Here is a 69096-nt window from a genome sequence, read left to right as displayed (position 1 = left end):
GGGGAGACATCTTACCTGATGACAAAGTCTCGAAGCAGGGCAAACTCACAGTGGTTGAGGTTTTCCACTATGAACAAAACAAAACAAAGCAAAACAGGTAGTCAGTTCATTAATGCAGCAACACCCAGGAGGCGAACTTCTGTTCGGGTCACGGAGGCATTTAGGAGAAAGCTATGGGATGGGTTCTTCTGTAACCCTTCCAGAGGTTTGCTCACTTGGGTGCACTGGATTTGATTCATTGATCAAATGTTTATTAAGCAGCTACAATGGGTACAACACTCTTCTAGATGCTGTGGAACAACACCTAAGAGGGACTATTATTTTTACCATTTTACAGAAGAGAAAACTAACACGGAGTCTAAGAAACTGGCCAAGGCCTAAGATACATTTCACATTCTTAAGAAGCTTATAATCCAATTGGAAGTAACACAGAGAAAATGACAATTGAGCCATTTTATTTTATTATTTTTATTTTATTTTGAGATGGAGTCTCACTCTTGTTGCGCAGGCTGGAGTGCAATGGCATGATCTTGGTTCATTGCAACCTCTGCCTCCCAGGTTCAAGCAATTCTCCTGCCTCAGCCTCCTGAGTAGCTGAGAGTACAGGCAATGTGCCACCATAGCCGGCTAATTTTGTATTTTTATTTTAATAGAGACAGGGTTTCTCCATGTTGGTCAGGCTGGTCTCAAACTCCCAACCTCAGGTGATCCACCCTCCTCAGCTTCCCAAAGTGCTGGGATTACCGGCATGAGCCACTGTGCCTGGCCCAATTGAGCCATTTTAAAAAGGTCATGCACTACATAATAAATCCAATTCAACATATATTGAATACCTAGTATCTGCAAATCACTGGCCAAGCAGGTTGGAACAGAATGACGATAAAGACATGGGGCTGGGCACGAGAGCTCATGCCTATAATCCCAGCACTTTGGGAGGCCAAGGTGGGAGGATTACTTGAACCCAGGAGTTCAAGATCAGTCTGGGTAATATAGTGAGACCCTACCTATATTAAAAATAAAAATAAAAATAAAATTGCCAGGTGCAGTGGCTCATGCCTGTAATCCCAGCACTTTGGGAGGCTGAGGCAGGCAGATCACCTGAGGTCAGGAGTTCAGACCAGCCTGACCAACATGTCAAAACTCCGTCTCTACAAAAATATTTATTAGCTGAGCATAGTGTGCGCCTGTGGTCCCAGCTACTCAGGAGGCTGAGGCAGGGAGAATCACTTGAACCCGGGAGGCAGAGGTTGCTGTGAGCCGAGATTGTGCCACTGCACTCCAGCCTGGGCGACAGAGTGAGACTCCGTCTCAAAAAAAAAAAAATCTGAGTCTGAAATCAAGTTTCGCCACTAACAAGTTATGTGACTTTGGGCAAGGCTTTTAACCTGAGCTCTGGTGCTTGGTGCCTTATATTCTGAGAACAGGAGCATGCGCCCTCCTTCCTTCATAGGGTTATCATATTGAACGAAATCATTAAAGTGATTCCTTGACCACTTTTAGAGCCATCAACACCCGCCCAAGGTCACATCCATTCATAATAAAATGGAAATGGCAACACCTGAACAACCCTCCAGCAGTTTGTCAGATCACATCTTCCTTCCTATGAAAACTTTCTCCAGGTTTTCCAGGTCTTACTAAACTCTCCATGTTCTGAACTCCTTTGATGCACCAAGTCAGTGCACCCAGTCAGGTGCTACATTGGTCTCTCGTTATTCCTGCCGGGCAGAATCTGGCTGGCATTCATTTCATATGTTCTGAGACAGTGCCTTGATCTATAGATGCTTAATAAATGGTGACTGGATAACTGATCAGCAACGAGTTCTTCAAGAAGATGCAATGAATTACCTTCGATGATCCCCCATGGAGTTTTTCGGCCAAGGACCCTCTTGCCATTCACTTGGTACTCCTTGTCACTTCCCACCACAGCAAACGGCATGCTCTCCTGCTGTACGGGACAGAAACACAAACCAGACAATGTGCACCATCATTCTCCAACAATCTGGGCATCCAGGAGCAGGACGACATATGGTCCTGTGGCCTTGAACCACACTCTTCTGATGCTCATTCAGAGATACCGCTGATGGCAAGGGCAAGGCTCAGCCGATTGAAAAGAGCACCACACTCAGAATCAGGAGCCCTGGGTTGAATCCCGATTGTACTACTACCCGGCTGGTTAACCTCGGGAATCAGCTCTCCTTTAGCTGCAGAGTGCTGCATCCATTTTTTTTTTTTTTTTTTTTTTTTTGAGATGGAGTTTTGCTCTTGTTGCCTAGGCTGGTGTACAGTGGGACAATTTCAGCTGGCTGCAACCTCTGCCTCACGTGATTCTCCTGCCTCAGCCTCCCAAGTAGCTGGGACTATAGGCATGCACCACCACACCCTACTAATTTTTATATTTTTATAAAACAGAGAGTATATTTTTACAAAGTAGAGACAGGGTTTCGCCATGTTGGTCAGGCTGGTCTGGAACTCCTGACCTCAGTTGATCCACCTGCCTCAGCCTCCCAAAGTGCTGGGATTACAGGTGTGACCCACTGTGCCTGGCTTTTATTTTTAAATGGAGTTTCCACTCTTGTCAACCAGGCTGGAGTTCTTAGCTCACTGCAACCTCCACCTCCCTGCAACCTCCACCTCCTGGGTTCATGCAATTCTCCTGCCTCAGCCTCTCAAGTAGCTGGGATTACAGGCACCCACCACTGTGCTCAGATAATTTTCATATTTTTAGTAGAGATGGGGTTTCACCATGTTGGTCAGGCTGGTCTCAAACTCCTGACCTCAGGTGATCTACCTGCCTCAGCCTCCCAAAGTGCTAGGATTATAGGCATGAGCCAATGCAGCCAGCCACTTCATACTTTTCATAGTGCTTTACCATACGCTTATTGATTTTGAACAACTCTGATCTAGCAAGGACAGACAGAATGCCTCTTAAACAAGTCCACCAAAGCAGACTCACTGACGTTTCACACCGTCTCTGTGAAACCTACTACTACAGATGCCCAGGCCCTCGGAATCTCAGAGCTCTAGGCTACTTCCTGGTGTACAAAGGCCAGCCCTGCTCCACCAGGTGGGTTGTTTGTTCATCAAGAGCCAGCTGTTTGTTCCCAAATCTATTTGCCTGATGTGTACTTGCTATTGTGATTAGATAAACTGAAGCCGTATGCCTAAAGAGAGTTGCTTCTCTGAAATTTAAGCTGAATGTTTCAGAAAGACTTGATAAAGGTGAGTTGCTTTGGCATTAAAGGTGGGCTTATCCTCAAAGAAGAGGCCTTGGCACTTCAGGAAAAGAATGTTTAATGAATGTGATGAATATGTTTTGTTTTGCTTTGGGCAGGTGACTTATTATACATACCTTGGCGGATTCTGAGTTCCATGCCCACCGTCCTGCTTATATATGTTTTAAGTTATTTTAACTTAGTAACTTCTTAAAATATTTTTAAACATTTAAGATTTGTGACCAGGTACAGTGGCTCACGCCTGTAATCCCAACACTTTGGGAGGCCAAGGAAGGCTGATCACCTGAGGTCAGAAGTTGGAGACCAGACTGACCAATATGGAGAAACCCATCTCTACTAAAAAAAAAAAAAAAAAAAAAAAAAAAAAAAAATTAGCTGAGTGTGGTGGTATGTGCTTGTAATCCCAGCTACTTGGGAGGCTGAGGCAGGAGAATCACTTGAACCCAGGAGGCGGAGGCTACAGTGAGCTGAGATCGCATTATTGTACTCCAGCCTGGGCAGCAAGAGCGAAACTCTGTCTCAAAAAAAAAAAAAAAAAAAAGACTTGTCAACATCATTTTAGAAAATGATTTCCTCGCCTCAGAGAACTTTTTCAGTTAATTGACCAACTACTGGTCTCAGCTACTTTGGATAAGGAACTTCTACTAGTTTATCCACTCAATGGAGGAGGAGACTCAAGACCAAAACAGTGAATAATGTATCTCAGGGGAGACAGCAAAGACCAGCCTAGTTCCCAGCTTCTGATGTAGAATCACAGAACTGTAGGAATTTAGAATTGAGAGGGACCTTGGAAATTATGCAGAATGATAGATTCCAAGCCAGGTTCATGGAGCATTAAGGTTTCCAGCAGGTACCCTACAGGCTGCTGAGGAGGCAGGGCTCTGTGCCTGTCACTTAGCCAAAGCAGCTCTGATTTTATGTTTTATATATTGGAATTCTGATCTTTATTCTTTCTTTTTTTTTTAAAGATAGAGTCTTGCAGGCCGGGCGCGATGGCTCAAGCCTGTAATCCCAGCACTTTGGGAGGCCGAGGAGGGTGGATCACGAGGTCAAGAGATCGAGACCATCCTGGTCAACATGGTGAAACCCTGTCTCTACTAAAAATACAAAAAATGAGCTGGGCATTGTGGTGCGTGCCTGTAATCCCAGCTACTCAGGAGGCTGAGGCAGGAGAATTGCCTGAACCCAGGAGGCGGAGGTTGCGGCGAGCCGAGATCGTGCCATTGCACTCCAGCCTGGGTAACAAGAGTGAAACTCCGTCTCAAAAAAAAAAAAAAAAAAGATAGAGTCTTGCTCAGCTGGGTGTGGTGGCTCACACCTGTAATCCCAGCACTTTGGGAGCCAAGGCAGGCAGATCACAAAGTCAGGAGTTCGAGAGTAGCCTGGCCAACATGGTGAAGCCCTGTCTCTACTAAAAAAATACAAAAATTAGCACAGTGGCATGCACCTGTAATCCCAGCTACTAGGGAGGTTGAGGCAGGAGAATGGCTTGAACCTGTGAGGCGGAGGTTGAAGTGAGCTGAGATCACACCACTGCACTTCAGCCTGGGTGACAGAGCCAGACTCAGTCTCAAAAAAAAAAAAGAGATAAGGTCTTGCTCTGTCACCCAGGCTGGAGTGCAGTGGCATGATCATGGCTCACTACACCCTCAACCTCTGGGGCTCCTGCGATCCTCCCACCTCAGCCTCCTGAATAGCTGGGACTACAGGCACCTGCCATCACAACTGGCTAATTTTTGAAGTTTTTGTAGAGTCAAGTTTTTGCCATGTTGCCCAGGCTGGTCTTGAACTCCTGGGCTCAAGCGATTCTCCCACCTAAGCCTCCCAAAGTACTGGGATTACTGGCATGAGCCACCACACCCATCCAATTTTTTTTTTTAAGTTCTTTTTTGGGGGAAAAAAGCCTATAAGCCACTCACTTAGTCTAACCCCTGCATTATATAGAGAAGAAACTGAGGCAGGGTCTAAGCATAGATTCTCCTGAACCCCAGCACGACGCTCTTCCTGCCCACTGCCCCTCCCATCACCCCACAAACTGTTTCTGCCAGACCTTGTGAGGGAAAAGGGGGCTTTTGTGCGGTCTGGGGATGGAAGGCTTTCTGGGTACAGAGAGCCCTTCTGTGGGTTCACAGTCCAGGGCCAGAGTCCTCCCCCACCCCGCATGTCACTTCTGGTCTGTGTCAAGCAAGGTGGGGGAGAGTACAGAAAGGGAAAAGACAGAGGATGCGCATGATACACATCCCAGAGGTCGAAGGGGGCATCGGTGGAGGAGCAGTGCCTCAGGCACCCACCCTGATTTTGTCATTCTCCGTCTTATCCTCCAAATCCTCATCAAATTCCTTCTGTGGGTAGAATTCAATGCCATTTACTTCAAGCTCCTTGCGAACCTGGAGGCAGGGAGAAGAAGCAAGGTAGCCAAGTGTCAGGATAATGGAAAACAGGGGTGTGTGCACCTCTGTGTGTGAGCTGAGGTCAGAGAGCCGAATCCAGCCTTGGATAATCCGGTCATCTCTGAACTCTGAGACCCTGAGCAGCAGTAAGATTGTGAATAAATGCAAGCACCAGTGACACAATTACAGCTTAGCCTGAGAGGAGGAAGAGGCCAAGGAGGTGCAACTTCAGGTCCCAGGTGCCTCGCAACCAGCTTGCTCATCTCGAGTCCACAAGACTGGGATTTGCACAAGCAGCCCAGCTGAGCCCACTGGGGAGTGCTCAGACCCCTGCATGTTATATTCCTGATTGCAAGGAAGAAAGGTGAGGCTCCCCCTACTCCAAGACTCTGTTTGCCCTCTTTCAAGGTTGACTTAAGTCTTGCCTTCTCCAGGAAACCATCCAGGACCTCTTCATTTCGTTGTTCTATTTGATTGTAAGTTTCTTTTTTTTTTGTTTGTTTTTTGAGATGGAGTCTCCCTCTATCCCCCAGGCTGGAGTGCAGTGGTGCGATCTCAGCCCACTGAGATCGCACCACAACTTCCACCTCCTGGGTTCCAGCAATTCTCCTGCCTCGGCATCCCAAGTAGCTGAAATTACAGGCGCCCACCACCACACCCAGCTAATTTTTTGTGTTTTAGTAGAGATGGAGTTTCACCATGTTGGCCAGGCTGGTCTCGAATTCCTGACCTCAGGTGATCCACCCGCCTCAGCCTCCCAAAGTGCTGGGATTACATGTGTGAGCCACCGAGCCCAGCAGGTTGTAAATTTGTTAAAGATAGCAATTGTCTTTTCATTTCTCTCAAATCCCACCTCCTCAACCTCATATATCCAGCACAGGGCTGAGCTTATAGAAGATGCCAGTGAGGACTAGTGGCCAGTTGACTCACTAATTAGTCTAGTCCTTCAAGTAGGGTAACACTTGAGGAGTGATTTCTCATGTTCACAGTGATACATGCATTCAGTGGTCTTCACAGGTACGTTTGGAGGGCAGGAGGAAGGCACTCAGAGCTGCACCATCTATTCTTCAACAAAGTCCCCGGATACCACCAACCTCAGCCTCTTGAATGGTTAAGTGGGGGCTGGGGTAGAGAACGGGGAGGGTTGACAGTAAGGGTGAAGGCAGAATGATGAGGGCTAGGAGGTGGACTGAACCCAGAAGAGAGAAAGGAAGGGATGGGGGCAGGAAAAGAAGACAGGGGGCCTTCTCACCCTTTGCTTGAATTCAGACTTCTCCTCCAGGGTCATGGTGTCAGCCTTAGCAATGACAGGAATGATGTTCACAACCTTGCTGAGGTGTTTCATGAATTCAAGATCCAGAGGTCGCAAGCTTGGGCCCAGAAAAAGCAGGATTGTCAGAACCACCTTGTCCTCCCCAACTCGCCCACCACCACCACTCCAGGGCACCCTCGGGAGAAGAGGACTGGGCTGGGCATCTGGCTGAGGCCAAGAGGCTGCTCTCTGCTCTCCCATACAGCCCCACTGCCTTGCTGTCTGCAGAGCCGCCTCAGCACCTGCCTTTTTCTTCTCCAGTTCCCATGCAGACCCTGCCTCTCTTTAAGCCCCTCAAACCACCCCTTCATGACATCTTTTCTGACGTAGGGATTTCTTTCTCCTGGGAGTATCTGTGGACTGTTGTCTCTACTCATATGTCCTTGCACATGTGTGTCTTTTTTCCTTTTTTGTCTCAAAAAAAACAACAACAAAATGACATTTGTCTGTGCATGTGTGCGTGTGTGTGTGTGTGTGTGTTTTCTTTTGAGACACAGTCTTGCTTTGTCACCCAGGCTGGAGTGCCGTGGTATGATCATTGGCTCACTGCTGTCTCAACCTCCAGGACTCAAGCGATCCTCCCACCTCAGCCTCCAGAGGAGCTCAGACTACAGGCACACACCACCATGTCTGGCTAATTTTTTAATTTTTGTAGAGACAGTCTTGCCACGTTGCCTAGGCTAGGCTTGAACTCCTGGGCTCAAGCGATCTTTCTGCCTTGGCTTCTCAAAGTGCTGGGATTACAGGCAAGAGCCGCCGCACCCAGTGTGTACGTCTTGTTCTGCCTGTCGGACAGTACTTCTTGATGGGTCTCCTCCCAGCCCCCAGAGTTAGTCCTGAATGGTCAAGTTGGGGCCCTTGCCCTCCCTACAGTCTGACAGGCTATGCCCCCATCCTGCCTCAGGCTCTGAGACCCCAACTTGGCTCATTTTGCAATCTGGGGGACTCATTAAGTCAGGCTATGTGATGGTTCATTCTGACCGAGGGTTGAAGCCTCAGGAGGGATAAAGCCAGCCTCCCGTTGAGTTCCTGGGCCTGGTCCAGAAGTCTTGTTTCATCTCTCTCCTACCCCCACCACCACTGCCTGCTTCCTACAAAATTTGGGGCCTACCTTGCTTGTGCCATCCTCTGAAGAACTTAACCCTGGGCTGAGTAATGTTATGAGGCCCCCTCCCCCCATCTCTGTAGGAAGGTTGCTGGCTTACCCCCTGCGATGTTCATTCTCTGCCTGTTTGCAGCACTTCCTTCATGGGGCCTACCTGTCACTTACAATCAGAGTTCTCAGCACACTTGTGTGTGTCTTATTCTGACTATCAGACAGTACTTCATGACAACGGTTGGCCTTTATCTCTGGACACACAATGCCTCACTCCAGGCTGGCACCTTCCAAATGCCTACAGCTGGGTCCCATACCCCTGGAAACACCAGCCCCAATCCAGGAGCCCTGCCGTGCCCTATTTCACCCTTCTTGCTGCTCCCCCCAACTCCAGTCCAAAGCAGGTATTTGGTGAATAAATGATGTGCCTTCTTCTCACATATACCAACTCCTCTCTCTGGTACAGTCGTGCCTTGCTGCTGGGACACCAGTGGGCAGATATTGGTGGCTGATGGCTGATGTTGGACAGCGTGTGTGTGTGTGTGTGTGTGTGTGTGCGCGCGCGCGCGTGTGCGTGCGCTTCTCCTAGCAAGAAAGTCAGACCTCCTCATGGAAAGTCTGAGGAACCCCAAGGTCACAGGCCACAACAATATTCCAGCCCACCTGGCCCTCCCTAGCTGAGTCAAGGTATGGATCATCCAATCCAGAATGGGCACAGATGATGCAAACCAGACCAGGCCTGGCAATAGGGGTGGGGTTGGTACATACGAGTGTCCTGTGGGGGAGATGAAGTAAAGGCAGCAGTGGACACGAGTGTCAGGGATGCGTTTCTTCCTGGCGATATTCACCTCCTCCTTCAGGAACTTCTCATACTGCTCATTGATGTACTTCTCAATGGGCTCCCAGCTGAGGGTGGGAAAAAGTAGACGGATGTGTCAGAAGAACAAGACTAGGGCTCAGCGTAGGCATGGTCCAGTAGCAATCTCCTTCCATCCATCTCATTCCCTGGTGGGCCTAGGATATCTGCTGCTGGATTTCCCCTCAGCCCCCATATGGATGGCTTTCCTAAATGGTTAGTTAGCAGGGGCGGAGCTCCCCAGGAACTGCAGAGCATGGAGGGTGCAGATAGTTCTCAACGTGAATGAATCTGCACCATAGTATCTTCCCAGCAGTCTTTAGGGCAAAGATCTCAGGGGCAGACAGATACCAGTTTTCATTGTTGATTTGGTCTCCAAAGCCTGGGGTATCGATGACGGTCAGCTTCATTTTGACACCACCTTCCTCTATCACTGGGGGTGAAAAGAAAATGTACCAGAGAGGTCATTCCTACAGCTGACCCTTGGTACCTGGCAGCCTACTAGCTAGGGAGACCCAGCCCTGTTCTTCAGGATCAGTTATTGGAAAAATCAAATTTAGGGCCTTTTCTATCTCAATATCATGGCTCATGTTGTTCCCTGTACCTGGAATCTGGAATACCCTCTCTCTGCAGTGGTATAATCGCAGCTCACTGTAGCCTCAAACTCCCAGCCTCAAGCAATCCCCACCTTTCAGCCTCCGCAATAGCTAGGACTACAGGTGTGCACCATCATACCCAGCTATTTCTTTTTTACGAGACAGAGTTTCGGCCTGGCACGGTGGCTCATGCCTGTAATCCCAGCACTTTGGGAGGCTGAGGTGGGCGATCACAAGGTCAGGAGTTCGAGACCAGTCTGGCCTATATGGTGAAACTCCATCTCTAGTAAAAAAACAAAATTAGCTGGGCATGGTGGTGCATGCCTGTAGTCCCAGTTACTCGGGAGGCTGAGGCAGAAGAATCACTTGAACCTGGGAGGCAGAAGTTGCAGTAAGCCAAGAACACACCACTGTACTCCAGCCTGGGCGACAGAGCGAGACTCCACCTCAAAATAAATAAAAAAATAAAAGAGACAGGGTTTCACTGTGTTGACCAAAATGGCCTCAAACTCCCTGCCTCAAGCAATCCTCCTACTTTGGCCTCCTGAAGTGCTGGCTCACAGGCATGAGCCACTGCACCCACCCTCTCACCTCTTTCTACCTGTCTAAATTCTACTGGGCTTTATCATCCAGCTCAAGGCCCACCTCCTTCCATTCTAGCTCCCTGCTCTCTCTTCCCTGAACCAGCAGTCTAAGGAGTTTACTTCAGAGTGAATGCTCAAGTCTATTCTTCTTAAGGTTGCCTTTCATTGGTCCTACTCCTCAATAAACCCCATTCTTTCCCCTTTGCAGCAGAGGCACTCACTGAACAAAGCCCATAGGGGTCCCTGCCTGGTCCTCACCATGCCCGATAGCTTTGATCTCCACCGTCTTGGGGATCTTCTCCTCCCGGTTCCAGCTGGAGGCCTTGCGGCTCACTTGGGATTTGAAGAGCGTGTTGACCAGTGTTGATTTGCCCAGTCCACTCTGGCCTACAGCAAAGCAGAAAGAGAAGAAGATAGGGAGACTCTGCATCCACCTTCTGAGCCTAATACCTCCCCATAAGCTTACAGAATTCTAGAGCCACCATCCAGGCCAACACCTTGTCTGACCACTCACCGGGGGATGGCCAGGGTGAGTGGGGAGGGCAGGCAGGTGGGAATGACTTCCTGCTTACTGCAGAGAGCCTTGGGGAAACATCAACTGGATTCCATATTCTCTCCTTCCCAGAGCCTGAGGACCACTGGGAAAGAAGACAACCTCTGCCTATGTGTAGTGTCATGGTTTTCTGTTTTGGTGTGATTCAATTTTTTGCTTAGGTTTTCACTTTGTTTTTGTTTTGTAGAATGAAGAGTGGATATAGAGCCAAGACATTCTCTGGGTTAAATTTCCTGGTCTTGCATTTATTAGTTATGTTGCTCTGCACATATTTCATTAGAAGACGATTCATCTCTCTGGGACCATTTCGACTGAGGATAAAGATAGTTCTGCTCCAGGATCCACAGGGCTGATATAAAGATGAATTTGGCTAACAAATGTGAATGTGTAATATTCACTGTGAGGCAGTATCAGGATACAAAGTAATTCTATTAATTCTATTTATCCTTTTTGTATCATTAAAATGTGAAAACCTAGGCCTGGCTAGGTTTTCCATACCAACAACCATGATGTTGAAGTCGAACCCGGTCTTCATGGTCTTCTTCCGCATCTGCTCAATGATGGTGTCGATGCCAATGTAGCCCAGCAGGTTGGAGTTGATGCTCATGGGCTTCATAGGCACCGCTGGCTTAGGCCTGGGCTCAGGCACCAGCTCTGACATGGCTGTGTCCGTCCTGGTCTCTGGGAGCCCTGCAGAGACAGGTGAGAGGGGTCGGAAGGGTGACAGGAGGACAGCAGAGGTCACATGGAAGTCATGGTATTTTTCTCTTGCTACAGAATCATACAAAGCTGGGCCTTAATGGAAGGGATCTTCATGTCATCCAGTCCAGGTCCCTCATTTCATAGACAAAGAGACTGAGGCCTGGAGGAGAAAGAACTCACCTAAGAACATAGAGCAGGTCAGAGGCAAAATCTGGGCCAGTGCCAGGTTCTCTGGTTACTGGGCACTTTTTTTTTTGAGATATAGTTTTGCTCTTGTTGCCCAGGCTGGAGTGCAGTGGCACAATCTCAGCTCACTGCAACATCTGCCTCCCGGGTTCAAGTGATTCTCCTGTCTCAGCCTCCCAAGTAGCTGGGATTATAGGTGCCCACCACCATACCTGGCTAATTTTTTGTATTTTTAGTAGAGACACGGTTTCACCATGTTGGCCAGGTTGCTCTCAACTCCTGACCTCAGGTGATCTACCCGCCTCAGCCTCTCAAAGTGCAGGGATTACAGGCGTGAGCCACCGCGCCTGGCCTGATGAGCACTTTCAAATGCACCTCATTGCTCCAAAGCCCACATCCCTGTGTCTAGCCCAAGGGCTTCTCCATCTTGGCACTAATGACGTTTGAGTAATTCTTTATTATGGGAGGCTGACACGTGCATTACAGGATAATTAGTGTCATCCGTGACCTTAGTAGCCCCCAGCTTGTGACAACCCAAAATGTCTCTAGACAGTACCAAATGTCCCCTGGGAGGCACCATTGCCCTGCCTGAGAACCACTGGTCTAAGAAGTATCTGGGGTTATTCGGACCTGAGTCGTGCCTCCCTCCTTGAATAAAGGGCAAAGACTTTTTAGAATCCTGCACTAACATCTACTGACTGTCACTGACCTTGGCTGCTTTATCTTTCAGAAGCAAACAGGGAGGCCAGGTGTGGTGGCTCACGCCTGTAATCCCAGCACTTTGGGAGGCTGAGGCGGGTGGATCATCTGAGGCCAGGAGTTCAAGATCAGCCTGGCCAACATGGTGAAATCCAGTCTCTACTAAAAATAATAAAAATTAGCTGGGTGTGGTGGCAGGTGCCTGTAATCCCAGCGACTCAGGAGGCCGAGGCAGGTGAATCGCTTGAACACAGGAGGCAGAGGTTGCAGTGAGCCGAGATCGAGCCATTGCACTCCAGCCTGGGCAACAAGAGTGAAACTCTGTTTCAAAAAAAAAAAAAAGCAGCAGCAGCAAGCAGGTCTACCCTTCTCTGAAGAATGACCATCACTCCTGTCTCTTAGTCTCGGTGTCCCCTCTGTGCCATGAGCACCACTGCCGAGTAGAGGTGTCTGTACCTGGAAGAGCCCCAGATACCCTCCCAGTTATTGTTCTGAATCTGTGGGACCAGCAGGGAGGGGATGAGAACCAGATGAGGTGGTCACTTGCCTAAGACGACACAGTGTACTTTTGGAGTGGTAGATGGCAGATGAAAGGGAAGGCAGAGGAACCAGCCCCTCCCCAGTGGGGAAGGTCAACATCCCCCTGGGTCTAGTGGATCATGGGTGTGTTCACACACAGGAAAAATCTGTGGATTTCCTTATCAGGCCACTGTCCACCAGGGTAGGTTCTAGAAAAGAGCACCTCCATTTCCCCATCTATACAATGCGGGTGTGGGGTGAAGTGGAAAGAGCCTGTCTCTGCTGCTTCTTAGCTTTGTGGACTTGGGAAGACCACCTCCCCACTAAGAGCCTGCGACCTCCTCCATAAAATGGTAGAATCATCACTAGGACTCTGGTGAGCATTTGTGAGATGTGATGCTTAGAAGCACTGACCAATGGCTGGGTGTGGTGGCTCACGCCTGTAATCCCAGCACTTTGAGAGGCCAAGGTGAGTGGATCTCCTGAGGTCGGGAGTTCAAGACCAGCCTGGCCAACACGGTGAAAACCCATCTCTACTAAAAATACAAAAAAGTAGCTGGGTGTGGTATAGCTGGCTGTAATCCCAGCTACTTAGGAGGCTGAGGCAGGAGAATCACTTGAACCCGGGAGGTGGAGGCTGCAGTGAGCCGAGATCATGCCATTGCACTCCAGCCTAGGAAACAAGAGCAAAACTCTGTCTCTAAAAAAAAAAAAAAAAAAAAAAAAATTCAGCACTGAGCAATATCTTACAGTCCCAGACCCTTTTGCCCCTGTCCCTTTCAGGTCTGTAGGGGAAATGAAACAATGCATGTGGAAGCACTGGTTAAAGGGAGGTGTCCCCAGGCGCTAGTTACACAACCCTGGTTATTGGACTCCATGTACTCTTGAGGACACCTTCCAGCTCTGCCGTTCTAGAATCCTATGGTTCATGACTAACACCCTGCAGAGTCTCAACCTTACAGGGAGGCCTGATGGAGCAGCAGATGGGCGGGAGAGAGAGAGGACAGCAGTGTTCCCTTCCCAACCCTAAACCCAGTCAGGAGTCGGCTCTCATCACCCTCCACCTGGTCCTTCCACCGGTACTGGCAAGACCCTCTCTCCCGATGGAAAACTGTTCTTTCTTCTGTCATTCCCAGGCACAGCCAAACCTGCCAAAGCCTCAGGACCCCCCCAGGACTTGGCATGGCTCCCTCTTGCTTCCCAGGAAGCTGTTGCCAGCCAGGCAGCTCCAGACGGCAGCAAGATTGGCTCAGCCCTGCGGCAGCTGACTCTCAGCAGCCTGGCCCTGCTCCTCCACTCTTGCACGTGGCTCACAGGCCCCACTCAGCACACCTGCACTGGGACCAATGCCCCATTTTTCCTGCCCAGCTGCTCAAACAGACTGGGCCTTTCCATTGCCCCTCATGCCTCTGCAGCTGAGCCCATTTTGTCTTAACCTGTGTTATGAGATAGAGCCACATGGTTGCGGGGGGGTGTCTTATCCCCATTTTACAGACTTGGAAAGTAAGTATTGTATTTACTTATGAGAGGTACTGTCAAGATTCTTACAAAGTGTGTGTTCTCGCCATGGCCTGCTCAGCCCTGGCCTGTCAACTGCAGCATCCTAAAACAGCACACCCAAAAGACAGATCCTGATTGAGAGAAGGTCCTACCAGAGTCCCAAGCAGTTTCTAGGGGCTACTGCAGGCTGGCTGCAGGACCAGGACCTGGTAGATCTCACTTTCATTCCTCCAGCAAGCATCTATAAGCACCCATTGTGTGCACTCTACAGGGCACCTGCTGGCAAGTCAGCCTCCCCACCACATGCCAATGACATGCCAGTCATGGGCTAACAAGCCACCCCCCACCACATGCCAATGACATGCCAGTCATGGGCTAACAAGCCACCCATCAGCCACAAGTACAGCACATGTTTGCAGGTCACTGTGCCACAAGCTTTGCTGGAAGATCCCATTCCCCCCTCCAACCCCTGGCTCATTCCTCCTCCTCCGGCATTCAGCTCCAGTGCTACTCCCAGGAAAGCCTTTGCTTTGCTATCTGATGTGGATGGCCCTTTTCTATGCCCACTGCAGGTATTCTGTTACTCCACATTTACTCATTGATTGATTCCATCCCATCCAGGCCATTTCATATGCTGTCAAATGGGGGCCTACACCAGCCAAACCCTAGGCTAAATGCCAAGGACACTTATGTACCCTAGACAAGATTGCCGCCCTCGAGGGCCCACCGTCTGGTAAGAATGCCTGACAAATAAACAAAGACCTTTGGGGGCACACAACAAATGCTGCTCTGGAGCTAGATTCTGTAGCTCCATCCTCTGCCCCTACAGCTCCTGGTACCATCATGTACACCTCAGATGGGCAGGTAACCCTTGTAAGGCTCATTTTTCTGCTGAGAAAAGTGGGGATAGAACCTACCTTGCAGGGTTGCTGTGAAGGTTATATAGAAGCAAGGATGCGAGCTATCTGGCACAACTACGTGCTAGTTCTCACCCTTCTTTAGGGCAGGGCCATGTCTTATTGATCTCTGTGCCCCAGTCTATCTAGCATACCACTCATTCATTCATTCATTCATTCAGATTATGAATGAATGAATGAGTGAATGAGAGCTACAGCGTGAGGCAGGTATCAGAGACCTGCCTTTCTCTTCCCTCGGATACTTCTTCCCATGCAGAGCACCTCACCTTTCTCTTCCCTCAGATGCTTCTCCTCATGCAGAGCAGCTGACCCCCAGAGAGCAATGGCTGTTGTCTCCGCCACAGTCAAGGGGGTAGAATTGTTGAGATCTCCTCCTTCCTCCGCAACAAGGATTGGAGGGGGCTCCCCAAGGGTGGGGAAAGGCTGAGGTTGGGGTCACAGCAGAGTGCAGCTCAAATCTGCCATCCTGTCTAGAGGGTCCTTGGGGCCCCCCTCAGCTCCTGGCTCTCCCAGGGCCCCTGGAGAAGGGGGAACTGCCTCCGGCACCCTCTGCCAGAAGCTACCTGCCCCATCAGTGCTCCAGGGAGAGGCACCATCCACCTGACTTAGGGTGGCCAAGCCCCCACAGAAACAGCCCCTCCATTCCCATGCTAACCAAAGACCCTGGCACTTCCTTTTACAAGCAAATGAATGGCTTTGGCTTTGTCTGGCTCGGGGACCCCACCCCTCTGTTCGGAAGGTGGTAGCTGGGGGAAGGGACCTTTCCAAAATACCACCTGCTTAGTGCAGGCCCCCTTCTTCCTTCTGCCCTGAAGGCGGATCTTCCTCAGCCCCCAGCAGCCTTCAAGATCCCACCGCCTCCCACAGAGGCAATTCCAGCCCACCCCAGCTCCAGCCCTGGGCTCTGGGAAAAGGAATCACGAAAGCTCCCTGGGTCCTTTCCCATTGGCAGGAGCAGAGGGCCCTGGGACACCCCTTCCCCCATCCCAGTCCTCTGGAGGCCAATGGGTTCCCTTGGAGACCACCAGCTGGTGCCTGTCTCAGCGTGTGCCTGTGGGGGCTGGGAGGGAGGGGACGTATGTGTCAGTGCACAGGTCTCTCATCCGGCTGGCATGGCCCTGGCACCTGTGCGTGGCCTGTATGTGTGCGTGTCCTGGTGTACTCCAGCGTGGGGCTTTCTGTGCGCATCTGGGTCCCTGCTTGCGTGTCCGTGGGTCCCTGCGTCTCCCCGCGTCCCCCCGCGTCCTGTGTCTGTTCTCTCCGAGACTGTCTCTCTCGAGGTGGGTGCCACCGTGTGTGCGTGTGTCCGTGCATCTGTCACCACGCGTGGGATCCTCGGCGCGGAAACCCTCCCCCGGGAGCGCCTCCGGCCGCACTGGCCCTAGCCGCAGCCCACTCCTGGCTGGTGCCGGTGGCCTTGCCGGCCGCCCTACCTTTGGACATGAATCCTCCTTTGTCTCCGTTCCTCCAAGGAGATGCTCCCGGCGCGGGGCTGCAAGGCTGAGCGGGGCGCGGGCTCCCCAGGGCCGAGCGGCCCCTGCAGCCGGGCCTCGCCCCTCCGCGCTCTCCGCCCACCCGCCCGGCCCGCGGCCCCGCCGCGCCGCCCCTGCGCCCCGCGCCGCCGCGCCCGCCCGGGACCTCGCCTCGGCTAGCTCGGCGCCGCGCCGCTCCTGTCCGCGCGCACGGTTGCCGCCGCCGCCAGCCGCCGCCGCTGCCACCCGCACCACGTGACCGCGCGCCCGCCGGCCCCGCCGAGGGCCCCTCCCCCTCCCGCACGCGGGAACGGGCCCCAGGTCCAGGCTGCGGGCGGCCCAGGAGCCGCGCACGCGGGCTCCAGGTGCCCGGCCTGGAAAGGTGCCCGCATCCCAGTCCCTTCTCTCCCGCTGGGTCCGCTCCCTGCCCCTTACCCGCTAGGCTGCGGTGGGGCGGGGCGGGGGGGCGCAGGGGACCAGTGGCAGCTGCGGGCGGCCGTGTGCGCGCGTGAGTCACGCGGGGGCTGTGGAGTGTTGCGCGGGCGCCTGTAGAGCCCTGAGTCAGGGGCCCGGGTTCCAGGCCCTTCTCCGCGATGATGAACCAATAGCCTTGAGCCAGCCAGGAACTTGCCTGAGCCTCAATTTGCCCATTAGAAAAAAATTGTATGCATTCAGTGGACACTAATGGACAGCATATTGCCAGGCCCTGGGAGCACAGCGGTGAGGACAACCATCCCTGCCCTCGAAGGTTCTGGGTCTAGTAGAGGAAACAGGAAGCTGCAAAGTCCTAATGCAGTGGCTGGGGTTCACGCAGGGGAATGAGGGTGCAGGCAGATGGGCACCCTGGGGAGAGGGGGCTTGGAAGACTTCTTGGAGGAGGTGAGGGCCGGATGGAAAGGCAAATGGGAGTGGGAGGGAAGAAGGTGAGAAGGAGAGGCATTCTGCAAAGAGAGGACAGCAGAGGTAAGGTGGCCCAGGGGTGAGAGCTGCGTGGTGCTGGTGGACAGCCCACAGCCTTTGATGTGGCTGAAGCAGAGAAAATTCCAGACAGGTATGTAGAGCTAAATAAGAGGCTGGAGAAGTCCGCATGCAGCCTTGGAAGCTGGACTTTTAAGAGAAGGTAATGGTGAGTCACTGACGAATATTAAGCTGAAAGTGCTGCCATTCAGCATGTGAGTCCTTGCAGCAGTTGTGTGTGCACAGGGGTGGAGCCGGTGGGTGGAGGGTGGCCTCCCAGGGGCAGAAGGATGGAGAAGAGGGGACAGCCAGCCAGGTACTTGAGTACTGAGGAGGTAAATCAACAAGGTGGGAAGTAGACTGGATGAGATGGCGAGAGAGATGAGGAAAAAGAGGATACCCGGGTTTGTAGGCACTGGATAGAAGGTAGGTGATGCCTATCGCTGGGAGAGTGAGATCAGGGAGGCAGGAGTCAGTTCAAGAAGAAAAGGGCTACCTCTGGACATGCCCTCAAGACAGCCGGATAGATAAACCTAGCAGGCTCCTAGCTGCCCACATTGGCACTTGAGACAGGGCTGGGCTGCAGATGGAGGGAGAGCTGAGGTCTCGTAGGGAGAAGTGAAGACTAGAGCTTAGGTGAGGTGCCCAGACTGAGTGTGCGGGATGAAGGGAAAGGGGTCTAACAATCTAAAGCCTCAATTCTGGTGTAAGACTGGATGCCTTCCAGGCACCTTTCCAGACCTAGAAACTCTGAGCCCTTGAAATGCTGGGAATGAGGCTGCCCAAAGTAGAAATTCCAACAATCTGGATTCCAATCAGCTTACTGCCACCAGCCAGCTTTGATGTGACTTTAGGCATGTCACAGGCTTTCCAAGACCAATGAATGTCTCAGCCCTTGTGTTGGCCTGTTTAGTGTTCTGTGTAGGACTTCCACATGTACAAGGCTCCGACTTACCTTTCAGGATTAAAGGGCTGGGGGTGGGGGACCAAGAAAGAGACATCCAGGTAAGGCACGTTTTAAGCAACAGATACCTTCCTAAAAGGCTGAGTGTAAACGGATTTGGAAAGTCTCAGGTGAGGTCATTATCTCACATCCAGAGGAGGCTGCAGGGACTATTATTAGACAAATCACCACTTCCTAAAGTGCTAGTCAGTATTTTCACATAGGAGGTTTGCTGCTTTTTTTTTGGAGACGGAGTTTTGCTCTGTTGCCCAGGCTGGAGTGCAGTGGCACAATCTTGGCTCACTACAACCTCTGCCTCCCAGGTTCAAGCAATTCTCTGCCCCTGCCTCCGGAGTAGCTGGAATTACAGGTGCCTGCCACCACGCTAGGCTAATTTTTTGTATTTTTAGTAGAGACGGGGTTTCACCATCTTGGCGGGGCTGATCTTGAACTCCTGACCTCATGATCCACCCGCCTAGGCTTCCCTAAGTGCTGGGATTACAGGCGTGAGCCTCTTCACCTGGCTGAAGGCTTGCTTTTAAAGCCGGACTCACCTACTGATCACCTGATTATTCCAGCTCTTCAGGGACCAAAGAAACAACTCCAGGAGATGCTAACAGGAGGATTCACCAATTGCTCCTCCGCAAGTTATCCCTGTAAACCTTTCTTTCTCTCTCTCTCTTTTTGTTTACCCTTTTTTTTTTTTTTTTTTTGAGACAGGGTCTTGCTCTGTCACCCAGGCTGGAGTGCAGTGGCTTGATCTTGGCTCACTGTGACCACCACTTCCTGGGTTCAAGCATTTCTCCCACCTCAGCCTCCCCAGTAGCTGGGACTACAAATGCATGCCACCATGCCCTGCTAATTTTTTATTTTATTTTATCTTATTTTTTGAGACTGAGTCTCACTCTGTCACCTAGGCTGGAGTGCAGTAGCATGATCTAGGCTCACTGCAGCCTCTGCCTCCCAGGTTCAAGCGCTTCTTGTGCCTCAGTCTCCCAAGTAGCTGGAACTACAGGCATGCGCCACCACGCCTGACTAATTTTTGTATTTTTAGTAGAGACGGGGTATCAGCATGTTGGCCAGGCTGGTCTTGAACTCCTGACCTCAAGTGACCCACCTGCCTTGGCCTCCCAAAGTGCTAGGATTACAGGCATGAGCCACTGCCCCTGGCCCTTATTTTTTATTTTTTGTAGAGACAGTCTCACCACGTTGCCCAAGTTCGTCTTGAACTCCCGCGCTCAAGCAGTCCTCCCATCTCAGCCTCCTAAAATGCTGGGATTACAGGCATGAGCCACCACACCTGGCCAAAACCTTCTGATACTTTCCCTCAGCCTGACCTCAGACTGGCAGGTTAGAACCCAGCTCAGAGTACAGCCCCACGTCCAGCCCTAAAACCTTATTTCCTTTTCTCCCAACCCATTCAACTCTGACCTTAGAGTCCTTTCTCCCTTTCCCAACTCATGCAAGCAAGATCCATCTCCAAGCTCATACACCTCCACCCCCGCCCGCAGCCTAGTCCATCCCCAACCAAATTTCTGCATTTACCTTTAGATTCTGTGGCCAGGTCCAGTGTGGCAGGCTCTGTGGCTCCATCCGTGGAAGCATTAGTGTGGTCCAGGGCTGGGTCTGTGCATCTGCTTGGCATCACCAGGCGTGTGGCAACGTCTGATATGGTCAGGTTATTAACACTGCCCAGTGTGTTCTTCCCAGTGGCTGGGTCTGGGGTTACTGGCATAACCAAACCCACAGCTGTGCCCTTCCTGCTTGGGTCCAAAGCAAGATAATTCATAGCCAAGTCCAGCTTGGTTCTGTTTGCTCTGGCCAAAGCCATGGCTGTTTCCAACCTGGTGGTGCCCACTGTCGCTGTGATTGTGTCCAGCTTGAGTGGGTCTGATGTTGCCGAATCCATGGCTGTGCCCTCTGTGGTCATATCTGGCTTGTCTGTGCTTCTTGTAGCCATGGCTTTGCCCAGCTTGTCTGGGTCTGAGGCTATCAAATCCATGACCATGCCTGGCTTGGTTGTCCATACTGTAGTCAGATTCATGGCCGTGCCCGGCTTGATTGTGCCTGCTGTAGCAAAGTTCGTGGCTTTGCCTGACTTGACTATCCCTCCCGAAGACAAGTCTCTGGCTGTGCCCAGCTTGATATCCAGAGCAGGGAACTCTGTGCCTGTGTCCAATCTGGATGTGTTTGGTGTGGCTAAACTGATAGCCAAGCTAGGTCTGTTGGTGGCCACTGTGGCTAAATGACTGGCTGCGTCTGTCTTTGTGTCCACAGCAGTCAAATTCACAGCCTCAGTGGCCCTTTGGAGACGCCCCCGGGGTCTGGGGATCCCCCTGGCTCGGGGCTTGCCTTTTCCTGGAGAAGCTCTGGTAGGCGTGTGGGCAGTCGCTGAGGCAAGGTGCCCCTGGCCCACCAAGCCTGGCTCTCCCAGGACTGGTGTGCTCTGGGCTAACCGGGATTGGAAAGGTAAAGCCAGATAGGAACTCACCAGGGGCTTCTCCAGGGCAGGTATCCTGCTAGATTTGGTCAGACCTGGGTTCTCTGGGCCCTCGGAATGGACCCTGCCCCCTGGCACTAGGGTCACAGGTGGTGAGCCTGGCAAGGACAGCCTACCTCCTTCATGGGGAGCAGCCTTCCTTCCCGGGGTAGGCGACCCTTCCCAGTGAGAAAGTGGGTGATCCAGGGACCGTGCCTGGCTGTTCTGACGGATCGTCAAGGAGATGGAGCTGAGCTTCCTAGGTACAAGGCTGCTGGTGGGCAGGGGGCTCGAGGAAGCCCCCAGAGCAATGACCATCTCCTGTGGGGGTACGCTCTGGGTCCTGGTTCCAAGGCCCGGCCGGCTGGAGGTGTGTGGGATATGGCTTTGGGGGAAGGTGTCCAGATGGATGGTCTTCCTGAGGACAGGGGTGAGCGGGGATCCCCCTCCAGGGAGTCTTGAGGGGCGGGTAGGGCGCCCCAGCACATGGCTATGGGAGAAAGAGGTTCTTGGGCCTGGAGCTCCGTGCGACTGCATCTCTGGAGGAGCAGGAGCAAAGTCGTGGTCCATCCAGGCCGTTTGTCTTTCCCTGAGGCAATCAACAGAGAGAAGGGGCCAGGCAGGGATGAGGAGCTCAGGCCTGGAGCTCTCAGCCCTCCCCTTCCTGACCAGCAGCTGAACATTGCCTGGTCTAAAGGGGCCTGGTTCTGAGGACCATCCAGTCCTTAGTGGAGGACACATGTAACTTCCTCCAGCCCTCCTACAGCTCCTACCTGCAGCAGACTGACCTGCACCTCATACCCACCGTATCCCTGGCCAGCCACCACACAGCGGGGTGGGCACATCCAGTGAGCAGGCTGCCTCCAGCATGGGGGAACTCAGGCCAGGCTTACATCTCCCTTTGCCTGGGCCTGAGTATGGCCCCTGTCTCTGTGGACAGCTCTGTGGAGGCCACATACATGTTCAGGGACTCCAGAGGAGGGCAGTGGTTACTGGAGGCCGCTCTGCCTTTCTCCTCCGGAAAGAACCAAAGGGCCGTGGATTCCCACCCACAGCAGCCAGCATTGGCGCTAGGAGCTCAGGTGTCTGGGATGAGAGAGGATCAATTTGGCGTGGAGGCGCAGAACCAAGAAAGAGCCCTGAGCTGACCTAGTGCTAGAGTTGGAAACAGAGCCAGCCCTGGAGAAGGTGAGGCTTCGGAAATGGAGAAGCAGTGAGTGTTCACAGGAGGCTTATCCGGTGAACAAGCCACAGTCCCTGCCCTTGGAGAGCCTGCCACCTCCAGGGATGCCAGGCAAGGAAGTAGATAGGCCTCCGCCAAGCTAAGCATTATGGGTAGGAAGGCAGGAGGCTAGACCTGAGCCAGGGCTATTCCTACAGAAGGCCCGAAGATGAGAAAGTGTGGCATCTTTCTGAAACTCCAACATGGGGCTCCTAGGCTGTATCTAGCGGGGAAGGGAGCACAAAGGCTGCAGGTGAGCTGGGGTCCAGGCCGGGCTACAGCAATTCTCAGGCCAGGGAAGGTGACCCATCCAGATCTGCAGGAGGGAATGGCCACTCAGGAGCAGTGTGACAGAACGACCAGAGGGGAGCAGAATTGAAGCAAGGATCTCATGAGGACATAGTTGAAACTCTCTGCTTCATGGGCTGTGGAAGGGGCAGGGCTAGGGCTAGGGCTGGAGGAGGCTGCATTTCACAGGAGTAGAAGTGGCAAGACTGCCTGGGGTAGGGAATGGGCACAAGGGGGTGTTGATGATGGAGCTCAGGATTCTGGCTGTGATCTTAGATGGGCCACTCCTCCCTGCCACTCTGCACTCCATGTAACTCACCCTCTGGAACAAACTTGTTTTTTTTTTGTTTTTTTTTTTTAACACAGCAGGCTGGTACCTGCAGCTTGGGGGGCAAGGCCAGGGCTGGTGGGAGGAGCCAGTTCCAGAGGGCTCATGGGGAGGGGAGTGATCGCATAGCCAGGTCCTTGAGGTCTGGAGCAGGGATAGGGAAGGCAGGACACTGTACGGGGAAGGCATCACCCCTCACCATGGTGCCCCCAGCTCCTCATCCCTCTCCAGCTATACATTTGTACCCAAGACTGTCCTGGCCACCAGCCCTTTCCCACCTGGCATATCCCTGCAGCCCTGTGCACTCCTGCACAACCAAATACATGTGGGCACGCATGTTTGCCCTGCACTTAGCCACAAACAGCTCCCCTCAGCGTGCACACCCACACACAGAGAGCAGGCCAGAGGACAGGGTGTCCGCGGGTGTCACACAACCCCCATCCCCTCACTGCACTCCCATTTTTCATGGATTGCCTTGTCCTGTTCCCCCCATCCCCCCCACACAAACACCTACCTTGATCAGAGAACAAGAAGGATCCAGTGGGTCTAGGAAGCTGAGGCCCATGCAGGCTCCTCACCTCCCTTGCACCCAGAGACTGGCCATGGTGGCCGGCTTAGGGGCCTTGTCCCTCTGGTCCTCTCCTCAGGTCCTGCTCAGCCTCCAGGCCACAGTGCCCAGACACAGGGCCCAGCCCTCTGCTGACTGTCCCACCAGCTACATCCCCGGAGACTGGGCTGAGCTGGGCTCTGGCATAGGGAGGGGCTGGCTTCCTAGGAGTGGGCGGCTATGAATGGCTGCTCTGAGCCTCTGGAATCCTGAAGAGCCATGGGAGGCTGGTAACAGCCAGGCTGGCACTCAAAGCCACCTGTGGGGTGGTTCTCTGCAGCCTGCCCTCCCCAAATTTGCTCTGCCTCCCACAGACTCTGATGCCTGGGGCGTGAGTCTGCAGTAAAAACAGGGGTACTCCAAATATGGCTGCACTCTGGTGGTCCCAGCACCAATCTCTCTCTGGCTCTCCCTCTGGCTCTCCCTCTGTGCCGTTCATGCCCTGTTCAGCTCTGCAACCCTCAGGCCATCTTGCCCACTCACCTGGTCTTTCCTCAAGTGGGCTAGAGTTCCTGGAGGCTAGAGCTCCTTCAACAACTATTCCCTGAGCCCCAGCTTGCTCCAGCCAGACCCTGTACCCAGCCCCTAAGGGTGTGAAGGGGACTCCTAAAGGGGTCCACTCCTGAGGGGACCACAAAGCCACCCAGCCTGGCTCTGGCAATGCAGACTCTTAGCAGCACCTGCCTGCTGATGGATGGGAGCCCTCTTCTGTGTTCCCACAGCCCCTGGCTGCTTCTGTCATAGCATTGGTGATAATAATCATGGTGTTGATAACAGCTACCATTTCCTGAGCACTTGCTCTGTGCCCAGCACCATGCCAGGGCTGGGCAGAGCTCACGGTCTGCTAGGAAGATGGGTATGTAAACAGATCCTATAGTACTATCCTCTACAGTGATGGTAGACATCCTGTGAGCACGCACCCTGAGTCAGGAACTAGGCTAAGCATTCTCCTGGCATCTCCTTTCATCTCCGCCTCTTCACCTGCTTTTTGCCGAGGAGGACATTGCAGCCCACACAACACTGGTTGTCTGGTCTGCTCTCCTGTGCATCTCTCTCTTTAGCGAGTGAGTTTCTTGAGCTGCGCTGTAGATAATGGAAATGTTCTATGTCTTTCAGCGATAATGGAAATGTTCTATGTCTGTGCTGTCCAATACAGTAGCCGCTAGGCACAGATGGCTACCGATCACTTAAAATGTGGCTATAGTGACCAAGGCACTGGATTTTTAACTTTATTTTAATTTGTGGCTACCATATAAGACAGCTTACTTCTGTTTTGTTCGGTGGTTGTTATTGTTAGTTTTTTTTAACAAGGTTTCTTTTTTTCTTTTTTTTTGAGACAGAGTTTTGCTCTTGTCATCCAGGCTGGAGTGCAGTGGCACAATCTCAGCTTACTGCAACCTCTGCCTCCTGGGACCAAGCAATTCTCTTGTTTCAGCCTCCCAAGTAGCTGGAATTACAGGCGCCCGCCACCACACCTGGCTAAGTTTTGTATTTTTGGTAGAGACAGGTTTTCACCATGTTGGCCAGGCTGGTCTTGAACACCTGACCTCAGATGATCAGCCCGCCTTGGCCACCGAAAGTTTTGGGATTACAGGTGTGAGCCATGGTGCCCAGCTTGAACAGAATTTCACTCTGTTGCCCAGGCTGGAAGACAGTGGCGCCATCATGTGATTCTCCCACTTCTGTCTCCGGAGTAGCTGGGACCACAGGCATGCACTAGCATGCCCCGCTAATTTTTTTTTTTTGTAGAGACGGGGGTGGGGGGCGGTCTCCCTATGTTGCCCAGCTGGTCTCAAACTCCTGAGCCCAAGCAGTACTCCTGCCTCCACCTCCCAAAGTGCTGGGATTACAGTCATGAGTCACTGTGCCCAGCCAACAGCTCAATTCTGAAGAGCCGGGATCTTCTTCTCTGGGCCCCGGGGCCTGGCAAGTATCAACTTCAGTAAATTCCTTTTATTTGAGAATCTTACTGTATCACCCAGGCTGGAGTGCAGTGGCGCCATCTTGGCTCACTGCAACCTCCGCCTCCTGGGTTCAAGCCTTAGGATTCTCCCACCTCAGCCTCCTGAGTAGCTGGGATTATAGGCGTGTGCCACCACACCCAATTTTTGTATTTTTAGTAGAGATGGGGTTTCACCATGTTAGCCAGGCTGGTCTCAAACTCCTGACCTCAAGTGATCCACTTGCCTCATCCTTCCAAAGTGCTGGGATTACAGGCATGAGCCACCATGTCCGACCAGCAAGTTTCTTTGAAAGAAAGAAAGAATGAATAAATGAATGAATGAATGAATGTTAACTGTGTGGGCCTAGCATCCATCCCTCTTCTTATCCTTTCTTTCCCCTTGTAGCTTTAGGTTCTCAAACTTGGCTGGGCTCTGGTTACCAAGGCAACCTGCTGGGATCCCAGTGGACGGGGAAGGGGAGCTGTTTGAAGCTTCCTTGGTTTGAGGCCCTGAGGACTGGCCTGACTTAAGGAAGAACAGAGGGTGCTGGGAAGGAGAGGGCATAGCTCTGCCTGGACAGATTAAGGCAAGGGAGACTTTTCTGGGCCCAGCCCCATTGGATTACATAATCTCTGTGAGATAAGCAGCCTTAGACAGAAATCAGAAGTCCTGGGTTCTCTCCCCACTTTGGCCAGTGATTCACCAGATTCACTTGTGCTTCTGGGACTCCATTACCTTTTAAAATAGGGATCAGGCTGGGCCTAGTGGCTCATGCCTGTAATCCCAGCACTTTAGGAGGCTGAGGCAGGTGGATCACAAGATCAGGAGATCGAGACCATCCTGGTTAACACGATAAAGCTCTGTCTCTACTAAAAATACAAAAAATTAGCCCAGCACGGTGGTGTGTGCCTGTAATCCCAGCTACTTGGGAGGCTAAGGCAGAAGAATTGCTTGAACCAGGAAATGGAGGTTGCAGCAAGCTGAGATCATGCCACTTCACTCCAGCCTGGTGACAGAGTGAGACTCCGTCTCAAAAAAAAAAAAAAAAAAAATTAAAAAATAAATAAATACATTAAATTAAATTAAATAGGGATCAGATGCCCTCATGTGGTCGGTCTCTTCTACTTCAAGATCTAGAATTCTTCCATCTTGCTCTCTGCCAGATTAGGGCCTTGAGAGCAAGGCCTGAGTCTGTTCATCTCTGCATCCTCCTGCCCATCTACCCTGCTTAGAGGCTTAGAGGAAGCTGCCTGTCCAGTAATTACAGGCCAAGGTTCAGCTGCCCTCTAGGGGACCAAAGTGACAGTGGCCATCTCCTATCTACACATATGGTGCTTTCCCATCAAAGGAAAGATCCATAGGCCTGGAATTGGCCTCAGAGAACAGAGGCCTCCACTCAACCACAAAACCATTGTGGTGGCCTCCCAGACAAGTGGCATAGGCTCGGGAGTCTTTCAAGCCTGGGTTTGTTACAATTATGTGATTTTAAACAAGTCAGTCTCCCTGATTTCCCATGTCATTTGTAAAACAGAGATTATATCAGTCAGGATTAGTTAAATTATGCTGCAGTAACAACCACTCCCAAATCCCAGTGGCTGATTAACAATGCATTGATTTTTTTTTTTTTTTTTTTTTTTGAGACAGGGTCTCACTCTGTCACCTAAGCTGGAGTGTAGTGGCACAATCACGGTTTACTGTAGCCCCGACCTACCCAGGCTCGGGTGATCCTCCCACCTCAGCTTTCTGAGTAGCTGGGACTACAGGCATGTGCCACCATGCCCAGCTAATTTTTCTTTTTCTTTTTTTTTTTTTGGAGATGGAGTTTTGTTCTTGTTGCCCAGGCTGGAGTGCAATGGCATGATATTGGCTCACCACAACCTCCACCTTCCAGGTTCAAGTGATTCTCCTGCCTCAGTCTCCCAAGTAGCTGGGATTATAGGCATGCGCCACCACGCCCGACTAATTTTGCATTTTTAGTAGAGACGGGGTTTCACCATGTTGGGCAGGCTGGTCTCAAACTTCTGATCTCAAGTGATCCACCTTCCTCGGCCTCCAAAGTGCTAGGATTACAGGCGTGAGCCACTGTGCCTGGCCTAACTTCTCTAAGTTTTGTAGAGACAGGGTTTTGCCATGTTACCCAGGCTGGTCTCTAACTCCTGGTTTCAAGCAATCCTCCCACCTCAGCCTCCCAAAGTACGGGGACTATAGGCTTGAGCCACCATGTCCGGCTGTAACAATACATTGATTCTCATCCATGTCTTGTGTCCACAGTAATTTGAGTCAACTAAGGCTTTGCTCTGTGCCCTCTTCCCTCTGGAACCAGGCGGCCTTCTAGGGCATAGCTAGTCATGGCAGAGAGAAGGAGGGAATGACAAATTGTGGGCTAGTCATTAAATGCTTCAGTCTGTACTCACTTCTAATTACAATTAATTGGCCAGAACTAGTCCTAAGGCCTCACCCATCACAAGGAAGCAGGGAAGTTTAATCCTACCATGTGCTGACAGTGGGAGAGCCAGAAACTTTTGGTGAACAGTAGTGAGGACCCACTTGCACAGTTGCTATAAGAATGCAATAGGACAGGGCACAGTGGCTCACGCCTGTAATCCCAGCACTTTGGGAGGTTGAGGTGGGTGGATCACCTGAGGTCAGAAGTTCCAGGCAGCCTGACCAACAACATGGCGAAACCGTGTCTCTACTAAAAATACAAAAATTAGCTGGACATGGTGGTGGGCACCTATAATCGCAGCTACTCAGGAGACTGAGGCAGGAGAATCACTTGAACAGAAGTGGGGAGGTTGCAGTGAGCTGAAATCATGCCATTGTACTCCAGCCTGGGCGACAAGAGCTACATTGTCTCACACACACATACACACACACACACACACACAAAATACAGCGGGGGCCAGGCATGGTGGTTCACACCTGTAATCCTAGCACTTTGGAAGGCTGAGGCAGGCAGATCACCTGAAGTCAGGAGTTCGAGACCAGCCTAGGCAACATGGCAAAAACCCATCTCTACTAAAAATACAAAAACTGCCTGGGCATGGTGGTAGGTGCCTATAATCCCAGCTACTCGGGAGGCTGATGCAGAAGAGTTGCTTGAACCGAGGTGGGGAGGTTGCAGTGAGCCAAGATTGCACCACTTCACTCCAGCGTGGGCGAAAGAGTGAAACTCCGTCTCAAAACAACAAACAAAAAATGCAATGGGGGAATAGCTAGTCCATGAGCTCAGTCCATGTTAGCCATTCAAATTGTTGCCTTGGCACTCCGATTTCCTTTTTTATGTACCCTCCATGATTTCCTCGGACTTCCTCATCAGTTCCAGCTGTTTATAGCTGCAGAAATAGAAGGAAGTAGACTTGCCAAGATTCACACAGTCAATCAGTACCTGGACACCCAGGTCACCAGACTCCAAATACTGAGCCCCTCGCACCTTATAAGGGTGGGAGAAAAAAGCTCTGTCTGCCAGTGGTTCTCTATAAGGGTGGTTGACTGAGACTGTCATAGTCTTTTGAGGGAGTCTGAAGTCTTTGCCCTTTTCCCAAAGCTGGTCTCTCGGCCTTCTGTAGCCCTTCCAGCTCAGCCAGTGTGGAGAACTGAGGGGGCAGAACAATGACGAGCCTGTGCCACCCTCCAGGCCTGGAGTCCGAACATTGCAGCCATTCCTACTCAGGGACCCTGCACATTCCCGCCTCCTGTCCTCCTGTTCTGGGTCAAACCCTGACACACCTGTCCTTCCCCATCCTGACAGCTCCCAGATGGTGGGAAAGCTCCCAGGACTATGCAAAACCTCTCAAAGCATTTTAAAAACCTGCACACAGCCTGACACCCAAGAAATTTCCAAGCCTTTCTGAAATCATGGTCTCTAAGCAGACAGGCAGCCCCTGGCAGGACTTCCAAAGAAACTAACCCCATTCTTGCAATAAGCAAGCTTTCAAGGAGGCCCTGCCTAGTGCCAGGCAGGCTGCAAGCCAAGATGAGAAGATGTGGTCACTGCTCTCCACTGATGTGAACAAAATCACAAGATTAGCGTTGTAATGGGGAAAGCTTCTGGTGGGGCCAGGGAAGGCTTCCTGGAGGAGGTGGTAATGGGAAGGTCATCAGGTTCTCTGCCTGGGTCTAAGCCTTCCTTGAAAAGCCACCTTCTGGTTGCTCAATCCCCCTGCCCTCCTGCCACTGGCTCACTTGCATTCTGTGTTTCAGCCACACCACTCACAATCCTCAAAAAGGACTAGATTGTCTCTGGCTTCCATGGCTTAACACTTGCAGCCCTCTTTTCCCTTTGCAGAGAAAACTCTTATTCCACCTCCAGAACCCAGATTAATAGTCGTATCCTCCAGCAAGCCTTCCTTGACAACCCCCTTCCCCAAGAGTTAGGTACTTCTTCCGTTCCATTTTTAGTTCTGCACTTCTCTTGCTGCAGTACAGTTTTATGATGTGTCTTTTGGCCTGGCACAGTGGCTTACACCTGTAATACCAGAGGCCTAGGCGGACAGATTGCTTGAGGTCAGGAGTTCGAGACCAGCCTGAACCACATGGTAAAACCCTGTCTCTATTAAAAATACAAAAATGAGCTGGGCATGGTGACACGTGCTTGTAGTCCTAGCTTCTTGGGAGGCTGAGGCGTGAGAATCACTTGAACCTGGGAGGTGGAGGTTGTAGTGAGCTGAGATCATACCACTACACTCTAGCCTGGGCAACAGAGTAAGACTCCTTCTCAAAAAAAAAAAATAGGCTGGGTGAGGTGGCTCACGCCTGTAATCCCAGCACTTTGGGAGGCTGAGGCGGGTGGATCCTGAGGTCAGGAGATCAAGACCATTCTGGCCAATTTGGTGGAACCCCGTCTCTACTGAAAATACAAAATTAGCCGGGCTAATTTTTGTATTTTTAGTGGAGACGGAGTTTCAGTGCACCTGTAGTCCTAGCTACTCGGGAGGCTGAGGTAGGAAAATCGCTTGAACCCAGGAGGCAGATGTTGCAGTGAGCCGAGATCCCGCCACTGCACTCAGTCCCTGAGCAACAGAGTGAGACTCCATCTCAAAATAAAAATAAATAAATAGTTTGTCTATTTATACCTCTGTAACCTCCAATTTGTGAGCTCTTCTGATGCAGGGACATCTTCTTTGCCATTACATTCTTGGTGCCAGGCCTAGGTATGTGACATGTCTCTGCAGGGTTCAAGAGGACAGCTACGTGATACATGGCGTTTATACTATGCTTTCTTCCCCACTGTCTCCTTCAACATTCGCCACCACCCAGTGATGGTAGTAGGGCAGGAATTATATGAAAATGAACAAGGCTCTACGGAGAATCTGACAGGAGCTGAGTGCAAGGCCAGACACTGGCAGGGACGTTTGTGTGGGATTTAATCATCTGAGATTCTCCGTGCCTGACATAGAAATGTTTGGCGAATCAGTTGTGTTTCTGAGAGCTCAAGAAACTTGCCCAAGGATGTGCAATTTAAATCAACGTTTTTTTTAGGATTTACTATTATCAGGGCCTGACCTTGAATTGCTCCCAGCCCAGTCCTCTGGCATGCCCTGGCAGATGGAAAAAAAATCCTGCCTCTACAGGCAATGGCCTGTTTCTGTAGGCTCTGCCATCTGGGTCAAACCTTCCCTCCCCTCCCCTGTGTTGCTTTTACTATCCCATCTGAGACATTTCTTTTTCATATTTAGAACCAGAAAAAGGCTGGGTGCCATGGCTCATGCCTGGAATCCCAGCACCTTGGGAGGCCAAGGTGAGTGGACTACCCGAGGTCAGGAGTTCGAGACCAGTCTGACCAACATGACAAAACCTCGTCTCTACTAAAAATACTAAATTAGTTGGGCATGGTGGTGCATGCCTGTAATCCCAGCTACTGGCAGGAGAATCGCTTGAACCTGGGAGGTGGAAGTTGCAGTGAGTTGAGATCACAAATTGAACCCCAGCCTGGGCAACAAGAGCAAAACTGTGTCTTAAAAAAAAACAAAACAGAAAAAAATTGTCTTTTGTGAAGAGTGAATCTCTTCCATCACATAACAAGAAAAAAATGGGCTGGGCTTAGTGGCTTACACCTATAATCCCTTGGGAGGGGGGAGGATTGCTTGAGCTCAGGAGTTCAGGATCAGCCTGGGCAACATAGTGAGACCCCATTTCTTTTTTTTTTTTTTTTTTTTGAGACGGAGTTTCGCTCTTGTTACCCAGGCTGGAGTGCAATGGCGCGATCTCGGCTCACCGCAACCTCCGCCTCCCGGGTTCAGGCAATTCTCCTGCCCCAGCCTCCTGAGTCGCTGGGATTACAGGCACGCGCCGCCATGCCCAGCTGATTTTTTGTATTTTTAGTAGAGACGGGGTTTCACCATGTTGACCAGGATGGTCTCGATCTCTTGACCTCGTGATCCACCCGCCTCGGCCTCCCAAAGTGCTGGGATTACAGGCTTGAGCCACCGCGCCCGGCGTGAGACCCCATTTCTAAAACAGAAAAAAAAAAAACCATCTCTTTGTGTTTCCCCTTTCCCTCTGGCTGCCAGGAGGCTTAGAGACAAGTAATAATAATAGCATTACAGTAGGAGTCAGAGTTAAAATATTTCCTCCCTACTTCCATGCTATGTGACTCCTTCAACTGAAACCTTGAATCTTTTAGGTGAAGAACAGGTGTAAATAAACATTTATATAATGAGCCCAGGGGAGAAGTCTGGGAAAGGATCCAGGTTGGAGAGCAGAGGGCTTAGATGAATCTCTCACCCTCCCTGAGACCCAGCTCTGTCGGCAGCCTAGGGTGAGAAATCTTGTTGCAGCCCTTGAATAGAGGCAGCCCTCCTGAGAAGAGGACTGGCCACCTCAAGGCCAGGGAGGGGGTCACAGTCAACACCCTCCCTGCCTAGGCTGTGAAGCTCATTTACACTTCAGACTCTGTGTGGCTAGAATTTTTATTTTTAAGGAGGAGTCAGAAAAGGAGTGTCTAGCGTGAAATCTCCTGGCTGGTGAATGTTGGCAACTAATTTGCATTTTTTCAAAACACTATGTAGGACAAATCAAACTTGGCTGCAGGCCAGACTGCACAGAGGCCCTCCCTTGCTCAGCCAGTCGAGACTAATCTACCTCCAAAACACTCCGTTGAGGTCAGGCCGGGGGTGGGGGAGTTTACATCATTTCTCCTGAAACCTGCCTTTTCCTCTCCCTGCATCCCAAGGGATCTGCCTTGTTCTGAGATGACCCACACTGGACCATTCACAGGACACTGTCTCAGCCTTGGATGACTGCCCTAATATGGACACTTGACCTAAAATGAGACAAGGAATCCCACTCCTGAGATATTTGCACTGGGGACAGAGCGAGGGACTGTCCCATGTGAGATAATTCCCATGGCTGGAGCTGTGAGATACAGAACTTGCCAGCAGTTGGCTGCTATGTTTTCCATGCTGAGGGTGTGATAGTGGTGACTAACAAGAGAAAGAATCCTACAGGGTCAGCATGCCTGGCTCTAGTTGTCCTAAGTCCACTACTACTTTCCTGTCCTAAAGGGCCAGAACACCCCAGTGTCCTCATGGTATCTGGCCTAGTTGTCCAAGCTAAGTGAGTCAGGTTTCTGTTCCTTGCAATGATCACTCCTAACTAGATCTGCTTGGGCCCTTTCCAGTCCTGCCTCTGACCATGGCTGGGAAACAGTTTTCTGAGGAATGGGAGCTGCAATGAGCTTCTAATCCCAGCCTCACACCCCGAACTCTCTGAGAAACTAAGGCAGTTTGGCCAGGCATAGTGGCTCATGCCTGTAATCCCAGCACTTTGAGAGGCCAAGACAGACAGATCACTTGAGGTTAGGAGTTTGAGACCAGCCTGGCCATCATGTTGAAACTCCATCTCCATTAAAATTTAAAAAAATAGCTGGGTTTGGTGGCAGGCGCCTGTAATCTCAGCTACTTGGGAGGCTGAGGCAGGAGATCGCTTGAACCTGGGAGGCAGAGGTTGCAGTGAGCCGAGCTCATGCCATTGCATTCCAGCTGAAAAGAATTGGACTCTTTTCATTTTCATGAAATGAGTCAGGCTGGTCTTGAACTCCTGACCTCAGGTGATCCACCCACCTTGGTCTCCCAAAGTGCTGGGAATACAGGCGTTAGCCACCACGCCCAGCCCCGTTAACATTTTTAATTGTCCTAACAGGAGAGGGGGCAAGTGCAACTGGCATCTACTGGGTAGAGATCAGGGGTGATAAACATCCTCCAATGGGCAGCACAGCCCTCTACAAACAAGAGTGATCTGGTCCAAAATGTCAATACTGCTGCTCTTAGGAAGCTCCAGCCTACCTTCCCTGAGATTTGGTGTTCCCATCCCTAACATGGGGACTATGGAGCTGTCACATTTTTCATGAGAATCCAGTGAGTTGACAGACATGATCCTCCTTTCAGGAAAAGACACAGTTCTGCAGAGATCATCATGGAGGGTTTATTACTGGGAATAAATTAAGATGGAAGCCCCAGCAAAGTGGGGCGGGGTGAGGTGAGACAGGTTGCCAATCTGTGTCCAAAGTGGGACGACACAGGCTCCACACAGGAGGAGGGCTCCAGGGTGAGCATGGCATCTGGCAGGGCCTGGCTCAAGGGGGCTGGGCTTGGCCCCAGAAGTGTGGCACAGGATGGGGAGGGAGTGCAGAGGTTCCTGCCAGCTACCTCAGTCTTGGGGAGGAGGAAGGGCTAGGAAAGTCCAGCAGAGAGAGAGGGTTAGGACCCACATGGATAGTCCTCACACGGCCCACGGAGCTCGCCCTGTTTCTACCACCTCTTACCCTGCCTGGAGCCCCCACGCTCTCTCACATGTACACATCTCATCACCTCCCCACGCTTGCCCACTCACCCAGACTTTTTTTCTCTCTCTTTCCTCCCCAACCCTCTCTTCCCCCACGGTCTTACCCCTCTGCATGTCCCCACCACACAGCCTCACCAGTTCCAAGCCTGAGCCCTGTGGAGTGGGACTGGGCTGGCCCAAGCTGGCATCCCTTCAAGCGAGGTTCTTACGTTCTCTCCCGGGGTTAGTTTCCACGCCTGCTGCCTAAAGCTGCAGCGCTGGTGCTATTGAGTGGAGGCAGGGGAGCTGAGTGGGGAAACTAGGTATTCCACAAAGAAATGAGGGCTTGGGAGGCTCACGACAGGCAACTATTGTCATGCCTGACTCTAGTCGGGGGCAGAGTGCTGCACAGCGCAAAGGCACTGGGGTCCAGCAGGGGATGCCCCAGAGCTGGGGAGAGTGGGCTCGAGTGAGTTGGCTTGACACGGAGAGCAAGCCCTGGGCCGGCAGCAGCAACTCGTCCAGGCACCCGGGTGCCCCAACTCCACTGCCAGCGTCCTCCCAGAGCACCTGGGGCCTCAGTTGGGAAGTCCCAGGCTGCAGAGGGATGGCCCAGAGGGCCAAGAGGCCGGCCTCCCTCTGCCTTGGGGGTCTCCCGGCTGGGCGGGCTGGGAGAAGGCACCCAGTGCTGCCCGCCGGTCCCGTTCGCGAGTCGGCTCAGACCTCGGGGCCGCCGAAGGCCAGGTTGTCGCGCACCATCAGCGTCTTGCGGAGGTCGCAGTCCACCAGGGGGCGCTGCATGCGCCACTTGTGCGCCTCCTGCAGACCCGGCTCGAAGTAGTAAATGCAGGCGCCGAAGCCCACCAGAATGAGGACGGAGATGACCAAATAGACCGGCACGAACCAGTCCAGGAAGTGCGGCATCGCGGCGGCCTTGGCTGCGGAGACACAGGGTGGGTGAGGGCCAGCAGAGGTGCCCCTTGTCCCGCCTACCCAGAGGGAGACCTGCAGGCTTCACAGAACCAGAGGCCCAAGCATCACTTTACCGATGGGAAGACTGACGTCCAGAAGAGCAAGGGTGGGTGAATGGCTGATCAAGAGCACATGGTGACTCCTGGGCAAGCACAGAGCTGTCCCCACGCCATGGGGACACCCAGCTCCTATTCACCCTTTAAGAAGGAGACTTAGGCCAGGCACGGTGGCTCATGCCTGTAATCCCAGCACTTTGAGAGGCTAAGGCAGGTGAATCACCTGAGGTCAGCAGTTCGAGACCAGCCTGACCAATATGATGAAACCTTATCTCTACTAAAACTACAAAAATTAGCCGGGCATGATGGCATTCGCCTGTAATCCCAGCTACTTGGGAGGCTGAGGCAGGAGAAACTCTTGAGCCTGGGAGGTGGAGGTTGCAGTGAGCCGAGATAGCACCACTGCACTCCAGCCTGAGTGACAGAGTGAGACTGTTTCAAGAAAGAAAAAAAAATTATAGATCATCTCCTCCAGGGATAGGATGACGCAGGGACCATTGAACACACTCCCAACTTCCCCTAGTTAAAAGAAAGGGGTGGGGTGAGGAGCCCATCTCTGCCTACCCAGCAGGGAGAACACTATTTGAGTACTTCCACAAACCTCACAACAGACCCCTGGGGCAAGTGTCACTATCCACATTTTACAGATGAAGAAACTGAGGCCCAGACAGGCTCACTAACTTGCCCTGGGTTACCCAACTGGAAAGTGGCAGAGCCAGACTCCAGACCCCAGCGATGTCCTGAGGCTTTCACCCTCCAGGACAGGTAAAGGCACATGAGCAGGATGAAATGAGAAGATGCCCACTTTGCTTCTGGAAATGGAAGCAGGGGGATAAATGGAAAGAACTCCAGGCAGGTTGGAGAGATGCCCTAGCTCCTCTGACCTGTCTCCAAACTCCAGATCCTCTTGTCTCTCTACTCCCAGGTGGGATTGTGAGGGGAGCTATGTCCCCAGGGGAGGGAGAGATGCTGCTTTCTGACCTACATCCATCCAGATCCCCTCTCCTACCCCGGAAGTCCTCACTGGCTATTCTGAGGCACTGACAATGTCTCAAAATGCCTATTTGTGGAAGAGTAAAATGAAGAGTGCACTGATTGTCCAGAGTGACTGGCGTAACCAAGGCAGGGGAGCTTGTAGGACCCAGCACCTCTTAACCAGCTGCCTTTCTGGGGAGGCGGAGAGAGTACAGGATTGCCTGGTGCTGCCAGGGTTGGCGAAGTTAGGGAAGGAGCTCCCAGGCAGGGAAGCTGCTCCAGTCTGACCTGACTGTGTCCAAGGTGACTCATGCCCCCTGCCCAGGCCCAGCCAGGCCCCCAAACATGCAAATGGGGGACTGGGGCAGAACAGAAGCCATTTCAGCTGCAATGCTAGGGGCTGTGGAATAGAGACCAAGGGCCCTCAACCTCTCCAGCCCTGTGCACAAAATCCCAGGCATTCTGAGGACCCCATGATCTCTTTCTGATTTTTCAGGGAACTGGCCTAGGTGGAAAAGCAACACACTCACTGGCCTCCTGTGTGACCTTGGCCCCTTCTTCACCCTCTCTGGGCCTCAGGGTTCCCTGTGCACAGTGACAGGGTGGAGAGGGGGTTGCCAGATGATCTACATGGAATTTTACAGACTCATTTCAGCCAAAATCCTGAGACATTATGAGTTTGCAGAGCCCCTCTCCCTACCTCCCAAGCCATTGGCAACATTTGGTGCCCTCCGTGTGCCCAAAGACCCACCTCACGCCCTGCAGATGCCAGTTCCGGGGGCTCTGCGCTGAGCACACCGCCTCAGCCTGAGCAGCTCAGTGTCGGCCCGTGGACTCATTCGCAGCTGCTGTCCCCAGAGACACTGCCATCTGCGGCCGCCCTGGATGCTGGAGGCAGAGATAGGGCAAGGCCAATGCCCCCCACGGGAGATGGAGCTTCTCACACCCGGGAACTCTGAGTGGGCCAGGAGGGGGCAGTCCTGGACTAGCTCAGCATCCTGGGACCTCTCCCTGCCCATCAGAGACCCTTCCCACTAGTCCCCACTCTCAGGATCGCAGGAGGTGGGACCTGTCTCAGCCAATCAGCAGCCTGGCAGAGCAACGGCTTTATCCTCCGTTGTCCTGGCAACCAGCCTTCTCTCTGGATCCCTGGTACTGTGCACGTGGTACAGCAGATGACAGGGCGGCAGGACTGGGGAATGTGGGGAGGACAAGTCATCCAGCAGGCTGCTGCACCCCAAGCCTAGTGGGCCTAGAGAGGAGAGGATTGTGGCTGATAACTCCAAGGGATTGAGCATTTGGGAGCAGGGAGAGACTGGGGTCCTTAGCAAGTGGGTAGGGACACAGAATTGTGACTAGCAGAGCAGAGCCAAGGGGATTATTTGTTATAGAAAAAAGAACCAAGACCAAGACTGAGTGTTCAGACACATTGGCTCAAACATTTACTATGTCCCAGACACTGTTTTCAATGCTTTGATTATATTAACTCATTTGATTCTCATTCACTGATACATAGCAAGAAAGTAGCAATGTCAGGGTCAGAGCCCTAGCCTGGCTTCATGACCCTCCCAAGTAGCTGCCCCTCCCCATTCTGCCTCATCTACCCCACAGCACCCCCAGCTGGTGTAGAGCCAACATAGGCACTGAGCCCTCCCATCTGCCAGGCTAGCCCCACACATCACTTCCTGCAGTACTCCCAGCTCAACTGGTGTTGAGACCCCATTTTAGGATGAGGCAGAGAGGTGAAGCTGCTGGCCTTCCCCTCTCCCAGAGCCCTCAGCTTCCCAGTGACTAAGCTGGAATTCAAAGCCAAGGGCTGACCTTGGGGGTGGGGTCCACCTCCCCAAGCATGGATCCCCCCTACCTGCCTGAGCCATAGACAAGGTGTCTGCAATGTATTGAGGGCTATTGTCTCAGGAGGAGAGCGCAGCCCAAGAGCCCGTGGGGTGAGGCGGGGAAGAGGCTTCCAGGAGCCACCTCCCTCAGGAATCTGTTCCCAGAAACCTGGGGATTGGGAGTGGGGAAAGGCTTTGGGTGAAATGGCTTCAGGACCTAGGTCCCCCACCACAGACACCTCTGGGGAACATCTAGGGGCTCTTCAAATATGACAGGTCCTTTCCAGCATATGTGGGGTAAGGGGGGTGACTGTGAGTTCAAAGAGGGTTTGTTTTGTTTTGTTTTTTGAGACAAGGTCTTGCCCTTTCACTCAGGCTGGAGCACAGTGGCGTGATCATGGCTCATTGCAGCCTCTGCCTCTTGGGCTCAGATGATACTCCCACCTCAGACTCCCGAGTAGCTAGGACCACAAATGCATGCCACTATGCCCAGCTGAGTTTTTGTAGAGACAAGTACTTTTTGTAGAGACAAGATTTTGCCAGGTTGCCCAAGCTGGTCTTGAACTCCTGGCCTCAAGCTAGCCTCCTGCCTCAGCCTCCCAAAGTACTGGGATTACAGACATGAGCCACCACCTGGCCAAAGTGTTTTTTAACATTTTGGGGTGGAAGAGCAGAGGAGCTGGGGGAAGAATTACAAAGGGGTTGGCCGGGCACCATGGCTCACACCTGTAATCCTAGCTTTTTTTTTTTTTTTGAGACTGAGTTTTGCTCATGTGCAATGGTGCAATCTCAGCTCACCACAACTTCCACCTCCTGGGTTCAAGCGATTCTCCGCCTCAGCCTCCCGATCCCAGCATTTTGGGAGGCTGAAGTGGGCGGATCATGAGGTCAAGAGATCGATACCATCCTGGCCAACATGGTGAAACCTCATCTATACTAAAAATACAAAAATTAGCTGGGCGTGGTGGTGTTGTGCCTGTAATCCCAGCTACTTGGGAGGCTGAGGCAGGAGAATCAGTTGAACCCCGGAGGCAGAGTTTGCAGTAAGCCAAGATCACACCACTGCACTCCAGCCTGGGCGACAGAGCAAGACTGCATCTCAAAAAAAAAAAAAGGCAGGAGTGACCAGACATGGTGGCTCATGCCTATAATCCCAGCACTTTGGGAGGCCGAGGCGGGTGGATCACGAGGTCAAGAGATTGAGACCATCCTGGTCAACATGGTGAAACCCCGTTACTAAAAATACAAAAATTAGCTGGGCATGGTGGTGTGCGCCTATAGTCCCAGCTACTTGGGAGGCTGAGGCAGGAGAATTGCTTGAACCCAGGAGGCGGAGGTTGCGGTGAGCCGAGATCATGCCATTGCACTCCAGCCTGGGTAACAAGAGCGAAACTCCGTCTCAGAAAAAACAACAACAACAACAAAAAAGGCAGGAGTAAAGTTTTTGGGATACGTTCAGTATCTTAATGGTGATGGTGGCTTTTTAGGTATATACATATGTCAAACTTATCAAATTGTACCCTTGAAATATGTGTAGTTGATTACATATGTCCCTTATACCTCAATCTGTAAAAAATGTGATCCATGGCCTGTGGGTATTGTTTTAGCCACTGATTCCTTATTCAGACAAAAGCTTATGGGAAGCTCAATACATAATAGAGATAAAGGTTGCTTCTGTTCAATGATGGGGTGGGGTGGGGGTTCTGGACCCTATCCACTCAGAATCCCCCTGTCCCTCACAGGGCCCCAAGTCATCTCCCTAGGGCTCCACAGAAGCCGATTTTAAAAACACTGGCCCAGAGGACTCTGATGACCCTGCCAGCTTGGGTGTTTAGGGTATAAGAACCTTCAGGCCTCAGTCTGGTCTCCTGCCCATCGCTAACTTTCATCACATATGGATCCTACACACAGCTACTTTCTGTCTCACTGCTTATGTTTCAGCCAATGATCAGATCCTGGTGAAGTGGAGTACGGGCTCCCCAAGGACATAGCTCACCTTCCCCGGGGCTGCTGCTGCTCCTGATGGCCACTCTAACTGCGGTGCCTCGTTTGTTGTTACCACTGAAGCAAACTCCCTGAAGCAAATGGCCCCTCTGGGACCAGGTCTCCAGGGCAGGCACTCAGCCCATGCTGCCCGAATGGGTCTCAGCCCAGCGCCCCCTGTAAAGTCCGTACCAGAGTCCAAAGTCTTTTCCCAGCCCACCCTTCTCTAAGGGCCTCAGTCTCTGGGAGCTGAATCACCTCCATGACCTCACCTCCTCCCCTGTTCTCCTCACTTCATCTGCTACCACCACCGGCCTCCTTGCTACACCTCGGAAGTGCCAGGAGTGCTTCCCACTCAGGGCTCTGCACGTGTACTGCCTTCTTCCTAAGGCCTCTTCTTCATCTTACCTAATGGGCCCCTCTCTCACTGAATTCAAGCATCTGCTCAAACGTCACCTTAGGGAGGCCTCCCTGACCTAAAGTAGCCTCCTTCCACCCATCACTTCCCCTGTCAGCTTTAGTTTATTATTATTATTATTTTGAGATGGGGTCTTGCTCTCTTGCCCAGGCTGGAGTGCAGTGGCATGATCTCGGCTCACTGCAACACAGGTTTAAGTAATTCTCCTGCCTCAGCCTCCCAAGTAGTTGGGATTACAGGTGCCCACCACCACGCCCAGCTAATTTGTTTGTTTGTTTGTTTTTTGGTTTTGAGACAGAGTTTCATTCTTGTTGCAAGCCTGGAGTGCAGTGGTGAGATCTCAGCTAACTGCAACCTCTACCTCCCAGGTTCAAGTGATTCTCCTGCCTCAGCCTCCTGAGTAGCTGGGATTACAAGCATGTGCCACCACATCTGGCTAATTTTGTATTTTTAGTAGAGACAGTCGTTGGTCAGGCTGGTCTCAAACTCCTGACCTCAGGTGATCCACCTTCCTTGGGCTCCGAAAGTGCTAGGATTACAGGCGTGAGCCACCGTGCCCGGCATTTTTTTTTTTTTTTTTTTTTTTTTTTGAGATAGGGCCTCACTCCGTCACCCAGGCTGGAGTGCAGTGGCATGGTCTAGGCTCACTGCAACTTTTACCTCTAGGGTTCAAGTGATTCTCCCACCTCAGCCTTCTGAGTAGCTGCACACCACCATGCTCAGCTAATTAAAAAAATTTTTTTGTAGAGACAAGGTCTCACTATATTGCCTAGGCTGGCCTCAAACTCCTGGCCTCAAGTGATCCACCCATCTCAGCCTCCCAAGTGCTGAGTTACAGGCATGAGCCATCGTGTCCAGCTTGCTTTACTTTCTTGTCATAGTGCCTACAGCTAGTTAACTTTTTTTTTTTTTTTGAGACGGAGTTTCGCTCTTGTTAACCCAGGCTGGAGTGCAATGGCGCGATCTCGGCTCACCGCAACCTCTGCCTCCTGGGTTCAGGCAATTCTCCTGCCTCAGCCTCCTGAGTAGCTGGGATTACAGGCATATGCCACCACGCCCAGCTAATGTCTTGTATTTTTAGTAGAGATGGGGTTTCACCATGTTGACCAGGATGGTCTCAGTCTCTTGACCTCGTGATCCACCTGCCTTGACCTCCCAAAGTGCTGGGATTACAGGCGTGAGCCACCGCGCCCGGCGACTAGTTAACTTTGAAGGCCAAGCAATGGCTCACACCTGTAATCCCAGCACTTTGGGAGGCCGAGGTGGGCAGATCACCTGAGGTCGGGAGTTCGAGACCAGCCTGACCAACATGGAGAAACCCCATCTCTGCTAAGAATACAAAGCCATGAGTGGTGGTGCATACCTGTAATCCCAGCTACTCCGGAGGCTGAGGCAGGAGAAATCACTTAAACCCGGGAGGCAGAGGTTATGGTGAGCTGAGATCACGCCATTGCACTCCAATCTGGGCAACAAGAGTGTAACTGTCTCAAAAAAATAACAAAACAAACAACAAAAAGGACTGTTAGGAAGTCCTCTCCACACCCCATGCCATGAGGAATCAAAGCCCCATCTGTGCTGAGGGCAGGGGCTCCATGGGGCTATTTACTTCCTGATCTTTCTGAGCAAGACATACTTAGTTTAGTCTGCAGTAAGGACTTAGGCTAGACGGTGTCTCTGCTCTCCCCAATATTACAACAACGAGCACACTGGCATCATTGTCTATCCTGCCCCCATCACACTAAGTTGATCAATAACGTCTGATTCATCTGTCTTCCCAGGGTGGGGCATTGGGTCTGGCATAGGAAATGATAAATGAATGACTACTGAGAATGAATGGATGAATGAAATTAATAAATAGATAATCAATTTATTAATTACCCACCATGTACCAGGTACTTTTTCGAGTGCTGGACATACAAAGTGACTGTAAGTCTTTTTTTTTTTTTTTTTTTCCCAAGTAAGATTTTTCTATTCTACAAGACCTAGACAATTTTTGTTAATTAATGGGCAAATGGTCTGAGGTGCCGGACATCCAGGCATCATATAGAGGCCAGACTGGTTTACATAAAAAAAAATTCTTCATTTAGGAATAGGCAAAGACCTCTGTAAGGTCTTTTAGGCTGACTGATGGGCCCATGGACACCATGTTAACCTCTATGACCTACACAGACACTCCAGATGAGTTCCTGGAAAATCTGAAGTAGGTAGAAGACCAGGCTGAGATATCCCTAAGGTGTGGGACACCACCTCCCCATCCATTGCTACAAGTCACTCACCCTCATCACCCACTTAAAACCTAACCACCCTTAGCCCACCCAGCGCCAGTACCCCATCCCACAACAGGCTTTAAAAGGCCTAAAGCCTGTTATCACCTGTCTATTGCAACATGGCCTTTAATTCCTACAAACTCTCCTTATAATTCCCCTATCCTAGTTGTCCAAAAACCAGACAAATTCTACAGACTAGTCCAAGACCACCGCCTCATTAATCAGACTGTAATTCCCATCCACCCGGTTGTACCAACCCCTATTCCCTCCTATCTTCCACACCCCCTTCCAGAGAAATCATTAGAGAGGCTACGGAAGGTGACAAAGTGGTAAGGCCTGCTATCCCCGTGCTGAGTACAATAGTAATTCCTAACCCTACAAATAAGGGGTTCAATGAAATGACCCACTTGTGTCATGTCAGGATCTCAAGGGGAACAGAGAGGTTTTCATCTCCATTGGCAAACTGAATTTTGGAAGTAAGAAAAACTAGGGTACAAGTGCCTGTCCAGTTAGTAGGAAGGCAGATGTAAGAGGAAGAACCACAGAGGAAAAAAAGTCCTTGGCTTATTCTGGGGGTTACTCTGGACCTGGCTGGACTGGCTGGACACTCTCTAATGGAGTCATGCCTTCTTCCAACCCTCAGTCCTTGATACCTTTCTCCTTGTCTTATTTGTACCCTGTATTTTCCGATTAATCTCTCAATCCTACAAAATCGTATACAAGCGATAACCAATCAGTCAATATGACAAATGCTCCTTCTAGCAACCCCACAATATCACCCCTTGCCCCAAGAGCTCCCAGCAGTCTAAATGGCTTAGACAGAACTGGAAGTGTAAACTGAAAAGATGAGAAGGTGTTCTGGGAGGGCTGGGGTCTTGTACCTAGATACCAAGGGAACCAGTAAGGGCTGCAGCTGTTAAAGGTTGTAGCGGGGTTTGGTGGGGTAACTGTGTGGAGGGAGAGCTTTTGTTTTCATGGTGTATGAGAAAGCGTGTGGTAGCTATAAGTAACTTTTTTTTTTTTTTTTTTTTTTTGAGACAGTCTCGTTCTGTTGCCAGGCTGGAGTGCAGTGGCAAGATCTCGGCTCACTGAAACCTCCAACTCCCTGATTCAAGCTATTCGCCTGCCTCAGCTTCCTGAGTAGCTGGGATTACAGGTGCCTCCCACCGCACCCAGCTTTTTTTTTTTTTTTTTTTTTTTGTATTTTTAGTAGAGAAAGGGTTTCACCATGTTGGCCAGGATGATTCTCTATCTCCTCACCTTGTGATCCACCCACCTTGGCCTCCCAAAGTGCTGGGATTACAGGCGTGAGCCCCTGTAACCAGCCACCATTTACTTTCATTAATAAGACTGGGTATGAGCAGACAGGAAGAGGGGTCTGAAGGAGAGTCTGAGCAGCAAGAGGAGGGTACCCAAGGGTAAAGTGAAAGACAAGGCAATTGCCTGTCTAGGCAAGACCTGCTATTGATGTTTTTAAGCCTGCTAGTAATAAGGGAGGCTTTTCTATAATGTGCAGTTCATATGCTCCTATTTTTTGGTTAACGTGGGTAGCAGGGCTCTTGAGGTGAAGTGTAAAGGAGCACAAAGTGGGTGGGAGATTTCCTAGCGGGTTATTCTGGACCCGGCTGGACTGGCTGGACACTCTCTAATGGAGTCATGGCTTCTTCCAACCCTTAGTCCTTGATACCTTTCTCCTTCTCTTAATTGTACCCTGTGTTTTCTGATTAATCTCTCAATCCTACAAAATCGTATGCAAGCGATAACCAATCAGTCAATATGACCAATGCTCCTTCTAACAACGCCACAATATCACCCCTTGCCCCAAGATCTCCCAGCAGTCTAAATTCTTGCACATTTTTAGGTTTCCACGCCGCTCCCAATCCCATTCAAAGAAGCCCTGAGAAACATCGCCCCATCACCTCTCTGTGCTGGCCTTCCTGATATTCCACTGCCCCCCACTCTTCTTTTCGCTTTATATTACTGATATAAAAAGACAGGAATGTAAGGTCTTTTAGGCTGACTGACGGCCCCATTGCCATCATGTTAATCTCTGTGACCTGCACAGACACTCCAGATGAGTTCCTGGAAAATCTGAAGTAACTGGAAGACCATGAAAAGAGGAAGAAATGATCAACTCCTGGAGCACCTACTCAACTTTGAGACATTCTCTATCGTTCCTTATTCCCACCCCAATTGTTAATGCCACTGGACTTTGGTCAACCTTGTGACTCCACACCCTATGACCCCCTCCCAGTTTGCAAAAAACCACCCTAAACCGTAAGTTCTGTAACTTTTCACCGCCCACCCCAAACCTATAAAACCAACTCCTAACCCACCACCCTCAGCTGACTCTTTTTGGACGCAACCCACCCGCACCCAGGTGAATAAACAGCCATGTTGATTACACAAAGCCTGTTTGGGAGGGTGTCTTCATTCAGAGTGCACGTTTTAATAGTGACAAAGTCTCTAACCTCTTGTTTCTTACATTCTAGATGGAGAGACAATAAACGTAATTACACAGCTGTTGGGAGAACCAGTTCGCTATGGGCCCTGAGTGCCCCTGCACATTCTTGCTGGGTATGCCAAGAAAGCAAGACCCTGGCAGCTCTGTACTCAGGCTGGGTTTGTCTTTCAAGGAACCTTGAAAGACAAGGTAAAGTCTCCGACTGGACAAAGAACAGCATGCTTACCACTCACTATTAAAGCAGTCAACTGGCAGGGCCTGCTGGTGTGCACCGGGAGTCCCAGCTACTCAGGAGGCTGAGGCAGGAAGTACTTGAGCCCAGGAGTTCGAAGCTGTAGTGAGCTATGATAGTGTCACTATACTCCAGCCTGGGCAACACGGTGACACTTGAAAAAAAGAAGAAAAAAAAAAAGGCCAGGCACGGTGGCTTACGCCTGTACTCCCAGCACTTTGGGAGGCCGAGGCGGGTAGATTACTTGAGGCCAGGAGTTTGAGACCAGCTTGGACAACTTAGAGAAACCCCGTCTCTATTAAAAATACAAAAATTAGCCAGGCCTGGTGGCGCGCGCCTGTAATCCCAGCTCCTCGGGAGGCTGAGACAGAAGAATCGCTTGAACCCGGGAGGCAAAGGTTGCAGTGAGCCCAGGTGGCGCCATTGCACTGCAGCCTGGGGAACAGAGGGAGACTCCTTCTCAAAAAAAAAGCACTGTGAGCATGAATGAACGAAAGTGCACAAAGAAATCACTAAAAACCTGCTTACTGTGGAGCGTGGAACAAAAGACCTGTCCACCAGGTGCTCCACGGGTGAGGCTGAAACGCCCCTCAGAAAAGGAGACAGCTGTTCGGGTCCTTTAAGAGGAGGCCCCATCCCGCCCCGCGAAGCCCCGCCCGTAAGGAGGCACGTGCCCCCAGGCCACGCTCTAGGGGCGGGACTCAGGGCGGTTTGAAAGGTCGGCGCGCAACGCAACAGCGGCGGTCGGCCTTGCTGCTGAGATGTCGGTATTGAGGCCACTGGATAAGCTGCCCAGCCTGAACACAGCCACCATTTTGGTAGGTGCCGGCGGACCCGCTTCCCCAGCCGGCCTTTCCTCCCTGGCGGAGCTTCAGCCCCACACGTCTACTGAGCTCCCTGAAGCGCCAAGCCAGCGCGCGCCACAGTGGTGGGGGCGGGGAATAGGCGGAGAGCCACGATATGAACCAATCGGAGTAGCCATTCTCCGAGGCTGAGAGACGTACCCACCAATAGATGCGCGGCGGGCCCTTTTCCAGCTTCTGATTGGCAGGTTTCCGCGCCCGGACTTGCTTGTTCCGCGTCTGGGGGCCTGGACTCCTGGTGAGGCCAGCTGTCGGAGGTGGGGTCAGGGGGAGTAAAGTGCGGTGCCAACAGGCCTGCAGCGGGTCCATACCTCAGCCACCAGCCCGTGCCGCCTCGCGGGGTCCGCTTCTCGGGGAATGCCCTCCGAGCTGCCTGCGCGCGGCGGCCCGATCCCCCCGGGAGTGGGTCGAAGGGCCAGGCCCTCCCCAGGGGATAGTGTGTCCGGGGCTCTAATGGTCGCTCTGTCTCCCTGCGCAGCTGGTGGGCACGGAGGATGCTCTTCTGCAGCAGCTGGCGGACTCGATGCTCAAGGAGGACTGCACCTCCGAGCTGAAGGTGTAAGTAGGCTGTGGCTTGGCCCACGTGTCTCTCACCCTAGAGGGATTCAGTCCTAGCTGCTAAACCCGGAGGCCCAGCGACCTCTCCTCTGATCCTGGGCCTTCTCCCGGCATGTAGCGTAGCTGGCAAGTCCCAACCTCACCTTGACGAGGTGGTGACTCAACAGAGCCCCTTTCTGGTAGAGGGAATCAGACAGGAGTGATCTGAATAGGACTGGCCCTGTCCTGCCTCTGTGCTGGCCCGAGGAGTCATGGCCACAAGAGCCTCGGGTGGCTAGGGTGAGGTTGGGAGCCCTTGACAGACCCTACCCGATGAAGGGCAGCATTTAAACGGTCGCTGTGAGGTGGGTATGGATATCTTGAGTCCTGCAATTTCCTGTTTTTCAGCCACTTGGCAAAGTCCCTCCCTTTGCCCTCCAGTGTGAATCGGCCCCGAATTGACCTGATCGTGTTTGTGGTTAATCTTCACAGCAAATACAGGTGAGACCCAGAGGACAGGACTCAGGCAGGCCTGGCTCAGGAGTGTGCTGGGACAGTGACCTAACTTGTGCTGGGAACTGGGGAGGATGAGAGAGGTCAGGAGTTCAAAACCAGCTTGGCCAATATGGTGAAACCTCGTCTCGACTAAATATACAAAAATTAGCTGGGTGTGGTAGCACATGCCTGTAATCCCAGCCAGCTACTAGGGAGGCCGAGGCACGAGAATCACTTGAACCCAGGAGGCGGAGGTTGCAGTGAGCTGAGATCGCACCACTGCACTCCAGCCTGGTGACAAAGTGAGACTTTATCTAAAGATAAAGTCTCACTAAAAAAAAAAAAAAAACAAAAGCCAGGCATGGTGGCATGCACCTGTCATCCCAGCTACTCGGGTGGCTGAGGCAGGAGCATCACTTGAACCTGAGAGGCGGAGATTGCAGTGAGCCAAGATTGCGCTAATGCATTCCAGCCTGGGTGACAGGGAAACTCCATCTCAAAAAAAAAAAAAAAAATTAATATAAAAATTAGCTGGGTGTGGTGGCACATGCTTGTAATTTCAGCTACTCGGGAGACTGAGGCAGGAGAATCACTTGAACCTGGAAGGTGGAGGTTGTGGTTAGCTGAGATTGTGCCATTGCACTCCAGCCTGGGCAACAAGAGTGAAATTTCATCTCAAAAAATTAATTAATTAGTTAATTAAAGGACAAAGTATTTCTCAAAGGAATGCAACCCTTTGTCATTCTCTGGCCTCTAGGATCAGAGAAGCAAGGGCTTCTGCTTTCTCTGTGGTAAAGTTTTGTTCTCTGGTTTGTTTTCTTCCCCTGGCCTGGCCACCACAGCCTCCAGAACACAGAGGAGTCCCTGCGCCATGTGGATGCCAGCTTCTTCTTGGGGAAGGTGTGTTTCCTCGCCACAGGCGGTAAGTACTTCCCTCACCTGCTACTGCCGACCCCCAGCCAAGGGAAAGCTGGGGCAGTAGACTCCTTGTCAAGGCAGCCTGGGTGATGGAAAGAACGTGTATTTTACACACTCAGGCCTGTCAGAGGGTGGAGGGCAGGAGGAGGGTGAAGATCAGGAAAAATAACTAATGGGTGCTAGGCTTAATACCTGGGTGACAATAATCTGTACAACAAACCCCATGACAGAAGTTTACCTATATAACAAATCTGCATATGTATCCCTGAACCTAAAATAAAAGTTAAATTTAAAAAAAAAAAGAAGACATACTTTGGAATCGGTCTATCTAAGAGTGAATCTGAGCAGATAATTCTTCTGTTGCATGGAGCTGCCTAGTGATTGCCTATGGCTTTCAGTAAAATCCAAACTCCTCTAAAAACACAAAGTACTTTGCAGTTGGGCCTCTGCCTTCTGGGCTGGTCTCATCTCCTGTTACTCTGTTTCTTTGGGTCAGCTTATCGTTCTCAGAAAAAGTCCTGCTGTTCTTGAGAGTTTGTAATATTAACAGTGAAAATAATAATGGCGAGCCTCTTTTGAGCTCTCACTGTGAGGCAGATACTGTAATTGCTTTGTTTTTGTATCTATTAATGTTTGAGGTAGGTATTACAACCTCAGTTTTATAGCCATGAGGTTAATTTGCCCAAGGCCCCTAGATAAAAAGTGGTAGAGCTGAGGTTCACACCTGGGGAAGTCCTGTTTCAGGGCCCATCCTCTTTTTTTTTTTTTTTTTTTTTTTTTGAGACAGAGTCTCACTCAGCCACCCAGGCTGGAGTGCAATGGCGTGATCTCCACTCACTGCAACCACTATCTCCCAGGTTCCAGCAATTCTCCCATCTCAGCCTCCTGAGTAGCTGGGATTATAGGCACCCACCATTGTGACCGGCTAATTTTTGTATTTTAATAGAGACGGGGTTTCACCATGTTGTCCAGGCTGGTCTTGAACTCCTGACCTCAGGTGATCCACCCGCCTCAGCCTGCCAAAGTGCTGGGATTACAGGGGTGGGCCACCGCGCCCGTACTCTTTATGATTACTCTAGGCTTCTCTCAAATACATTTCCTTTTGTTTGTCTTGTAACCCCTACATATACCTCAAAACTCAGCCCTGGTGTCACTCTAGCATGCATGAGGTGTCTGACCTGTCTGCCTTCCCTGCTGAACTGTTAGCTCCTTGAGCAGAGCACCTGGCACAGATAATTCTCAAGAAGCATTGGTGGGCAAATGAAGGCCAGATAATTTCTAGATGTCAACTCACTGACTCCAGAGTGACTCAGTGGGTAGGCACTATTATTATCTTCATTGTCTAATTTGATATTCTTAACTACCTAGAAAAGAAAGTAGGATAGGACTGTCACCCTCGCAACTAGAAAGAAACTGAGCCCCTGAGCGGGGGAGTGAGTTACTCTGCCCAGCACTTCCTGAATTCCATCCAGGAAGGCAGAGATTGCAGCTGTAGCACTCATGGCTTCTTTGCAGCTGGACGGGAGAGCCACTGCAGCATTCACCGGCACACCGTGGTGAAGCTGGCCCACACCTACCAAAGCCCCCTGCTCTACTGTGACCTGGAGGTGAGCATGCTGATCACAGGGACCAACACTGCACTCGGGTGAGGGAAACGGGGTGGTCAGCATACAGGGGTCACATCGGGAATGCTTAGCGAAGCACTGAGTATCCGAGCAAGGCAGCTCCTGAGGTAGAGAGAGACACAGGATCCTGGCATTTCTGCTCACTGACTGTGACCTGGGCAGGTCACCCTGCGCCTTGGGGTACACAGGTGTAAAGCGGAGGTGCTGTACATTCATCTGGAGTGCATCTTATATGCAAGGCTCTAGCACGTGCTGCCCTGCTTTTCCTTTCGCTGCGTTTCTGCAAACTTAGTTATAACTAAGTCTTATGTGTTTGTATTTGTGAGTCCACTCTCCTGCTAGAGTGTAAATGATTGTGAGGCCGGGCATATGTCTGTCTCCAGTAACTGATGCATCCTCATGTCCGTTGGCAGTCAGAATGCCTGATTTGCCCTTACCTCTCTGGATTGCAGACCTGGTCTAGTCCTAGTCCAAGTCAGGGTACCTAGCAGGCAGTAGGGACGTTTGTTGGGTAAGTGAGTAGATGGTTGGATGGATACGTAGGGTGTTGGTTCTGCCCTGACAGGCTTCTGTTGGTGTCTCTCACAAGGTGAAACTAACCATGGGGGGTAGGAAAGTAGCCTTGTTGTTGTTGTTGTTGTTGTTTTAGGTAAGGTCCTGCTCCATTGCCCAGGCTGGAGTGCAGTGGTGTGGTCATGGCTTACTGCAGACTCAAACTCCTGGGCTCAAATGAATCTCCCACCTTTGCCTACTAAGTAGCTAGGACTACAAGCATGCAGCACTGCACCTAACTAAGTATTTATTTATTTACTTTTTAATGTACAGATGAAGTCTTGCTATGTTTCCCACATTGGTCTCAAACTCCTGGCCTCAAGTGATCCTCCCACTTTAGCTTCCAAAAGTGCTGGGATTACAGGCGTGAGCCACCACGCCTGGCCTTCAGCCACTTTTTATGCAGGATAAATCCTGATGACTTTTTTTTTTTTTTGAGACAGTGTCTCATTTTGTCGCCGGGCGCCAGGCTGGAGTGCAGTGGCTCGACCTCCACTCACTGCAACCTCCGCCTCCTGGGTTCAAGCAGTTCTTCTGCCTCAGCCTCCCGAGTAGCTGGGACTACAGACGCGCGCCACCACGTACAGCTAATGACTTTTTGCTAAAGAGGCATCAGCAGGAGTTGATGTGTTCCCCACCACCCCCAGGGGTCTACTGAGGGGTCTCAGGGCCTATGCTGCCCCACCTATGCACCAGGCCTGCTCCATTCCTTTGGAAACCTGTTTGTTGGTTTTGAGATATATTTTGAAGAGTTGTGTTTCTGCTCTATTCTGGGTCTTGTGCCTGTTACCAAAGGCGAAGTGATGCAATGGAGGGAGAACCGAGTGAGCACGTGATCTGTCACCACCATCTAGACCAGGGGCCCTTATCTTGGTGTCCGGGCACTCCTCTGGTGATAGCAGTCTGTGACTGTCACCAGTAGAAATGGGGATGTTTTCTTTTCTTTCTTTTTTTTTTTTTTTTTTTGAGACAGAGTCTCACTCTGTTGCCCAGGGTGGAGTGCAGTGGCATGATCTCGGCTCACTGCAACCTCTGCCTCCCAGGTTCAAGTGATTCTCCTGCCTCAGCCTCCCGAGTGGCTGGGATTACAGGCGCCTGCCACTGCACCTAGTTAATTTTTGTATTTTTGGTAGAGACGGGATTTCACCATATTGGCCAGGCTGGTCTCGAACTCCTGACCTTGTGATCCAGCCTCTGCGGCCTCCCAAAGTGCTGGGATTATAGACGTGAGGCACTGTGCCAGGACTAAATGGGGATGTTTTCATATCACATTAGGATTGGGCAGATCTTATCACTGCCTCACATGGCAGCAGCTGTTAGACCTGCCCCTCAGTTGATGCATCCATCACGATACACGCTTGACTCTGTCACACATTTGTTTTCCTATTTGATGACTACCTTTAGAGCCCCCAACCAGATCAGCGCCCTGATCTCACAGATGAGACCCTGAGGCCTGGGCACATCCCAAGTGCCTGTCCCTGCCAGGCCTTCCTCCCAGAGAGAAGAGGTGACTTTCTCAGCGTCATACAGCTAGTGAGTGAGGGGTAGAGCCAGCTGGTGGGTATGCAGCTGTCTCTCCCGTCCTAACCTGCTGACTGTGTGACTTTGAGTAGGTCACTTTCCCTGCCGCAAAGCGTTAGTTTTCTCATCTCTAAAGGGGAATCACAATCTTTGCTCCATAGTTTAGGTGCTGGTGGGGGACAGCAGTGCCTGCTCGCCTTGTGACAAGTGGTGCAATTCTGTCTGTGGTCATGAGGTGGCAGGCCAGGCCAGGTCCTGGGTTCTCTCATGGCCTAGGCAGGAAGCAAGAGGCCCCTGCCTGGTTCCAGCCAGCAGCAGGAGCTGCAGAAATGCCTGCTTGGAACATATACCTGCATCCTTCAGATGAAGGACCCAGGGTTTGAACTGGCCTCGCTCTTAATGCTGGTGTTGTCCTCTTCAAACACTCCTCTGCATAATTGAGTTTGAGCCCTACCATATATCTTGAGGCCTTTGCGTGGCAGGAATTATCGGCCCTGTTTCATTGATGAGGAAACACAGGAAGGTATGTGATTGACCCAGTGAAATAATTTCCTAGATCTACTGATAGGGCTCTATGCTGGACCCTGGGAACACAAATGAGTTAGATATGGGCCCTGCCCTCTCAGAATCTCAAGAAATAAACAGACATGTAACATACGCAACAGCAGAAGGAGCTTTGGGAGCCTGGTGGTGGAATTAGGTCATTTCTTCCTGGATGTCATGGGCAAAGTCATGATTGTAGTCAGACGTGGGCTTTTGGGTCACGTCTCTGGAGTGACGTGGATTGGAGGAGACCTGGCCAGAGGCAGGAGGCTGGGTTGAGCTGCTGCAGGAGGCAGGTTGTAGAACCCAAGCCTCAGCAGCTTAGAGATAGATTTCAGGGACAAAGCCCACCAAACTCAGAGTGAATTTATTCAAAAAATACTTCCTGAGTTTCTTTTTTTTTTTTTTTGAGATGGAGTTTCGCTCTTGTTACCCAGGCTGGAGTGCAATGACGTGATCTCGGCTCACCGCAACCTCCGCCTCAATTCTCCTGCCTCAGCCTCCTGAGTAGCTGGGATTACAGGCACACGCCACCATGCCCAACTAATTTTTTGTATTTTTAGTAGAGACAGGGTTTCACCATGTTGACCAGGATGGTCTCGATCTCTTGACCTCGTGATCCACCCGCCTCGGCCTCCCAAAGTGCTTGGATTACAGGCGTGAGCCACCGCGCCCGGCACTTCCTGAGTTTCTATAGTGCCAAGCACTGTTCTAGGTTCCCGGGACACAGCACAGAGGAAAACAGTATATTAAAAAAAAAAATCCAGCTTCCTGCTGGGCACAGTGGCTCATGCCTTACTGTAATCCCAGCACTTTAGGAGGCCGAGGCGGATGCAAAATGAGATCAGGAGTTTGAGACCAGCCTGGCCAACATGGTGAAACCTCACCTCTACTGAAAATACAAAAATTAGCGGGGCATGGTGGCTGGTGCCTGTAATCTCAGCTAATCAGAAGGCTGAGGCAGGAGAATTGCTTCAACCTGGGAGGCGGAGGTTGCAGTGAACCAAGATCGTGCCACTGCACTCCAGCCTAGACAACAGAGCAAGACTCCATTTTGGGAGGAAAGAAAAACCCAGTTTCCTGCTGGGCGTGGTGGCTCACACCTATAATCCCAGGGAGGCTGAGGTGGCAGGATCACCTGAGGTCAGGAGTTTGAGACTAGCTTGGCCAACATGGTGAAACCCAGTCTCTACTAAAAATACAAAAGTTAGGCAGGGTGGCACATGCCTGTAATCCCAGTTACTCTGGAGGCTAAGGCTGAACCCGGGAGGCGGAGGTTGCAGTGAGCCAAGGTTGCGCCACTGCACTCCAGCCTGGGCAACAGAGTGAGACTCTGTCTCAAGAAAAAAAAAAGTCCCAGCTTCGTTCTAGTCAAGGAAACAAACAGAGTAAATGATGTACTGGAAAGTGGAGGCGTGGCATGTCAGGTGGTAGTAAACAGGCAAGAGTTAGGCAGGGTGACCAGGAAGCACCCCTGCAAACAGGACTTTTAAATAAATAAAGACCTGAAGGAAGTAGGAGGGCAGGCCATGGAGATACCCGGTGGCAGGAGGAACAGCAGGTGCATGGGCCGTGCGTGGAACTTGCCTCATGTGCTCGAGGTCCTGAAGGGAGGCCTGGATGGCTAGAGCACAGCAGCAAAGGGCGGGTGGGGGAAGAATCAGGAACAGTGGGGCTGGATCAGTAGGGCCTGGTGGGGAGCTCCTGGAGGGCTTGGGGCCAGGGAGGGATGTGGCCTGCCTTGGGGTTTTTTTTCCTCCAGATGGAGTCTTGCTCTTTTGCCAGGCTGGAGTGCAGTGGCGCAATTTTGGCTCACTGCAACCTCCACCTCCCAGGTTCAAGTGATTCTCCTGCCTCAGCCTCCCAAGTAGCTGAGACTACAGGTGTGCGCCACCATGCCTGGCTAATTTTTGTATTTTTGTTTTATTTTAAGAGACAGAGTCTCACTCTGTTGCCAGGCTGGAACACAGTGGTGTGACCTCAGCTTACTGAAACCTCCATCTCCTGGGTTCAAGTGATTCTCCCGCCTCAGCCTCCTGAGTAGCTGAGGCGGGTTCCACCATACCTGGCCAATTTTTTTGTATTTTTAGTAGAGACGGGGTTTCACCACATTAGCCAGGATGGTCTCTATCTCCTGACCTTGTGATGTGCCTGCCTTGGCCTCCGAAAGTGCTGGGACTACAGGCATGAACCACTGCACCCGGCCAATTTTTGTATTTTTAGTAGAGATGGGGTTTTACCATGTTGGCAAGGATGATCTCAAACTCTTGACCTCATGATCCGCCCACCTCAGCCTCCCAAAGTGCTGGGATTACAAGCATGAGCCACTGTGCCTGGTCCTGACTTGGGTTTTAAATGGACCCCTCTAGCTGCTGGGAGGAGAGCAGACTGAAGGGAAACTAAGGCAAAAGTAGACAGGTCGGGAAGTTCTTTCTAGGGGAGTGAAGTGTGGATTCAGTGCTGGCCAGGGAAGGGGATGATGGAATGGTCTATGACACCGCTGTTTCCAGGATGGAGCCAGCAGACCCTGCTGTGGCCAACCCATGAGGCATGAGAGAAAGAAGAGTCCTCCCTGACTCTGAAGGTTTTGGTGCTGACTGGAAGGACAGAGTTGTCTTTGGCTGAGATGGGGAAACCTGCAGGAAGAGCAGGTTTTACGGGGCTTCAGGGGCTCTGTTTTGGGCATGCTAAAATTAAGGGGTCTGTTAGCCACCTAGGTGGAGAAATCAAGTAAACAGCTGCATACATGTTTGCATTCACAGGGAAGACCTGGAGGTGTACTTTGGGTGTTAATAGCAACTAGGTGGTTTTAAAGGCACAGAACTGGAGGAGGTCACCTGAGGACTGAGTGTGGGAGAAGAGACTGAAGGACCAAGCTCTCGAGCCCCAGCCTATAGATGTTGGGAAAAGGCGAGGGAGCCCCCTGTGTGGGGGAGGAACCCTGGGTGAGCATGGGGGTCTGGGAGCCAGGCAGAAAAAGCATTTCAAGGAGGGAGTAAACAGCAGTGTTCGACTCTGCCAATGGCGCCAGTGTGGTGAGGACTGAAATGCTGCCGCTGGGTCTCATACCAAGGAGGTCATGCTGACAAGTGGTAGGAGTAAGAGCAGGGTAGTTGAGGATGCCTTGGTCTCTAGTGCTCCAGTTTCAGTGGGTGGCGACACCCCAGCCTGCCCCCAGCTATAGAGGAAACAGAGGTGAGATGCTTCTGCGGCTGCCTGTTGGCCAGGGGAAGACACTGAGCAGCGTCATGTTCTTCAAACGAACGCGTCCAGAGCATCTGTGCCCAGGCCTTGGGCAATCTTGTCCCCCTCTGGCCCCACAGCTCCCCTAAGGCCATTCCTTTTTGATGGCACCTTCTTATCCATGGTGAGGGCCACCTGCTGTCCCTCCCTCCTTCGCATCCCTGTGAGCATCTTATGCTCCCTGGTCTTGAGCCTTTGGGGCTCCTGCTGCCCAGGTGTTGGTTGGAAGCAGCCCTGGTTCAGAGCTCAGCTCTGCAGTCACTGTGTGACCCTAGAAAGTTCAGTCGACCTAGCCAGCCTGAGCCTTCATTTCCTCTTGAACAGGAGGTCGGGCTCTGGATGTCTCGGGAGGTGGTTTGAAGGATTGGGGAAGCCAAAGCAGTTGGAAGCTACTCTGAGGTGTGGCATGAATGAGGGTGTGGCCATGATGGGCAGTGGTGCCCTGAGCTGCCCCTGAGTCTCTGCCCCCAGCCCTGCTCTGGCAGCCCCTGCAGCTGCTCTGGGCAAGGGAGCAGGGCCAGCTGCTGAGTTCTGTCTCACCGCTGTTCTCTGCTCTCCCCGCAGGTGGAAGGCTTTCAGGCCACCATGGCACAGCGCCTGGTGCGCATGCTGCAGATGTGCGCCGGCCACGTGCCTGGTGTCTCGGCTCTGAACCTGCTGTCCCTGCTGAGAAGCTCTGAGGGCCCCTCCCTGGAGGACATGTGAGGGGAGCTGGCCCTGGGCTGCCCCTCCCCATGGCTTCTTGCTGACTCCATACACATTCCCTGTTGAGGATGTTGAGGGCTTGACAGGCCCCAGCTCAGCCCTCAGTGGTTGGGAAGGTTCCCTGCAGTGCCCATGCTCTAGCAGGGAGAGCTGGGCAGAAGCAGCAAGGGTCCCAGCTGATGGGACTCCTCCTACTCCCACGCTCACTCTTGCAGATTCTTGTGTCTTTAGCTGGCGTGTTACATCTCCATTTAAGGTTTCCTTTGAACAAAAGGTCTGTGGCTAAAAAAAGTTTAAAAATCACTGGTCTAATTCACCACTTTGACTTTGCAGATGAGGAAACTGACTCAGAACAATTAAGAGTAGGGTGGGGTGGGCCTGGCGCAGCGGCTCACGCCTGTAATCCCAGCACATAGGGAGGCCAAGGCAAGCAGATCACTTGAGGTCAGGAGTTTGAGACCAGCCTGGCCAACATGGTGAAACCCCATCTCTACAAAAATACAAAAATTAGCCGGACACGGTGGTGGGTCCCTGTAGTCCCAGCCACTCGGGAGGCTGAGGCAGGAGAATCACTTCAACCTGGGAGACAGGGGTTGCAGTGAGCTGAGATTATGCCACTGCACTCCAGCCTGGGTGGAGTGAGACTCTGTCTTCAAAAAAAAAAGAAATCACACAGCAGAGTTCAAAAACTGGTACAAATTAGGAATTGCACCACGTTGGAAGTTTGCAAGAAGTGAGAGAAGCTGGCTAGAGGGCTTGTTTTTGGTTTGATGGTGAGAGATTGTGCAGTGACCATTACGTTCCTTCTTCCTTGGGTCTAATTGGAAATGTGTAGAGGCACCAACTAGACTCTAGAAGTCCCATAGCCAGGTCAGGGCTCCTGCCGCTGCGTGGAACAGGCTTGGCACATGGGAACTTGGGGGTGAAGGGAGTGTCTAGGAGAAACCTCAGGAAGAGAGCCCGGTCCTGACTCCCTTGGAACATGACAGTGCCCTCCCCACCTTCACCCTGCACGTGCCACAGCCTGCCCTCAGGCCTCAGGATGGACCCTGCTTGAAACCCTGGGCGGTACCTCGGACCTCAGGGCCTCTGCACTTTTTTTTTTGGTTGGTGGGGTTGGAGTGCAGTGACGTGATCTCAGATCACTACAACCTCTGCTTGCTGGTTCAAGCGATTCTCCTGCCTCAGCCTCTGGAGCAGCTGGGATTACAGGCATGTGCCACCATGCCTGGCTAATTTTTGTATTTTTAGTGAAGACAGGGTTTCACCATGTTGGCCAGGCTGGTCTTCAACTCCTGACCTCAGGTGATCTGCCTGCCTCAGCCTCCCAAAGTGCTGGGATTACAGGTGTGTACCACTATGCCCAGCTAATTTTTGTATTTTTAGTAGAGATGGGGTTTTGCCATGTTGGCCTGGCTGGTCTCCAACTCCTGACCTCTGGTGATCTACCCACCTTGGCCTCCTGGAGTGCTGGGATTACAGACGTGAGCCACCGAGGCCGGCCTGAGGCCTGTTTCTGTTTTGATGTCACCATCACAGCTGGACCCATGCCCTTCACTAAGGGGTAGGCTACCTCCTAACTCCTTGTAGGTGTCAGGGATGTGGCCCTGTCTGCCCCTTTCTGTAGATTCCTTCTGGAACTTAGCCCAGGCCCCACCCCTAGTGCTCAGTAAAGGGTTGTAGACACCTGGCTGACTTCCTGGCAGACCCTTGGGCTCTGCTGAGGACCTCAGTCGTGTAGATTCCAGTCAAGGTCCCACATGTCACCCGACATTTGCAGGGCCTGTTATGCTTCACAGAGCTCTTCTCACACAGCAGAGCTATGAGGTAGATCATGTTTCCCCAATTCACAGTTCATGAAACCCACCGTTGTCATGGGAGGTGTCACAGTCACACAGCTAACCAGCAGCAGAGCCAGTCCCAGTCCCCTGCTTCTTCCCTCCAGTTTTCCTGTGTGCCTAATCCTTGAATAAAGGTTTGGAGGCCGGGCATGATGGATCATGCCTATAATCCCAGTACTTTGGGAGGCCAAGGCGGGCAGATCACTTGAGGTTAGGAGTTGAAGACCAGCCTGGCCAACATGGTGAAACTCTGTCTCTACTAAAAATGCAAAATTAGCTGGGCATAGTGGCGCACATCTAATCCCAGCTACTTAGGAGGCTGAGGCAGGAGAATCGCTTGAACCCGGGAAGCGGAGATTACAGTGAGCCAAGATCGCACCACTGCACTCCAGCCTGAGTGACAGAGCGAGGCTCTATGTCGAAAGAAAAAGGGTTTTGGGCATCTCCACTGGTCAGGCCCTAAGCTGGAATACAGAGAGTGGAGACAGCCCATGCCCCCTAAAAAGCAGCAGTCAGCAAGCCACAGTTGCTGCCTCAGGATGGGACCACTAGTACACTGAGCATCAAGGGAGGGGGCAGGATAGGCCAAGGGCAGAGTCCCTTAGTGTGAGAACAGCACAGTGCAGGCACTGGGCCCGAGCAGGCCTTCGCCAGCAGCGATAAACCCCTTGGGCACTTGGTCGGGGAAGCCAGCCTCTGTGCTGGAGGAGGGGTGGCTCCAAGGCCGAAGGAAGAGGCTGGAGGTGAAGCTTCACATTGGTCCCTGAATGGGCAGTAACAGCAGAGGCCTGGAAGGCCAGCCTTCCCAGAGAGTGACATTGTCTTGAGCCCCTCTGTCCTGGGCCAAAAAGGGCAGCTTTGCAGTGTGACTGGGCAATAAAGTAGTCTTTGGGGGGCTGATGGAGTCAGGGGTCCAAGCAGGGGAGGAAGGCAGCATAGATGCAGACTGCCTGCTCTTCTGGGATGTCACTTTTTGCTGGAGACAAAGAGAGGCCTTCCCCACACCCCCTCCCCCGCCCCCCAGCCCGCATGGGGCACCTCTTTCAGGTCCCTGTGCCACATTTTCCTTGCCACCTGGTACCATTTAACAAGAGAAGTGGCATTGCATTCTCCAGCCAAGGGGTTGGGAACCTTCCAAGCACTGGGGAACACAGTGCTGTCACTGCCGCCAGCTCCCAGCCGAGCTTGGCAGGGGCCCTAGAACCAACAGGCCTCCCCTCTGGAGTTGGGGGCTGGCCTGCCCCTGCCTCACAGGAGAGCGAACCACACTTAAATGGCAGGCAGGTGCCCTCAGACCTGCTGTCCCTGGAAGGTGGGGGATGGGTGGCCAGAGAGTGGGGTTGCTTCATGCCATCTGGAGACCATTGACATTGTCCAGGAGACAATTCGAGGGAAGTAATGGAAGATCAGTGTGTGCCCGGAATTGGTGCTTGGTACTGAGGGGAGGTGGAGGGAGATGGGAGAGGCTGGGCTTGGCTGCTTGCTTGGTGGCATGACCTCAGGCAGGTCACTCACCCTCAGCAAGCCTCAGTTCCTCAGCTGTAGCATGGCACCAGGCTTACTGATGCCTTTCTTCTTAGCTGGTTGAGGACTGGCAATGAAGAAGCCACATTTTATGTATATATTTAGAGATGGGGTCTTGCTTTGCTGCCCAGGCCGGTCTCAAACTCCTGGCCTCAAGCCCATTATTTTTATTTATTTTTGTTGAGACAGAGTCTTGCTCTGTTGCCAGGCTGGAGTTCAGTGGCGTGATCTCGGCTCACTACAACCTCCATCTCCCGGGTTCAAGTGATTCTTCTGCCTTAGCCTCCCGAGTGGCTGGGATTACAGGCCTGTGCCACTATGACTGGCTAATTTTTGTATTTTTAGTAGAGATGGTGTTTCACTATGTTGGTCAGGCTGGTCTCGAACTCCTGACCCCGTGATCCACCCGCCTTGGCCTCCCAAAGTGCTGGGATTACAGGCATGAGCCACCATGCCCAGACTTTTTTTGTTTTTGTTTTTTTGAGACGGAGTCTCACTCTGTCATCTAGGCTGGAGTGCAGTGGCACCATCTCAGCTCACTGCAGCATCCATCTCCTGGGTTCAAGCCATTCTCCTGCTTTAGCCTGCCTAGTAATTAGGACTATAGGTGTGCACCACCATGCCTTGCAATTTTTTTTTATTTTTAGTAGAGACAGGGTTTCACCATGTTGGCCAGGCTGGTCTTGAACGCCTGACCTCAAGTGATCCTCCCACCTTGGCCTCCCAAAGTGCTGGGATTACAAACGTCAGCCACCATGCCTGGCCTATTAAAGACTTCTATACCACTTTTTTTTTTTTTTTTTTTTTTTTTTTTGAGACGTAGTTTTGCTCTTGGCCAGGCTGGAGTGCAATAGCACAATCTCAGGCTCACCACAATCTTTGCCTCCTGGGTTCAAGTGATTCTCCTGCCTCAGCCTCCCGAGTAGCTGGGACTACAGGCATGTACCACCATGCCCAGCTAATTTTGTATTTTTAGTAGAGACGGGGTTTCTCCATGTTGGTCAGACTGGTCTTGAACTCCAGACCTCAGGTGATCCAGCCGCCTCAGTCTCCCAAAGTGCTGGGATTATAGGTGTGAGCCACCGCGCCCGGCCAGCATGCTCTACTTTAAATTCACTGAATACTCTTTTGGAAAAAGATAATTTGGGCCACTGTACTCCAGCCTGGGTGAAGAGCGAGACTCCATCTCAAAGAAAAAAAAACTTAGCTGGGCATCTGTAATCCCAGGTACTAGGGAGGCTGAAGTTAGGAGAATTATTTGAACCCAGAAGGCAGAGGTTGCAGTGAGTTGAGGTCGTGCCACTGCACTCCAGCCCGGATGACAGAACGAGACTCCATCTCAAAATAATAAAAGGTAATTTGGAGTCTTCAGAGAGAAGGGGGTCTCTTGATTTTTGTGCCCCCAATTCTCCTAAAACACCCTCACAATGGCTCTGATGCAAGTACTACTAGGATATATTCCAGATGAGAAAACAGGATTTGAGGGGCAAGGGCACTCAAGATGAGCCAGCAGGTGGGAGGGGCCTGCAGGGGGTCTGTGTCCACCTGACTGTGAAGCATGGCCTGGGACAGGATGGGGTAAGTGAGGGCACTCTGTGGATGGGACAAGCACAGTGTCTTGGGGGAGCAGTCCTTGGGGACGGAGAGGCCCCAGCCCCCCAGATCTGGTTGTGAAACTGCTCTGAGGCCTGGAATGCACACTGTACTTCAAAATCAGTTTTCCTTGTAATTATGCAGTAATACCCAGAACACTTGCTCAGGAAAAGCCTGCAAACAATACAGAAGTGTGTGAGTGACAAAGGGCGTTTCCCCAAGGTCCCCAGAGGCAGCCTCTGTTTTCCCTTGAGAGTCTTTCTTTACTGCCTCGTTCTGTGCCTTTGCCCCCTTGTGTGGGTGCATATAGAAACAGCCTTTTTGGTATTCTGGGAATGGGGTCGTGAGTCGTCCGGTGGAGATTGCTCTGCTGGCTGGGCCGGGCTGGCAGGACTTCAAGTTGCCTCTCGGCTCTGGCTCCAGCTCCTCTCATGACACCACCAGGATCACCCCTTGTGGGGATTTCCTTTTGTATTTAAAAGTTCCCGCAGGGTGCAGTGGCTCACGCCTGTAATCCCAGCACTTTGGAAGGCCGAGGTGGATGGAATTCCAGGTCAGGAGTTCAAGACCAGCCTGGGCAATATGGTAAAACCCAGGCTCTACTAAAAATACAAAAATTAGCCTGGCGTGGTGGTAGGTGCCTGTAATCCCAGCTACTCAGGAGGCTGAGACAGATGAATTTCTTGAACCTGGGAGGTGAAGGTTGCAGTGAGCCAACATCACACCACCGCACTCCAGCCTGGGCAACAGAGCGAGACTCCATCTCAAAAGCTCCCACAAACAAGGACAGTGCTACAAAGAACCCCTCACTTGGGATAGGGGAAAGGATGCAGTGTCGTGGGCCTCTGGAAACTGGGAGAGGGGCCAGCATGGCCAGGAAATCAATACGAAGTCCTGGTGAGGCCAGAGCCGTGCAACTCAGAGTCAGAGGCCTGGGAGACCCCGATCCTGTTCCTCCCTGAACTCACGCCGGGGGAGGGCAGGTCACGCCCTTCCATGAAGCAGTCACCAATCTTTGCCTGGGTCTTCATGGGCCGGAGCTGCCTGTCCTCAAGCTCTCCACTCCGTGCCTGCGCACTCCAGCACTTCACGGGTACCAGCCAGGGAGCCTCAGCCACTCTCAGCATGGCCCTGGGATAGGGGGCATGGGCCCTCCATGTGACATTAGAGAGCAGACCACAGCCCCTTAACCACAGGGAGCGGAGCCCCCACCTCTTGGGGGCTGGGTGTGTGAAGTGGAGGGAGGCCATAAAGCCAGGGTGGAGAATGGGGAGAGGAGGAGGGGTCCCCCAGGGCCAACCTCCCAGGCCTTATTCAGGATGCCACACAGGAAGGCCCTTGTGAATGCACAGGGCGACCCCTGAGCAGATGCCTCCAGTCATTCACCACTCACTGAGCACCTACCAGGCAGGCGCTGTTTGAGGTTCTGGGGAAATAGCAGGGAAGCAGAGAGGAAACCCAAATGGGACACAACATTGTGGGTGGGGAGGTGAGGAGTGCTGGAGAGAAAGTCAGAAGGGCGGGGTGCCCGAGGGTTAGGGGTGTAATTTCAAACGGCGGGGTAGAGAAGGCCTGGTGGATGGAGACCTTGGAAGAGAGGACAGGGTGGAACGATTCCCCAAGGATGTCTGGGGGAAGCAGATAGGGCCCAGTGACCAGGAAAAGATCACTGTGCAAAGCATCTCCCTATCCAGCCTGCCCCTCCCACAGCCCTATGTGGAGCTGGCATGGCCAGTCACACTTTACAAAGAGGGAAAGCAGGCTAGAGAGGAGAGGGGCCCACCAGGCAGCCCCCAAGTCTGCCACACTACACACATCAGTGGAGTTATCTTCCTGTGTGCGGACAGTGGCAGGGGGAGGGTTGGGGGTAAGGTCCAGGGATCTGTGTCCTCACAGGGAGGCTGGCCAAGCATACTGGAGGAGGAGTAGGGCTGTGGGACCCCTCTGGGCCTGGCCAGCTCGCAGGGGCCCCAGTGCCACAGGCATCCCCTCTGATAGAAGGTGGCGGCCCAGGGAAGGCTGGCTCCTGTGCAGGTCTGGGGCTCTAGGGAGCACCCACCCACCGTCCCCCTGGAGCTGCCCTCAGTGGCTCCTGGTCTACAGCACCAGACTCAGGTGTGACCCGCAGACTCAGGGTCCATGGCCTGGTAGCCCACTGCATTGTCTCCCTCGGCCCCCAAGTGTGAGACCTCCTTTCACAGTGACTCTCTGCCTGTATCCTTCTGGCCCCAGGGGACACTGGAGGGAAGGGGCTAAGTCTGCAGAACCTTCTGGAAAAGGTTTCTTTGTGCTGAAGCCCTGCCAGCAGGCCTGGCCCAGCACCCCTGGTGTGTGTGGGTTGGAGGGGGGGCAACTGTAACAGGGCTTTGTCTCAAGAAGCCCCCCACCTCTCCTTACCCACCAGCCCACTATAGCACAGCTGGCCAGCTGGCACTGGGCCACTGTCTGGGAGGGTGGGCGGGGCAGGCATGGGCAGGCTCTTGTTTCTGAGCCTCACAAGGCCTGAAAAGGGGGGCAGGTGGGGGGGCTCAGAGAGGGAAGTGGGCCACCCCAGGTCACATTGCAGATTGGCCACAGACCCCAAGTCGGTGGGACTCAGAGGCTGGGTCTGTTCCCACTGTACCACTTCCCCTCTGCGGCTGGGCTGCTCCTGCCTCTGCTCACTGGGGTGCAGGAGACAGGGCGCAGGCTGCGGAGCCCCCCTCTTGCTAGGAAGCCCTGCCTCCTTGGTAGGGATGGGAAACACCATCAGATTGGAGCCTGGACCACTAGCCATGGAGAATATAAGCTTTCCAGGGGGCCCAAGGACTGCTCGTAGCCAGGTGGCCTGAGGTGGATAAATGAATGTGTGACTCCAAGCTCTACCTCTCTGAGAGTAGGACCCAAACACCACCTTCCTCCTAGCTTACAGGAGCAAGGACGAGGTAGCTGCCAGGCCCAGCTGAGGAGATGCTGCCTCCAGGAGCCTCGGCTCCCCATTCCCAGTCTGTAAGGCCAGGGGGCCTTGCCTGCCTTCAACAACAGCCTCCAATTTGTGACCACGTCATGACCATGGCCAGCCTGAGACATTTGACATTTGTTTAAAGCTGTTAAAAATAATAGGTTTGGCTGGGCCCAGTGGCTCATGCCTGTAATCCCAGCACTTTGGGAGGCTGAGGTGGGTGGATCACAGGGTCAGGAGATTGAGACCATCCTGGCTAACCCAATGAAGCCCTGTCTCTACTAAAAATACAAAAAAGTAGCCTGGTGTGATGGTACATACCTATAGACCCAGACACTCGGGTGGCTGAGGCAGGAGAACTGCTTGGACCCAGAAGGTGGAGGTTGCAGTGAGCCGAGATCAGGGCTTGAATTCCAGCCTGGGTGACAGAACTAGACCCTGTCTCAAAAGAAAAAAAAAAAAAAAATTAATATACTTGATTTAAGAGCTATGGGGAAAAAAGAACACAAGGGATGAACATTTCCCACATTGTTCTGATTGTGAATTCCTCTTAACTGTTGTGTCATCCATGCAGTGACACAGAGCTTGCTGCAGCCCACCCCCACCCCATTTAGGAGGCCCAAGTGGAAAGGTTCCTGTGAGGCCAGGCACCTGCACACACCATAGACACAGACCCTGCAGGCCTTTTGTCCCGGCACCTGCCCAACACGGGCACATAGGAAGCACCCGGCAAACATTTGTGTCACATGAATGGGTGTCGCATTTGTGTCTGCTACTCTTAGCAGCTGGCCTCTCTCTCTGGCCAAGGTGAGGGACCCTGGAACTCTGACAGTGGGTTCCAGCCCTCCCACTCTCTCTGTCCCCAAGAGCAACCTCCTCGAATCTCTGCTGGGGTCAGAGCAGCCAGCGCTTCTGCTGTGAAACGCAGACCTGGGGCAGATGGGCCCCCTCCTCCTAACTCCTGTAAATTCTCCCAACTCTGGCCTCACTGGGCCACCCTCTCCAGGGACAGGTTCCCTGTTCCTGGGTTCCCACAAGCCTCAGTCTGCTCACATGGCTGGCACAAGGGCTAAGTGAGTGGCCTGGGAGTCAGGCCTCTGCAGCCCTCACTGATGGGTAATAGCACCAACAGTGTTATTGAGTGGAGGTGTGGGTGTGGGTGTGGGTGTGGGTGTGGGTGTGGGTGTGGGTGGCAGGGTTGTGGCCCAGTCTTCTGGCTTTGTCCCCACTCCTCTGCCCCACAGAGAGGCTTTTCCTGCTCTGGCTCCCCTCCAGGCTCCTGCCCCCCATCTCCATACCATACACCCATGCTCACCCACACCTGCTCCCACCCCCACATCACCGTACACCCACACTCACCCACACCTGCCCCCCGGCCCCACTTCTCCTTTACAGCTCCCCTCCGCCTACACCTTCCTGTGTGGGAGCTGCTGGCCCGTGTGCAGCGGATGGAAAGGGTGGGCCTGCACCCACTAGTCAGGGCTGGCTGACTGGGGTTCTTTGTAAACCTTCAGGGTCTCCCAAACCAGAAACCCAGGGGCTGGCCTTGCTCCCCTCACTCCATGACCAGCCACTTCATCATCCCCTACCCTGGGGCACCTGCCCTGAACCTGGGCCACAGTGCCAGAGAGAGGGGCTTTTGCAGCTACAGCTAAGAATCTCTCTCCTACCCAGACGCCCCCAGGCTCTACAGGGCCCGGGGCCTGGTGCCCTGCCCACCCACAGTCCCAGTGCTCCCTCCCTCCCAGCATCCCCTGTGGCAGTGGCCATGCCTGTCCCCAGGGCAGCTCGGGCTTCCCCTTCACCTCTCCAAGCCTTAGCCCCTGTGGCATTCTGCCTGGAGTGCTTGCCTCCACCTTACCACTGCTCAGGGTCTCCCTCTGCCCCCAAGCTCCCTCACCTGCCTCCGAGTCTCTCCTCCCAACGTGCTCCCCCACCCCTGAGTGCTTAGGGGTCTGGGTGGCACACGTGGCACTTAACCCCATGCTCCCTGCTGAGCCCTGAGCTCCCTGAGGCGTCTCCAGCCCTGGCCCTGGGGAAGAAGTTGCATGTGACCAGGAGGGCGGAGGGGGCTTGTGTGTGCATCTGAGGCTCAGTCTGAGAGAGACATGGGTGACAGACACTTGGGGACCCCAAACACTGGGGAGCAGAGATAGACAGGAGGGGCCCGAAGTGAGACATGGAGGTCAGCAGAGGGGGACACATAGCCCTGGAGGAAAGGAGTCGGGGTGAGTGGACCTCCCTCCACCACAGTCATAGGCCCCTTGCTCATATGCAGATCTACCAGGGTGCTCCCTGCTCAAAGCCCCAGTTGCTCCCTCGTGTCCCCAAGCCACAGTCCAAGCTCCCTAATGTGCTAGATAAAGCCCCAGTCCAGCCCTTCAGTCCCAGCACTCCCTGGACCTCCTGTTTGGGTCTCCAAGCCTTTGCTCCCGCCTTTGGCCTTCACCCCCATCTGTGCCATAGACCTTACTCCATCTGGCAAACACCTCACCATCACCTCTTCCATGAAGCCTTCCAGCCCACTTTCCAAGATGACATGAGCTAGTGCCCTTGCTGTGAGGCTGCCTTCCCCCATCAGCACAAGTGTGAGATTCTTTCAGGGCAGACCCCCTGCTACTTGGACCTGGTACAAGTGTCTGATGTCAGGCCAGTCATGGTGGCTCATGCCTATAATCCCAGCACTTTGGGAGGCCCAGGTGGCAGATCACCTAAAGGTCAGGAGTTCGAGACCAGCCTGGCCAAAATGGTGAAACCTCATCTCTTCTAAAAATACAAAAATTAGCCAGTGTGGTGGCGCACACCTGTAGTTCCAGCTATTCTGGAGGCTGAGGCAGGAGAATCACCTGAACCCAGGAGGCAGAAGTTGTAGTGAGCCAAGATCACCCACTGCACTCCAGCCTGGGTAATAGAGCCGTTTCCCAAAAAAAAAAAAAAAAAAAAAAAAAAAACAAGGGGGGTGTCTGATGCCCCCAACCAGCTCTGTCCCAGAAGGGCACAAGGATTCTCTAGAGGAGGAGACAGGTAGGTGGTGGAGATGACTGGGGAGCACCCGGGGCCATGGAGCGGCCTTGGTGAGGCGGAGTGGAGGAGCCACTCAGAGGGGTGTCCTGGCTGCAGGGCCCATCCCCCTTCCTGCCCCAGAGGAGGCTGTGGTCTGGCCCCAGCCATGTCCCAGCACCTAGCAGAGGGCTCGTCCAGGCGGTGCTGGTTGAGTGGCTGAATGGGAGAGGCCCGGGGCTCAGGGCCCGAGGGAGCGCGGTCCCACCCAGCGGGCCGGGGGCGGGGCAGGGCTGAGTACTCCGCCCTGCCCCGCCCCTCAATTCCACCCTGGGAGCCCCACTCAGCCGCAGTCCCCAAGGCTGGTGCGGCGGTGCTGGCACCATGAGGCGAGGGCCCCGGAGCCTGCGGGGCAGGGAAGCGCCGGTCCCCACGCCCTGCGTCCCGACCGAGTGCTACGACCTGCTGGTCCGTAAATGCGTGGACTGTAGGCTCCTACGCAAATCGCCGCCGAAAACAGGCAAGGGGGACCCACGGGGCGCGTGGCGCTGGCAGCGACGGGGAGGAGGAGGCCCCAGTCGCCGGGGGCTTAGAGGGCTAAGAGGACCCACCCAGGATCACCGCATAGCCCTCACCGCCCCCCTCCCCGCTGTCCCTCCCCTCCCCGGCCAACCTCGCACCTCCTCTACTGCAGCAGCTGGAGCCAGCAGCCCTGCGCCCGGGACGGCGCTGCAGCCGCAGGAGTCGGTGGGCGCGGGGGCTGGCGAGGTGGCGCTGCCCCTGCCCGGGCTGCTCTTCGGCGCCCCCGCGCTCCTGGGCCTGGTACTGGTCCTGGCGCTGGTCCTGGTGGGCCTGGTAAGCTGGAGGCGGCGACAGCAGCGGCTTCGCGGGACGGCCTCGACTGAGGCCACCGACGGAGACAAGGACGGTGAGTTCCGGGTGTGGGGGAACCAGTCCAAGCAGGGCGCAGGGGCTGGGGTTGTGGGGACGGCCTGGGGGATGATGCAGGGGGAGAGAAGGGCTTTAAGGGGGGACATGGACGGAGAGCAGAAAAGTGTGCCCTTCGGCGCTCAGACTGGGCACCGAGACATAATCCTGCACCTGAACCCGCGGTTGGAGCCAGGAACAGCTCTGTCTTGCCAGACGCCAGTGTGAGGAAGAGACAGGTCTCGAGAAGGGGGTCCCTGTCTGAGGGAGGAGTCTGTCCTGCCCTCTTGGAGTCTAAGAAGCTTGGGTCCTGCAGGGTTTGCCAGACTGAGTCCCAGCTCCCCAACTCCTTGCCCTGCCAGCTCCCCACTGGCCAGGCCTCTGGACTCAGGGTTAGCCTTGTGCCACCCCCTCCCTGCCCTGCAGTGAGCTTCATTTGACAGAGGACTGCTCCTCCAGAGGAGGCTTCTAGAGAGGGAGGGAAGTCTGTGACCCAGTACTGAGCCTCTGTCCCCTTGGCCAGCAGCCCCAGAGCCCCTGGACAAGGTCATCATTTTGTCTCCAGGAACCACTGATGCCACAGCTCCTGCCTGGCCTCCTCCTGGGGAAGACCCAGGAACCACCCCACCTGGCCACAGCATCCCTGTGCCAGCCACAGAGCTGGGGTCCACTGAACTGGTGACCACCAAGACAGCTGGCCCTGAGCAATAATAGCTGGCAGGAGGTGCCTCCTGGCCTCCCTCCCAACCCCAGCCAGGGGTTTGGAAATCAAATTCAGCTTTTCACTCCAGCATGCACCTGCTTTCTTTCTGGGACCAGGCTAAACCCTGCAGAAGCACAGACAGTACCGACCACAGCATTCAGCCAGCATGGACTTTGGTGTGCTCGCCTTTGGCTTCAGACCATACCATCTCTGACAGC

General features: G+C 52.6%; 3 protein-coding genes across 13 annotated transcripts in view; 2 read left to right on the top strand and 1 right to left on the bottom strand.

Moving 5' to 3' along the window:
- Positions 1 to 21579, bottom strand: part of SEPTIN3 (septin 3) — a 38053-nt gene extending 16474 nt beyond the window's left edge. For 2 of the 5 annotated variants that reach the window (XR_004265803.1, XM_032270184.1), the window contains exons 1-9: positions 16577 to 16833; positions 11119 to 11310; positions 10326 to 10454; positions 9239 to 9320; positions 8800 to 8937; positions 6876 to 6993; positions 5525 to 5620; positions 1846 to 1945; positions 16 to 67 (exon numbers count right to left, since the gene is read on the bottom strand). Coding sequence is in view for 4 of the 5 variants with exons in the window: in XM_032270184.1 (XP_032126075.1) it covers positions 16 to 67; positions 1846 to 1945; positions 5525 to 5620; positions 6876 to 6993; positions 8800 to 8937; positions 9239 to 9320; positions 10326 to 10454; positions 11119 to 11310; positions 16577 to 16586 (917 nt within the window). In the remaining variant the exon portion in view is untranslated. Of the gene's footprint in view, positions 1 to 15; positions 68 to 1845; positions 1946 to 5524; positions 5621 to 6875; positions 6994 to 8799; positions 8938 to 9238; positions 9321 to 10325; positions 10455 to 11118; positions 11311 to 16576; positions 16834 to 17050; positions 17373 to 20060 lie in introns of those variants that run through there. The other 3 variants (XM_032270188.1, XM_032270187.1, XM_032270186.1) reach the window with 3 other exon arrangements.
- Positions 21580 to 46011: 24432 nt separating this feature from the next.
- Positions 46012 to 65391, top strand: CENPM (centromere protein M). 5 transcript variants are annotated; one of them, XR_004265799.1, is made up of 7 exons: positions 46015 to 46165; positions 46689 to 46768; positions 47156 to 47248; positions 48085 to 48164; positions 49676 to 49767; positions 54912 to 55052; positions 56209 to 56282. XR_004265799.1 is itself a non-coding variant. In XM_032270172.1 (6 exons), exons 1-6 carry the CDS (start codon positions 46109 to 46111, stop codon positions 65366 to 65368), a joined length of 510 nt encoding a protein of 169 aa, XP_032126063.1. In that variant the 5' UTR covers positions 46012 to 46108; the 3' UTR covers positions 65369 to 65391. The 5 variants fall into 5 exon arrangements, 4 of the variants coding, with proteins under 4 accessions (XP_032126063.1, XP_032126062.1, XP_032126064.1 ...); XM_032270172.1 differs by lacking the exons at positions 54912 to 55052; positions 56209 to 56282 and adding an exon at positions 65261 to 65391 and having other exon boundaries at positions 46012 to 46165; XM_032270171.1 differs by lacking the exon at positions 54912 to 55052 and having other exon boundaries at positions 56209 to 56653.
- Positions 65392 to 67172: 1781 nt separating this feature from the next.
- Positions 67173 to 69096, top strand: part of TNFRSF13C (TNF receptor superfamily member 13C) — a 2091-nt gene continuing 167 nt past the window's right edge. The window contains exons 1-3 of one of the 3 annotated variants that reach the window (XM_032270167.1): positions 67173 to 67768; positions 67943 to 68176; positions 68699 to 69096. The exon at positions 68699 to 69096 is cut by the window's right edge and continues 167 nt beyond it. In XM_032270167.1, coding sequence (XP_032126058.1) covers positions 67633 to 67768; positions 67943 to 68176; positions 68699 to 68886 — 558 coding nt within the window. In that variant the 5' untranslated portion in view covers positions 67173 to 67632 and the 3' untranslated portion in view covers positions 68887 to 69096. The remainder of the gene's footprint in view (positions 67769 to 67942; positions 68177 to 68698) is intronic. The other 2 variants (XM_032270170.1, XM_032270169.1) reach the window with 2 other exon arrangements.

The sequence above is a fragment of the Sapajus apella genome, unplaced genomic scaffold (genome assembly GCF_009761245.1).
Source record: "Sapajus apella isolate SASKATOON/1434 unplaced genomic scaffold, GSC_monkey_1.0 scaffold205, whole genome shotgun sequence".
NCBI lineage: Eukaryota > Metazoa > Chordata > Mammalia > Primates > Cebidae > Sapajus > Sapajus apella.
Note: the sequence above shows the minus strand (reverse complement) of the source record. Positions and strands in the feature narration are given on the sequence as shown.

Coding starts and splice junctions, on each gene's coding strand:
- CENPM (XM_032270171.1), top strand. CDS start 46,109: ATGTCGGTATTGAGGCCACTGGATAAGCTGCCCAGCCTGAACACAGCC. Junction 47,249..48,084: donor AATCTTCACAGCAAATACAG/GTGAGACCCAGA, acceptor TGGCCACCACAG/CCTCCAGAACACAGAGGAGT. Junction 49,768..56,208: donor TGCTCTACTGTGACCTGGAG/GTGAGCATGCTG, acceptor CTCTCCCCGCAG/GTGGAAGGCTTTCAGGCCAC.